The sequence below is a fragment of the Octodon degus genome, unplaced genomic scaffold (genome assembly GCF_000260255.1).
Source record: "Octodon degus isolate 3935 unplaced genomic scaffold, OctDeg1.0 scaffold00009, whole genome shotgun sequence".
NCBI lineage: Eukaryota > Metazoa > Chordata > Mammalia > Rodentia > Octodontidae > Octodon > Octodon degus.
Genome location: NW_004524585.1, coordinates 28,056,119 through 28,128,207, shown reverse-complemented (window position 1 = coordinate 28,128,207; position 72,089 = coordinate 28,056,119). Strand labels below are relative to the sequence as shown.

Genomic DNA, 72,089 nt, shown 5'->3' with positions numbered 1-72,089 from the left:
AGTTGCCGAAGCAGCTTCCTCCTGGGAGAGTCACATAACTCACAAAGGGGGGCCCAGAGGATGGCAGAGACTCGTAGACCACCACACCTTCACTTGGGAGGGTGGCCTTCTGCTGCTGCTTGCTTTCCCAGAATTCCTGCAACATTGACACAACATTCACTGAAAAAAAAAAAAAGAGAAACATGGATTATTAAGGATGGGTATATCCTGGCAAAAGCAAAATTTTATTTGAAGCTGGATACTGTAACTGGCAGTTTCAGTTTAAGCTGAGAATGTGGACAGTGGGCTGCTTTCAGTTATGAAAGAATATCCTTTACTCAAATGTATTTAAAGTACGTTAAGTATATTACTTTAATGCGCATGTATATATTTCTTAATAAATAACACTCAAATGGTTTTGGCACTCTAACAGTATTGTATCATATCAAATTTGCCTTACAAATTAATTTTTAATATCAGATTTTAAAAACGCTCACTCTTCCATCTTTGAGAAGTTGCCTTACAAGGCCATCTAGAGCTGTCATTCTCTGATGCTTTCTCCCATTGCTCTTGGACTCTAAAACCTGCGAAGCGAAAGCCAAATTGTGAAGTAAGGATGTAAGTAAAGCAATTTTAATCTGGATTTACCATTTATTAGATTCAGGAGGCGAAATTAAGGAAGACAAATCATTCATGTTCCCTCTTTCCCAGTCTAAAGGAAGATGAGAGGCAACAGGGAAACAAGCAGGAGAATAGAGAAAGCCACGAGTGAAACTAATGACTTGGAGGCCTCGTTAAGGACAAGGTCTATTCGATGACTTCAGAGAACAGCAATGGCTAGAGCCATGTGTTTTAGATTAAATGACCTGTGATAGCCTGCAGAAGTTCCAGATCAAATTAGGTTGGTTTGTTTATCCTGTACTGCAAATTGAATTGTGAAAATTAACAAGGATAATAGAATTGTAGAGTCCAAAGTGACCTTGTGGGTCACGTAGGCAAAGCTCTTCCTAGTACAGGAATCCCTATTCCTTTCCAGCCCTCCTGACAGCTGTCTGGCCAGCCTGTACCTGGCACAGCTAACGCAGCCCGTGTGAACTTGGAGTAGTTCAATGGAAAGGTGAGCTGAAATCTGGTCTCCTGAAAGGTCCACGCATGGGCTCTACTTCTCATTTCTGGGGCTTCATATTAATTTACCTCCTTTCCCTCTTGAAAGCTCAGCGCATACTTGAAAGCAGCCTAGGGCATCTACTGTTTCAGCCTATCCAGCCTTTGCCCAGCTTCTTGTGTGAAGAGAGGTACAGTTTCTGTAGGCTCCAGGAGGAAAACTAGGGACTTGGTCCAAGTCTAGTCATTTAGAGCCAGTGAGACCAGGACTGGTTGGAAATTCCCACCTACCACTGGGGTCCTGCTGGGATCGGGGGTAGCTGTGGCTCTGCCTGAGCAAAAGGAGAGCTGGCTTGCCAAGAAAGTGCATAGAAAAGAGTAGAGTGGGAGATGGAAAGGGACAAGTTCTGATGAGAACATTGCAGCTTTGCCCAAATCCAGAATCCTTGAGTGACTCTGAGGGATGTGGCAGCTCAGTCTGTCTTTCTCTTAAGTCATTTGGAACTGGTGTCTCTTGTTTGCATATGACAGTGCACTGACACGGACAACTCTCTGATTTCAGGATAATTTTCCTTCTTTCCTTTTTTTATGCAATACATTGTCTATGCTTTTTGCCATTATTCTAGATATATTTCTAGATGCTCTTCCAGCTGGAGGATATTGATATTTACTGAATTTCTTATGGAGGCAAATACTTTGCACTCCACTTTCTAATCTGTTTACCAGAGTACAGGGCTCCTGCACCTCCTTCCTAGGTTAGTTCAAGCGAATTCTGAAAATGCCCCCCAAAGATGCTTGTATCTCTGAAAACATTGCAATGGTTAGTATTTAAGAACTGTTTGGGGAAGTAAATTAAAAATGTAAGCCTATCAGGAGTGATCACTGAATTAATTAAAACATTTTAAAGGTTTAGTTGAGAATTGATCATTACAGAGCTTGATTTGTCTAAAAACATTTGAAATTGTATTTATTTTTAGCAGTTGATGTAACTCCAAGGAGAATTGGAACTTTTGTACTCTAAACTGCATTTAGTTCCTGTCCTCCTCCTCCGTCCAATTCCGAGAGGACAAAGATTTATGAGCTGGCCAATTGGTGTCTGTACTTGAAGTTAATCTTCAGAATTCGGCAGAGATGTTCGGAAAATTAAAGCCTAAAATTAAAGCCAGGGTCGCTCTGCTAGCCAGCAAGGGCTGTTGGCTTCCTATATGAAATCTGTCCTGTACTGAGTGACGTTTGGCTAAGAGCTGGAGCAGGAAATTGAGGAGCCATGATTATCTAGGTATGATGAACCCTGGGACTTTGGCACACAGCAACCATTTGGGTTGAAGAGCTTGCAGGTACACTCTGAGAAAGATGTCTGCATGAACAAAATCAGGAGTTCAAATTTTTCATTTTGCAACCTTGGAAGACTTCTTTGACGGTCCCCCAGATGTCATCACCCTTAAGGAGGGAAGCATACATACATACAACACACAATCCATCTTTCTATCTCTCTCTCCTCTGGTTGACTGGAAAGCCAGATGAATGGAGTGCAGGGGGAAGAAGGCCAGCCTGCGGCTTGAAATTCCAAAGATCAGCATATCAGAGGATGTTCTAGGAAGCACACGCTGCTCTATTTTCATGAGGCAGCACAAGCAAAGCCTATGGACAGTTGCAACATAATGTGAGCAGAGGTCAAGTATTGTTGGAAACACTATCTACGTTGGAGGCTGGGCCTCATGACATGGTTTTACTCTCCAGGTGCGTGCAGTCAGCGAGTCTGCCTCCCACACCGCAGAGTGCACTGGAGCTAGCACGTGCGTGAGCTCCGTCCCTGTCTCTCGGCAGCCAGCTGCACAGCTGCCCCACTCTACCTAATTCCCCACAGGCTCCGATGATTTGTGCTGCTTCTCCTGGGAACTGGTCTCTTAGTTAAGCGTTTGGCCTATTTTTAAATGCTTCCTCTTCATTCCTTCCCAGTAGCCATTAGTATGCTTAAGACTATGAATGAATGAATTAATAAATGAATTAATCAATCAATTAAATGAGACACTCAGTCTTGAAGCTATTTCTGGCTACAGGTTATTAAAGTTTTTCCATTAGAGCCAGCCTGCTAGAACGAATATTCTATGACTATTCTTTTTTTTTCCTATAACTATTCTTGCTTCCTTAAATTCTACTGGTATTTAACCCAGTGCAGTCTGGCTTCATCCTTCTATATTATTCTACCATGGGCCGGGGAGATAGCTCAGCAGCATAAGTGTCTGCCTGACAAGTGCAAGGTCCTGAATTTGATCCCTGGTCCAAAAACAGACAAACAGAAAAGCACATCATTCCACCAAAGCTACTTTAACAAATAACACCAATTCCTAATTTTCAGGTGAATAATTTTCCTTTTTCACCTCTTAGCTGCATTTGATACAGTTATCAATGTCTAGAAACTCTCGTCTAAGCTTTTCTGATAGGAATTTTCCTTAATTATAGCTCTTTCTTTCTAATTATTTCTTCTACTTTATTCCACTGGTTTTTCTCCTGTTATTATTCTATAAGAGAATCTTGTCTCATTTTCTCTTGCTTCTTTTTTACTCCTGTCCTTGGAATTTCTGTGATCCCATATGCCATAATATATAATGACAGTTCCCAAAGGCGTCTCCAAGCTGTAACCCCAAGTTTGCTAGTAGAGACTTCCAACTGGACAGCGCTGAACAAACTCAATATATTTTTAAACTCAAGTCATTTCATTTTCCATGAGTTCACCACTCCCTTCTGGATAATCTTCCTTCCTTTTGTACTACTTGGAGAGTGATACTATCATCTACATAGTCACCTAAATGAGAAACAGAAGAGGAAATTTACATTTCATCTCTTCTTTCTATGGCTCACAAGTGCCCGGATTTTGTCTGCTCCATGTTCTTGATGTCTGCACAGCTCTGCCTGCATCTCAGTCCATCTTGCCAGGGCTGCACTGGCTCACGCTTGTACGTCACTGCACATCAATCCTTTATTGGTTCCTTCATTAACTAGGCTAAATACCTCCTTGGAAAGGCGTAGACAACCCTGCGTCTTGCTACACTGTTTTATTCTTAACCTCCTTTCCCCACATTCACTCTCTGGGCTTCTTCTTGCAGCCCCAGCAAGACTCCCCCTTCTTTTCATCCTCTGGGTATGTCCTTCTTCCCACAGTCTATTGTCGTCTTGAATGGCATCTACTTCATCTTTTCAAGATCTGACTCTATCATGAGCTCATCAAGAATGGCAACAAAACAAGGTCATTGCTTTTTCTACCTCAAGTGCAGTCAGTCCCGGAGCATCATCTGGATGTCACTTGGTGACTTGTTAGAAATGCAGGACCTTGGGCCTTACTCAGGACTGCTGCAGCAGCTCCTCATTTTAAAATGATTCTCAATCAGAGAATAATGTGCAACTGTAGGCATATTAAAGCATAAGCAATCCTGCTGTAGGAAGAAGTGGCTAAGCCCACCTCTGTGATCATGTACTTATTACAGGCCAGCTACTGTGTGTTTTCTCATTTACTCCTGCCCACTGAAATAAATATCATCACCTAAACTTATAAATGATACATCAAAGAGGCTTAAGGTACAATTACATGGCTACAAAGTCTAAACCTAGCCTAGTTGTGTGTGTTTAGTCAGTATTTTTTGCTCATCCCAAGACACTGTCTAATGTAGTGGAACTTAAGTCATTTTCATGCCTACCCACCTCTGCTTGGGATTTGACATCGCTCTAGCACAGAGATGTCGCACTACATGGGCATTCTCTGTTCATGTGGATCAGCATCCTTATAATATCCTTCAGCAATACTCTGCTCTAGCTTAAAGGAATGATGTAAATCTCCGCAGCTGTGTGAGGAAGAGGGGCTGTACCGAAGCCTCCTGTTCTAGTCTCTTCTTTTAAGGAAAGGTGGATGAGGAAGGGACCTCAAGAGGAATAAAAGGAAATGATGAAGGGCTGCGGAGGCCTGGCAGAAGCCTTGCAGGCAGAGGGCCTGAGCAAAAGGCAAGGTTATATCTCCAGGCTTGATTATGCTTTCCACCCAAGTCAGGAGTTGGAGTGTAGAACACATCTGTGCATCATTTCTCTCAGTTTAGTAACTCCTTTGAAGTTTCAACTTTCTGTCAATGAATACTAAGGGAAAAGAGCTTTATCCACAGCCAGGCCAAAAGAAAGGTGTCATTTGGGTCGATGTGGAGACCACACATGAGGGAGGCAGTGCCCTTTAGCTGGAGGCTTGGAGGAAGCTCACAGGACAGAATCTGGCTGAAGTTGGCATCAAGACAAATTGAATAGCACTTTTGGTACAGCGTTCAACACAGTTCATCTTTTGGTTTTGCTTTTGTCATGGAAACCGACGTTTGATAAAACTTCTATAAAGAAATGGAACATCAAATAGCTGGGACTGGGGTCATGATCAAGTTTCTTAATCCATTCCTCTGCCTAGAATTGCTTTCAGGGGCAAATGATAGAGAAACCATCAGAAGTTTTGAATATTTTGCATATCAACCAAGAAGACAGTTTGCTGTGTAGCTCATAGATATTAGTATGGCTATTTTCTTCTTCAATGTGATTCAGAATTTGAACATGACTGAGCTCTCAGAATAGTAATCAAATCTCCCAGGAAGTCTCTTACAGATGACGTTGACAATTCTCCCTTCTTTAACTGTCCTTGTTTATAACAAAGGTCCTCAGCTGAACGACAGCAACACCCACAGTGTGTCCCACCTTAGCAATCGCACCTCTGCCTTTCTGCGGCAGAAATCCTCCATCAGTTTCATCCGGGACATTCTCTTTATTTGTCATCAAATACCTGTTGCTTCTTTGTTATCTACCTCTGCTAAAATTCTCTCTCCTACCTTGAGCATTATTTCTCACTCTCTCCTCTCCTCCTTCTGTCCAATTTACTTCTACACTTCAGAGGAACACCACCTCTTCCATTATGCCTCACCCACCACCTCCAGCCAACAGGCATCTCCTTTCCTGAGCCCTGATTCCATTAGCTGCCCTGTGTCTTAGCACTTAATCTCCTGTAAACCATGCTAATAAAATGGATATGGTGCTCCTGGCTAAATTTATCAAGTCAGACTTGGCTGGACTTCCTTCTGGCCAGAGGAATGCAACCACTTGTGGTAACAATTCAGCTCAAAGAGTGCAGTTTTCTGCTATTTAACTCAGAGCAGACTGTGGGGTTCTAAAGGGCAGAGGCTCTGGCTCATTCTTCTCTAGAGCCTCTGTGGTATCCGGCACAGGGTTATTCACCTAGAAAGATACCTTAAATTTGTTTGGAGTCTAGGCACACTCTAGTCCAAACAATATAGTGCAACTGAATGATTGTTTAGGTCAGTGAAGTTCACTAAGATGCCCAAGGAGGTCAGGATTTTCTTCTGTAACTGTAATTTTTATGTGTGAACTTCCACGGTGTCCATGAAGGTTAAGTGTGATGGTGCAAACCGTGCCCCAACTGGGAGTGGCAGAGGGTGCCAAAAGATGGAGTTTGGTCTGAGTAGACACACGATTGCTTGCTGCTCATTTGCTTGGATGGCACCTTTATAATAATTATGGCTTAGGAAAACCCTAAGTGGGGATGGTAGTACATCTGTCTTGGAAGCAACTTTGATTTATGTGGACTTCCTGGAGAGCTCTTTGAAAAGGATATAAAAATAGTTTCTGGGATCAGTAGGACAGAACACCATAATTAACCAGCCTTGCGGTGTAGACAGTCTGTGTGTCAGCCCTGACCTTGATAATCGAAGCAATAAAGAAGTGCATGACAGCTCTCTGCCCACAGAGATTTACAATCCAACTGGAAAAATAATATATTCATCATATAATTAGTGAAAATATTAAAGTGCTAAATTGTAGAACAGAGATGATGCTCAAGAAATATTTAAGGCTTAACAATTTGTGGCACAATAATTACATAAGTGTGAGGGGGAAGGTAAATGAACGTGGGCTTAGTGTCAGGGAAAAGCTAGACAGGAGGCGAGCCCAAGCAGAGCTCTTCACAGAGGAAGGAGGGTTAGACAGGTGTGGGGGAAGGAGCGAAAGTGTGCTCTCTAGGGAGCGAGGGTGACGTTAAACAGGAGTAAGGGCAATAGGCCTCCACTGCAGAACTGTGTAAGGAATGAAGAAATTCAGAAGACAATGACTCTCCATAGCACATTGCCACGTGGTTACTTTGACTGCTAAGACTGAGGGTGTGGGCAGGACTCTGCGCTCTCAGAGCTCCCTTGCCTGCCTAAGACAAGTCCTCCAAGGCAGGCTCAGCCCTCGTCTCCCCAGGAACCTTATCAGGAGAGAAGATCAGAGGACTAAAGATTGGAGGTTGATAGGATGTCCACACCAACTGTCACCTATTCTTCTAGGACTGTTCTGAGATACTTGTTACTACCAGAGAGACTTTTATCTGCAAAATCCAGCCCTTATTCACTGTGCATTTCCTCCCTACCTCTCCCATAACTCCTGTCTCCACCATCTCTGGAATCCCCGAGCCACTCTTTCCATAACTCAGGATGCTGTATTAGCTTGATGATCCAATCTTTCTTTGAGTCTCACATTTTGTGATAGACATATATCATCAATGTGCATCCCTGCTAACTGGTCTCCTGTCAATTTGCATGTATCTCTTTCCACTATGCAAAAGGTGGTAAAGAAGCTGTTTAATTCTCCTATAGGAGTGACAAGAAAGGTGCCTTTAAGAAGATGGTTAGATTTGACAAAGGATGTTTTTAGGGGTTATAAATAACTCCATTAGCCTGTTATCCGAGGTTCATCAAGTGAGAGACGATATCAGAAACTCAGAGTCCTTTGCCCTTTGCTCTTGCCTGAGGTGCTGTGCAGGTTGGTTGGCAGTTGGTAGCTTCAGCCATAGAAGGGCAGAGCCCCCAGGATGGGCCCAGGCACTTACAGAGAGTGTGCATTTCCTCCCATGCACCTGGGAGCTCAAGGCAGACCAGCTCAGGTACAGAAATCCATGAGAAGTGTGTAGGAGAGGAAGTCAGAAGAGAGTACATTTCTACAGCATGGCAAATGCCTGAAGACTACTCCAAAAAAAAAAAAACATCAGTGGAAGAGTTCTATCCTAAAAACATGTATTTTATATATTCACAAGTTGAATGTGATGGAGAAACCCACAGGTTCACATGATCTGAGTTTTTGTATAGATGGTGAGACATGGCGAATTTAAGGGTCCCATAGATTATAGAGTATGTTGTGGAAGAGGCCTTAAGGGTAAGCCTAGTTCATGCACAATCAAAGGCATACTACGTCTTATCTCTCCCTCTCTCTCTCTTTTTTTTTATCAGTAGACAAGCACCTTATTGAACAGTGAAGAGCCTTTGCTCTGGAGGCAGCTGCCTGGGTCTGGGTCCCACCTGTGCAGGCCCCTGACTGCTCTGGGCTTCAGTGCCTCCTCTGTGGACTGCACGCCCACAGCCAGAGTGGCTGTAAGGCTTAAAATGAGAAAACGCTCACAACGAGGCTCACGCATGTAAGGACTGGAGTGTTGGCTGTTATTTGCAATAAGATACAGTGAAGAAAGGCCTGATTATATGTTTGCGCATTGCATCTTTCGAAGCAACTGTCCCTGGATGGGAAACCATAGCATTAAGTGTTATAAAAATAGCCTACAAGTCTGAAAATCTTCTAGCCGAGCCCATCATGCCATGTACGTCCAAGATGTACGATGAGCTAGATCATGGGAACAGAAAGCTCTTTTGATAACAGCCTCTGTTAAAGTCCAAGTTCCATAATAGCCAGCAAATAAATGACATGCTATGCATCACAAGATCTGAAAACAGATTTTATCCCAACTTTCTTCTTTCTTTCTTTCTTTCTTTCCTTCCTTTTTGTGGTACCAAGGATTGAACTCAGGACCCTGCACTTACCAGGAAGGTCCTTATTCTACTGAGCTATCTCCCTGGCCCCCCTCCCTCCCCCCCCATTTTTTGCTTTATGTTTTTGATACAGGGTCTTCCTATGTTACTACCTGCTAGTTCCAAACTTGTGATTTTTTTTTTCTCAGCCTCTCAGTAGCCCATTTTTTATTTTCTAATGGGTGGTAAAAGAAATGGTCCTGCCCTAGGCCAACTACAAAGAGGAATTACCTGTTATTTTAAGTTAATGTTAACTGGATTTGCCCCCACCCCAGGAAAACAGAAACAGTGTATTTTGCTGCCCATTTTAGTTCTTACCTAAACCCTACAGAGAAGATGACTGACTCATTTGTCTGTAAAAAGGGGGATGTTGAAAGCCTGTCATATATCTCTTGGAGAAACACCAGTTTCTTTAAGCCTTACATAAGGAGCAATTATAGGTAGCTGAGTAAAATTTCCCTTGCCAAAACCAATTAAAGACAAATTGGAAAGGCTGCCATCTAAGGATAAATCATTAAGAGATTTTCAAGATGATTAACATATTTTCAAATTGATTCTCTGCCTCCCAGCAGATGGATTTATGCTATCTAATATTTTAATATGACCTTAAATTAAATTACCCTTAGCAGGTGTTATTTTAAAATAAATTTAATTAGTATTTTTATTCTAGCAATTCAATCACATACAACTCATTGTTGCCAATTTGATTTCTTAATTTTGTTGAGGAAAAAAGAAAAAAAAAAAGAAAAACAAACAACTTAAGGGAAAGACTCAAGATTGGATACTGATTTTTCACATATGCAATTGGGCTGAAAATTCCAGAGCTCGGGTCTTGCCTGGGCCTGGCAGAATGAATGACCCTGGCCAGCCAACCACACTGGCCCTCCCTCTTGGCTTCCATCGATGGAATCTCAGGGGCACAGCTGTGTGTCTGGGAGGCCCTGCGGGAATCCTAAGCCCTCTCTCTTTGTGTAGTCATTCTTTGAAGGTAGCTACAGCCGCACAGCGGGATGCAGGCCACTTGGAGCCCTGCTTTGTGCCCAGACAAGGGAATCTCCTTTGGTTGACTCTCCAGCCCTGTTAGCTCCTTCAGCAGCAAAAAGTGAGTTATTTCTTCCTTTGTTTCCTTTATTTTTTTTTTCTTTCACCTCCGCCCCCCACCTTACACATTTTTCAGGGGGAACTACAATCCTTTGGGTCGCTGTACAAAGGCAACCAGCCTCTCAGGAGGTTCTACCAAATATGCAACAAAGAATTTATTCTTGGCTTAAATTTTTCACCTTAAGAATTTGAAACTACCGAACTATAAATTATTTGTGGAAGAAATGTAAGGGACATCTTTTTGCTGTGTAACACAATGGGAAGAGGCGGAAGACTAGAACAGCAAGAAGGAATCCTAAAGACAAATCGAAATAAAATGTCATTAGGTACACTGCACTTCAACAGTAGCAGCAGCAGCAGCAGCAGCAGCAGTGGGCCTGAGCTCACGCGTGTGGTTTATGAGTGCACCGTTGGTCACATGATGTCATCCAGTCTCAAACACTGCATAAAATAAAAACCTGATGTAACCTACTTAATCAATCCAGAAGTATGTGTCTTTCCCAGGCACCACTAAGCACTGATACTGCACTGTACTTAAAAGAGAGCTTGTAGGATTATAGATTGTAGACAACCCACCAAGGATTAATCAACTGGTTGCTTGAGTTGATCAGTTCTAATCTGCTTAAATGGCCAAATCTGGACCAATGTGGCCATAGGTATCTTCTTTCTCTGGAAGTGATCCTTTTAAGAATGCTCTTCAGTACTTGCTGTAACTATCTGAGGAGGTTTATGTAGAAGGAACAGGCTTTGGCTGTAAAGAGCATAGCACGTGCCCCGGGTGACCTCAGTTGGAGGCAGGCCCCAGGGATGAATGTAGCGTTGGTGAGCAGAGTGATGGTGCCAACATGCTGTGCGGGCTCACTCTGCACTGCTGTGTGGTGGCCCACTGGAGGTGGTTCTCCAGCTGAGTTCCCTGAGGTGACCATGCTTAGCCTCACAACTCCTCTTCCTCCATGCTCTTTCCTGTCTATTTGGCTGTCAACTTGTTCCTGTGTGCAATTAGCCTGTGATGAAGATGGCAGTGGATGAAAGGGCTTAGAACAGTCCTGGCAAAGTTTATTTCATCATAAAGGAAAACACCTGACAAGTGGAAAAAAAAAATCTTCTCTACTTTTTGTGAGGGGGAAAAAAGTCAGCCAATCAGAAACCTAAAAAACATCTGCTTTGCACCTGCCCAGTACCTGCAGCTGTGGGAAGTGGCATGGGGTTGCAAAAAGCGGAAGGGCCAAGCCTGCATGCGACAGACATACAGGGGAGGTGTGGAGGGAAACACCTCCAGCAAAGTGATAACAGGCAGGACAGAGCCACATGGGGGAACGTAAACAGCCCAGGCCCCAGTGCCAAAGGAGTGGTGACTGATGGCTCCCCACAGCTGCTTAATGAGATGAGATCAGAATAGGGGATCAACTGATTATCATTGCGTAGGGGGAAAGAAAGCAAAAGCGTAACTCTCGGCCTTCCATGGACACCAGAAAGAAAGTACAGAGAACTATAGGGCAGCTAACGGCCATCCATATATTAGTATATTAAACTTTCAATAAGAATCTTTCCCCCCTTTCTTTTAAAACAGAATTGTTTTAACAACCTCTATTGACTAAACATATAGAGGCATTTAAACATGGAAGAGAAGAAATAATGGGGTTAAAACTTCAATATGAAATCTATTAAATAAAGAAGATGCTTTTGTGAAAGGCTTCTAAAGTTGTCTTACATTTCTTAAATCAATCTGTAGCACATAATCAGTAAAACCGTATCATTTAAACAGAAAGATCATAACTTAGAAACTCACCCTTAGGCAGCTGTATCCTATTATGGGCTGTAACTTAACACATGAGTTTCAGAAGTTGTTAAAATTGAGTTCAGGCTAACAAATCTTAACTGTTAAGAAAAAACAAAACCTCTAGTGAGATGAGATAGCAGTCTACGAAGAGACCTCAGATGGTTCTCACAGGATGGATGCCCATCATGTCTTATTTTGGCCCATTAAATCTTATTTATATATGAGAAGCAAAATCTTATTTGTATATGAGAAGCAAATACATTTGGACAGATGTTGTCTTTAAGTGTTAGAAAAATTTTCCTCTGGGGCTGAGACTCTCAATATTTAAACTCTGTCAAATGAATATTTACTGGTAAAGAAGAGAATAGCCCCTTTGGTCCCGATAACTGAACTGATATCTACATTTTTGTCTGGGTATAAATTCAAATAATAATAGTTCTAAAAAAATAATAGTTCTATCTTGTAGTAAAGCTAATGCCAGAATTTCAATAGGCTTAAACAAAACAGACATTCTGAGTTTAAAGTTACAGGGCGTAAGCTATTGTGAATAAGATGCAGCCATTCTACAGCGAGGTAGCAAATTGGAGTTTGCTTTTCATTTCTAGATGGGCCTCTTTCGGGCACAAGTTATAGGCTGAGGTACAGTACAGTACACATACGGATTTTACTGCATGGGATCTTCATTCCTTTCATCCTACCCCATTCCTTTGTGAAATGTGAAAACTGTAAATGTATCCTCAAATTTATAGATTTCAAGTAACTACAGTAAAAACCATGGGATGAGAAACATACTTGACTCAAGGAGCTTTGTGCTCACACAGCGTCGAGCCAGATCCATTATTACTAAGATGTTTTTAATAGTCCTATTATTTGGCCCAATTTTTCCAAAGGATAAAAATGTACTCTTTGAAGTAAAGCATTCACCTCTCTGATATAAATAAAATCTTTTATGCAGAATAAAGTTTTCTGAAATAAAAGGGTTAATGTACTTCAAATATGTGAGAAATTCTCTTCCAGTTGGACAACATTGGTAAAGGTTTTATCTTATCTTTTTATTATAAAATTTGGGAAACATATTAGTGTAAGATAACATGGCAGCTTAAAAATCAGTGTTAGAAACCAACTTGATTTTGTAGCTGTATTGGCAATTAAGAACTTTTAAACAATCTGTGTTAGAAAGCGTGCCTTGATTTTGGTCTCCAGTCAAGTGAAAGTGTTTTCTCCCCATAGGCAAGTTTGACATTCACAAATTTCACATCTTATCTCAGTTAGCAAATGGTTTCCTGATGGAAAAAAATGTTGCAATTGTCCCTAACCTAGGCCTCAGGAAGTGTACCTTCAACAGGCACAATATAAACTTTTCCCCATAGACCCCAAGGACATAACTTCTAAACTAAGACCGTGGCTACTTAGCTTCAGTGGTTCCTGACTGCCTGAATCTTAGAGAGACCCCATCTCCCTCCTTTCCTGGCTCTGACTTCTTGGGTGCTTGCTTGCCCGGTTGCTCCCTCTCCTCAGAACCCCCTTCTCCGCTCCACTTTGCATCATACTCCCGTTTGGATGTGACTACCTAGCAGGTTCCCTGGAGACTCCCCAAAGGCAATGTCTAGAGAAGACGTAGAAGACAGAATTCATGAGACTTTGGGGGACACCTAGACACAAACCATAACACCTGGCTTCACCTTGCACTAGCTGTGTGATACTGGCAAGTCACCTTAGCTGCCACGTGCTTCCGTTCCATTCCCTTCCCTATAAATAACAGTGGCACCTCCGTCACAGGCTTGTGTGCATGGGCCAGCACAGTGCCTGCCCCATGCGAGGCCTTGATGTCCCAGGGTCACTCTGTAACAGGAGGAGGAGGAGCCGAAAGATGGCAGGTAAGCTCAGCACGCTCTTGTGATTTGAAAAGCTGCCATGTACACGCGGATGTGAAGCCCAGACATTTTGGAATCACGTTTTCCTTTGAGAAAGCACATGTGACACTGCCTAGCGGTGGCGCGCAAGCAACAGGTTCCCGCGGCAGTTCAAAAGAGTGGAGGGGGTGCTCTGTGACAACCCAGCTTTGGTGGCGATGGATGAAAACTGAATGAAAAGAAGCCAAATATGGCACAAGGCTGGGATAGCAGACAGTGTGGAGATGTGTCATAATTTTTCTGCAGAGAGCTTCCATCCAGTGCTGCGGAGCTCTCTGGGGCTATTTGTTACAAAGCACAGACGTTTATGCGGGAGAGAATAGCTCTGCATCAGCTAGATGAACAACTTCAATTGCGAGCCCACATTCTTTAAAACCTCTCTTCTTTAGCTTTCCTTTGAAATGTGAAATAGAGGATTACAGAACGAAAGAGTCATGGAGTTCATTTTCACTCAAGAAAGAACATTTTTTTTAAAAAAATCACAACTATTGTCAAGTGAATACATTGTCTGACACAAATTGATAGATTCAACATTGCAGAATTGTAAACTGCCATTTGAAAGGCTGCTCCAAGTGACAAAAGCCTTTTAAATTTATTTCTTTAAGTAAACCTAACATTCCATCTCTCAGCCCAGAGAACTCTCTAGGGATGTTTCCTGATGAACAAAAAGAGAAAATTCAGTTACTATTGCATGTTTTCAAGCAGATTAAAAGCCAGTTGGGGCAACCAGTAAGTCAAATGGCCCTTTATGCCTCCTGTATTATTTGTGTCTACAAAATAAAGGAAGGAAGCACTGCCTTTGCATTCACAGAAGAGAAACGGAGCAAACGCCTGAAAGCCCTCTCCCCTCCCTTCCTGCTCCTCCTCCTCCTCCTCCTCCTCCTCCTCCTCCTCTTCTCCCTTCTTTGTTCAGTTAGGCTGGATTTTAAAACCTCTTAGATTGCTTTCCCTGTTCCAGGACAGCAAGGTACCAACTTCTCTCAAGGAATTGGCAGCCGTGTGAGAAAGATCCCAGCCCTTCTGGTGGAAAGAGCCCGGAGGGAGTGGTCGTGGGGAGGAGCCAGGAGCGAGGAGGAGGAGAGGGGCTCCTCAGAACCTGCCACTTGGAGCCAGTGGCAGTGGGAGTGCCGTGGCAGCCACCTGTGGGTGTGCCAGAGAAGTCCACGTGCCAGCCCTGGCTTGGGGAGCACCACGCATTGCCAAGGCATGGCTCAGCCACCAGACTTTTGACAGTTTGCTCTGGAAAGCTAGTCCACCCAGTCCCACTTATTCCACGAGGGTGGTGAGCGGTTGCATGTGTTTTGGTGTTAGGAAAGCTCCCAGTACAGAAAAGTTACTTTCATTCTATCATTTTTCAGATTAGAAAAACCAGAGGGGCAAGGAGCAGCAGTTTAGTACTCACACCAGTTAAGTCAGGCAAGTAGAGGCAGACTGGCAGTCTGGGTGAGCCCACGGTGCTGTGTGGTCAGACTTGGGCTCTATGTTAACGACAGAAATGCATGAAGTTGTCCTACTTTTTGTTCTTCACATAAAAGAACATCTGCAAAGGTCTGGGTGACAGAACTTCATGGGGGCTTTCTTATTTTTTCTTTAAAAACACTATTCACTCTTCTACATGGCAAGCAATTGCTGAAACTTAGTGCAGCTGAAAAAATGGACCAGATGTAAACTTCACAAATTTATGGAGAACTCAGAGAAAAACCTCTCTAGTTCTTTTTGCTGCTTCTACTCGCCCAACCCTTAGCTTAAGTCCCCTGGTCCTATACAATTTATCCAAAGCCTTGGGCAGCCCAAGAGCCCTTTTATCTTTCACTAGGAATTCCGGGCTATTGGAGGAGAGAGACATTCTTTCCTTCTCTTTTCACTTAAAGAAACATACCAAGCCTCAATAGATTCCAGGCTGGGCTAGGGGATGGAGTGATTTTTATTAGTTCTAACATAGCTATTGACAAATGCTTGAAGACAATATTAAGAAAGGAAGGAAGAAAGAAAAAGAGAAAGAAAGAAGTTTCACTTTGTGCCTTACAGGGCAGATTGGTTACAGTTTAATTTCTAAGAGGAAAAAATTATAGAAGAAAATAGCCCGGCATTTCTCTTTCTTCATCATACATATGAGAAAAATAAAGTAAAAGGACATCTGGAAAGGGATGTTATTCAGTAATCAGAAAGCAAAAACCCACACCATTGATGTTCTGATGGAGACAAACATAACTAGATTCACAAGGAGGAAAGCTGTAACCTATTGAAGCTTTAAAAAAAAAAATCCATATGCATTTTACCTTTTGGGCAGTTCCAAAGCAAAGTTCTATTTCAGAAGCCCTTTGTAATATGACACCCACTGTAGATAAGATACACCGTGAAGATAGTCTGTTTTGCAGCAGCAGGAAATCAAATTGGTTCCAGAAACGAAGTTCTATGACAAATGGCTCAACAGTATTGGTAGAATTGGAAAGCTTGATTGAATTCTTTTTCAGAATCATTTAAAAAAAGATTTCCAAATAAGTTTGCTATAACAAAGGGGATGGGGGTGGGGAGTGTTGCTGGGTTTGGAAGCATCTCATTTTATTGGTCTTTTAACTAAAATGTTATAATGATTTGTTTTCAAAATTTAAGAGCTCAATAGTGATTTATTATCACATTTTATTTGCCAAAAAAATGTTCAGGTAAGCACAATCCTTGATTTCCCGTAATGAGTGTACATTGTGGAGGATTAAACAATTCAGCAAATGGGAGATATATTTTATTATTATTTCCAAGTTATTTTTAGTTTTGATCTCAGTCCCAGTTAGCCGGCTTTCTTTAAAAATCATCTGGAAAAGCTCATTAAGACCTGGAGGGGTTTCTGATTTTAGAAGGGAGTTCTAAACAGTTAGCAAGATGTATCGCTGCAAAATAACCTAGGGTCTCACGCCGGTAGGTGAGATGAAATCATTTTTCTGACTGAAGTTCAGGAACAAGTTAAATATCATTTAAACCACAGCACAGGACTACAGAGACTTAGAAGAAATCATACTTAAATAGGATGTGACTAGACAGTTAGGACTATTTTCTAAAAAGTCAAAAAACTTCCCCTTCAGTACTTACAGTCTTTGAAGACTACAGCCGGGTCTCTGTGAGGCAAGACTTGGGCAATAATGTGTCTCAGAGATTCCAAGGTTCTGTCCATCTCGGGTCTGCCTGTGTACGCCTCCTGCACACAGTGTCCTCATGCCTGAATTCTTGCAGTCCTGGACTGAATTTGTGCAGCTCATTGATGCACTGGATTACCAAAGAATCCCTTTTAACATCTGCCAATCAGACATTTCCCAAATCTAAAGACCCCTCAGGGGGCCCTCCTCGCAGGCTCACTTATCTTTGTTGTAGGCTGAGCTAATTAGCTCGAAAGGCTGGCTGACAGGCGGGTTCTCAGGGCTTCCTTCTGTTAAACACACCCACCTACAGGCTAGCGGGGGAAGCTCGCTAACCATGGGAACAGCGCTCCTCTCCAACCAGATTTTGCCTGAACGCTGAGCAGCGTTCTTGTTTGGGCATTTCTTTCTGTTCTCCGTGTTGAATGATGCTGCCCTGAAGAATACAGAAGCAAGAAACTTATTTCTCAAGGAAATCTCCTCAGTAAGGCCGAGACAGCACAGGACTACCGACCCAATCAACATAATCTAAACTCTCCTTTGGTGTAGGAGCATTCCAAGGGTGATGGCTGCAGCCAGACTGCATTTTGTATCTGATTTCAGGGCACCTCTTCCGGAAGCCATGCTTTAGTGTGCTGCCCCCCCCGCCCCGCCCACCTCTACTCAAGTTATTGTCACTTCTGATGGGCAGTGGCAGCAAAAGCTAACGGACTGTCTTACAGCTGGCCTGGGAAACATTTGTTTCTCTATTTACTCTTCAAAGCACATCATTCCCAAAGTTGACTTTAATTAATTCTGATATCATACACTTCATTTCATGATGATTCCTTCTGTTAAAAATTTCAGAAGAAAGAAATATTTTTCAAAGAAGAAAAGTAGTCATTAAAGATCTTAGGAAACAGATTTTTTTTTTTTTTGTTTTGCTTCTCTGATCTGTATCACCATAATTTACAAAAATGATCATTTGACAAGAGACATAAATAGATCATGTGATTCCACTTCAATACTAAGGAATTGAACCATATATGAAGTAACTAATTTTTTTTTAATTTATTTTTATGTGTATGTGGCCAGCTCAGCCCACCAGGGGGCGGGGCTGGCTGACATGTGGTGCTGGGGGATTGAACCGTGGTCCCTATGCTTTGCTAAGCTTGTTCTAAGTAGGTACTTTAGACCACTGAGCCATCTCACCAGCCCAAAGTAACTAATTTTTATAGGTGCAGGCAATGCTGCTTATTGGAGAGTTATACTGTACTTTTTCACTTTTGCTTAAACTATCTTTACAGGACAGCCAGGTGTGGTGGCACAAATCTGTAAGCCCAGCACTCTAGAAGGCTAAGGCAAGTCCAGCATGGGCCACTGAGCGACTCCATGAGAACCTGTTTTGAGATTAAAATAACTAGAAATAGAGCTGAGCATATAGCATAATGTTGAAGCCACCCACTCGATCCCTGGTGCTGCCACCACCACCAAAACCAAAAATAGTAGACACAAGAAATTGTTTTCAAATTTTTTTTCCAATTTTCAAAGTCCATAATTGTGTGTGTGTATGTGTGTGTGTGTGTGTGTGTGTGTGTGTGTTTATTCTTAGAGATTAAACCCAGGGATGCTTCACTGAGCTACGTACCCATTCCTTTTTAAAAATTTATTTTGAGACAGGATTTTGCCAAGTACCAAGTTGCCTAGACTGGGCTCAAACTTGTAAGCCTCCTGCCTCAGCCTCCCAGAGTTCTGGTACCATAGATGCACACCATCAGGCCATTTTATGTCGTACTTTAGGATGAACTGAAACCAGCTCTTTAAGAACTATGTGAACCGAAATATCTTCCATCGGATCTATTTCTTCAAGCTCTTGGTAGAAGGGCAGGCAAAATAAAAAGGAGGACCTGGGGCTACAATAAATAGTTCTTATAAAATGATCATTTCCTGATATATGCCTGTAGTTAGTATAGACCACGCAGAACACAGACATAGGACTGGCTCAGACATTGACTGATGGACAATGAATATATATATATATATATATATATATATATATTCACACCAATATATGATTTTATTTTATTTATTTTTTTTGGCGGAACCGGGGATTGAACTCAGGCCCTTGTGCTTGCCAGGCAATCACTTATTCTACTGAGCCATCTCCCCAGCCCTAATATATGATTTTAATCAGTAAGTGGAATTTCTATGAGCTTAAGAGGAATCCTAGTAGTATTTATGCATATTTTGGTTCCATAATGTTTTGGAAGGAGCAATGAATTTGGGACTAACAAGATCTACAGTTGGGGCCGGCAGATGGCTCAGTGGAATAAGTGCTTAAGTGCTTCCCTGTCAAGCGCAAGGGCCTGAGTTCAATCCCCAGTTCTGAAGAAAGAAAAAAAAAAAAAGATCTAGGGTTGGATCACTGTTTTCTGTCAAACCTTGAAAATCCATTCATCTTACTGCAGTCACAGTTTTCCTTCGTGCAATTAAGGAGTGAACCTGGATGGGTCTTTTGGTTCTACCATGAAGGATTCTATAGCTGTACATACAAGTACAGATATTACAACAGATTTTTCAGTTTTCTGGGTAGTCATTTATTTATTTTGTAAAAGCTAAACTGGTTTTTGAAACAGAGGTCTTCTATTATTAGAGTTAATTTCATATCCATTGATTAATCAGAGAGACAAATTAATATGACAAATTCAAAGATGCTCACTGGTGATGCCTACTACAATGAAAGATGAGAATTTGTTAAGAAAAATAATCTTCAACTGTCATAAGATTTTTCCAAAGAAATTAAAACCATGACCATCATAGAGAGCCCCCAAACAGCTTGCCAGAAAAGCATCTATACACACTGTGACCTTTAATGACTTACACTTAATTAAAATAGGAATTCTAATGAAGGTCTATTGTACAATATTCCAGTTAGGTAGCAGAGTTTCTTCATTAAACTCAATCTTTCAATAAAAATTTTCTTAATATTTTGCTTATGCATTTCTTCCTTGAATGTTCATAAGAACTTCTTACCTTTAAGTGCTGTTAAGATGGTCAGAAAAAAAATAAAACTATGTGGTTTTTTACTATGCTCTTTCTTTGACATGAAAAGCAATGAAAGAAAATGGAAGAGCCTGAGAAAACCATATTTTACTACCGATTCTGCTGTGAACATCAACCATCTGGAGGCTTATGCTGCAGAGAGAAAATACTAAAACAAAGGTAGATGACTGTAGTAAAACCAAAATGAAGCTTGCACAAATCCAAAGGATTAGAAAGGGTGTCCAGTTGATGTTACACTGATCTAAACTTACAACCCAGTGGTCAAGAAGGAAAGCCCATTGCGGCAGCGTGCTCACTGAGCTTGCAGGGAGTGCAGAACTCTTTGAGAGAATAAAAAGTTAAGGTAGTACACATTGTCTGATTTCATGTCTGGTGCAGCAATAAAAATGTTTGAAGGCAATTTTTCTGGTAAGAAAATTTCATTCCTGCCATGCAGCAGTAACCTGTTTGTTTTTCTACAGCTTGTTACAGTTATAGATACGATGAGGAGGTGGGAACCTCAGTAACACTAGATACATGAAAAAAAAAAAATCTTTAAAACAGGAAGGAATCCCCTGGTCATGCTATAATGTCCTCCACTCTGGAGGAAGAAACCATAGTTAGAAAGGCAGGAGAAGAAGCTGTACCCTGCAGTTGAGGCTGGTGAGACCACCAAATACCACACGATTTAAGGTCAGTGTACATAGCCTCCTAAGACTAGGCTTGTAGCAACTGAGCCTGATTTGCTCTACACTGCTCAACCCCAAATAGTGGGAGAACTAAGGGAAGGGGCTGGCCCTGACTGAGATTTCAGAAGATTATTTCTCCTGAAATAATTTTTTCACTTATTGGTTTCTGCCTCAAGCATTTATGACTTAAGATAAAATAAATAAAATGAAAGGCATTGAAGTCATCCAGATAAAAATGTTAGTATAGAGAGTAAATAATGTCTAGAAACAATGCGGAATGACTGACAGGAATTCTGTCCAGGTTTTTTGAGAGATGGGTAGAGGGAACCGGGAGGGGGAAACATGGTAGTGGTGATGGCAGGATGAAGCTGTGTTCCAGAAGCTTCTAAGGGTGTAGGGGAAGAAACATGGAAAGGAAGGGCCTGGGAAAAGCTGACTTTGCAGAAGCCATGACTAATGACTTTCTTGTTGGCTTTATTTATTTATTTATTTATGTATTTATTTAGTGGAACTGGGGATGGAACTCAGGCCCTTGCGCTTGCCAGGAAAGCGCTTATTCTACTGAGCCATCTCCCTGGTCCCTCTTGTTGGCTTTATTTAGCTTCAACTCAGAAGAGACCAGTAGGGGGAAATGAATGGCTGGTTAGTGTGTTTACTACCAACTGGGAAGACACAAGTTAAAGGGATGGATGACTGCTCAGTTCTCCTTTATTTTCTGTGTGCTGGGGAGGAACCAGTGAGACATTTGAGTCAAGGTGTTTAGGACAGAGTCCGCTGGAAAGGTAACTCTGGATGATTTCTACACAAAGTTTAAATAGAAAATGAACAGAACTTTATTGTAGAAGTTTGCTCATTTATATTTCACTACATTCATCAATAAACTGGCCATGGTGTGTACACCTGTAATCCTAGTACTGGAAGGGCTGAGGTAGGAGGATCACCACAAGTTTGAGGCCACCCTGGGCTGCACAGTGAGTTCAAAGTGAGCCTGAACTACATAGTGAGATGCTGTCTAAAAAAAAAAAAAAATCAATAAGTAATCAAAAAAAGGAGACAAACTGTTAAAATACATAAAAAATAAATAGAGAAATGATTAGCTTAAGTATAAATTAAGGAGATGTATCTTTCTTGGTTTTTACAGAAAACTATGAAAAAACCACTAGTAAATTGCTCTTTTTCTTTGCCAGGGCAGAATCAATACTCAAATTTAGAAAACACAACAAAAATCTATCTCTCACTTATCTAAGCCTTCTGTTGGCACTTATTGATTTACATGGCATATATTTGTGACTGCTGCATAAATCCATGTTATCTTGATAGCCTTTTGTAGCCAATTATCCAACTCTGCTTCAGCATTTTTCTTTAAGAGAAGCACTTCTGGCTCTGTAGGAAATTCTGTAGAGGCCATAGATAGCATCAGGGGGAGCTTTCATTGGTTCACACAAACAATGGGAAATGACCTAAGGAACTCCTTCCAGACTCTTCGGGAGAAGGGTGGAAGGAACTGGAGGGGCTAAACATGGAATTGACAGAGAAGGGTCAGAGCTTTGTTCAAGAGTGTTTCTGAGAGTGTGGGAGAGAACGATAAATTCAGAATTACTTACAGCAGGGAGATTTTGGGTGCTTTAATTTATAGAGTTGGAGATAATGATGTCAGGGCCTTTGGTCATTAGATATGTGTTCATGAAAACTGAACTGATTCTTTAACTGTAGTTGGCTGACAGCCAGCATAACATGTATTTCGAAAGGAATATTTTTCAGCCTTTGGTTTGAGTTTTGGGTGGATTTTGCCAGTAGCTTTTATGGCAATATTCTCTTTCATAAAAGTTATTTTAATTAACTTGCTTCAGAAATCCCCCTCTAGAACAGGAATTTATATCATTAACTGTCCAGAAACAAAATGTATATAAGATGTGGCCATGAAGTGATCAGACTGATCCTCAAAGATGCACCTTCCCTGCAGTGGGGTCTCTGGGCTACTCCTCACATGCAGACAGCAAGGTCTGCTCTGAGGGTGTGCTCGGGGTGAGACCCATGGCTTACTGGTTAGAAGAGCTGTGTTTTCTATTCTTTAAAGTCACATTGTGGAGGTATGAGTCACAGAGAATGCCTGGGTCTTTGCAGAAATAATGAGCGCATTAAAATGAATATATAGACTAAGGAAAAAAATATTAGGTTAAAACAAACAAAGGGAGAATGTTTATTGGTTATAAACAAATGACGTAAGCCTGAGATTAGTTGATGCTCTTAGATTCCAGCAACCAGTAATTTCACAACTCCGTGTAGCTTCTTGTAAAGCGTGCATCATCAGTACACTCTTAATTCAATTCCAGCTACATTTATGGATATGCTTGCATTAAGATAAAAGCCTTGTGCCCATCCATTTCGCACTGTAAACTATAATTTCCACTCCACTTCCTAGGCAGTCTCAACAAGAGCACTGTACTTAGTGTGCATTCTGCTAACACAGAAGATACACTATTTCTTTCTAAAATTTGTTTAAAGAAGGAGGAATAGGAAACTACATGGCAAGGGGGCCGATTTTTGCATAAACTTGAAACTGGAAGAAGACCAAGTTGTAGAAGAATAAGTTCTGATTCTCTCAGTTGCTCTGAAGCCTTGAGCTCAACGAGAAAGGACTGCCAACACTGCCCCTCCCTTAAAAGTACTCACAAGTGGTCCCCCTGAGGGCTTTAGTCTACTGATACTGGGTTTCTTGAGTGTCTGATCTGTAGTTTTACTGCAGAAGAAAGCTTTCTTTCCCAAGAAATGAAGAGGAACTCAAACGCTGGCTTCGAGGACCGTCTCTTTCTGTACCTCCACAGAACCAGGAGGACAAATCCAGTTTTGTAGAACTTAGTGGCTTTGAAGGAGAGACCACCAGGGTTATATGCCACCTAAATTGGTTGCCTTTTCACCATCTGCCTTTTCATTGGTTCACTTCCATCATTCTCTTCTACTGTGCCCCAAACTTATTCACTGTAACTTTAGGCAAATAATTTTATCTAAAGAAGTCTTTGCATCTCGTTTAATAAGAAGCAAACTTATAAAGAATCTCAGTAACTAGTATAATAAAATATTCTATTACCGATTGTTTGTAATTTAAAATGTAAGCCTCTAGTTAGGCAGCTTTCTATTCTCTCCAATTCACTCTAAAATTAACACATTTCCTAAGTTTAGCTCTTCTTTTAAAGTCAACTTAAAAATTTTAAAATAATTATCTTGAATTTGGTCCTTTGTTACATAAGATCCTTCCTGCAACTATAGTACAGAAAGCATGTTACAATCATTTGCTTTCTAGATTTTCTGCAGGCTTTCTCCCTTTGGAGTATCCTTCTTTTTGAGTTGGCCTAGTCTATCAAGTCTCCTTTCCACAAAAACTCCCTAATAACACTGGCTCTTCACTTGGACTATCTTTGGAATTTGCTTAGCCTCAAAGCTATTAGCAGGATCCAGAAGAAAAGTATAAAAACGAAATATAAGAAATAAAGCCAGGCTGTTATGTTGAGCTGTGGGGAACTCAGGTCAACAATTTCTGACATTGCCAGTTAAGCGGAAGACCCAATACTATTATGGGATACTGGACTCTTTTAGAATATTTTGCTGAGTTTACACACCTATAATATTCAAATAACGGAACTTAACAAAAAAAGGGTATACAGATGAATGTCCATTTTGTATCTGTGTATTCAAAGTGGTCAGGATAGATATATAGTTACATTCTGTTAATGAATAGAATGATTTGTTCTAATGGTGTTTGTAAATAGGATATCAAGTCCGCATCTTGTACAGCAATTAACCACTAAGAAGAATGTATGCAGTGTGTTAATTATTGAAACTGTCCTACTGATTTGATTTGAAACTGTCTCATTGCTATTTGTTTATCAATAAAACTATGGCAAAAAAAAAAAGCTATTAGCAGGGTTTAGGTAGAATTTACTTTGTATCATCAAGTAGTTGTGGAGCATGTCGCCCCATACAAACTGAGCATGTCTCACTAAGTGAAAAGAATGAAACTGTGGACAGAAAGGAGGAAGCTATGGGAGAATTTATTGGAAGCAAGAAGAAAAATAGTTCCTAGTATGTGATGGTGGTGGTTGGGAGTGACAGTCTGGAGTCTTTTGTCTTGGTCTTAAGTGGATGAGCAGAAGGGGGGCCTTGATGAGCTCCGAGGTCTCCAAGACCTAGTGGTCACTGTGGCCCAGGTGGCCCTGTGGGTGTAGACTAACCAGTTGGGGTCTAGGCTTCCTAAGGTAGAATTTAAAAGGAAAATGGCCACCAAGTTCATAGGAAACAGGTTATTCTACAGTTCTAACTTTCTTGAAGTCCAGCCCAGAAGTAGGGAGTTGTTAGTGAAGCATATTCTATCTAAACAGTTTTCTTTCCTGTGATTTAGAGTTCTTAGCTCTTTATCCTTTTCCCTGTGTTTGTATTTATGTTTCCAAGTTTGACTGGATGGCTTGAATTAGTTCTTAACTCCATGTATATGCTATTTTCTTTGCAACCAGCTGACTGCATCTGAGGCCCTGTCTCTTATTGGCTGCTTACTTATAAGCTAACTAAACTGTCTTACAGCTGTTCTGTAGATCTTTCCTGTCTTTACAAATACCATGGGGACTTTTAGCCAGCAAAAAATTACACTTTAAATCTGCCTTTTTGTGGGGGGAGGTACCAAATGAAAAACCCCGTATACCCTTTCCCCTGATAACTTTACATACCTACCAAACAGTTGGAAAACTCATGTGTGGGGAATATGTACTTTTCTTCTTCTCTAAGTTAAACTTTTGTCAACAGCAGAATTGCAGCAAGCAGTGTTTGTTTTTGATTTCTAATTCATTTATTTCAAGTGGTTGATTAAAAAATGTAATCCCCTCACTGCCTTTTTAAAGAGAAGCATATGTTATATGTTCCAATTACTCCAAGGCACTGAACCTGTAATTCCTTGAGTCTAGATGTACATAGGGGACTGGGGAGATAACTTGGCGGTCTAAGCACCTGCTTGGCAAGTATAAGGACCTGGGTTCAATCCCCGGTACCACATGCTATGCAGGCCCCGTGTTGTGCTGGCTACTGAAACCAGGTGTGGTGGCACATGACTGTAATCCCAGTGCTGGGGAGGCTGAGACAAAAGAATCACTATGAGCCAGAGCTGCATAGTGAGACCCTGTGCCAAACAGATAAAGATTTTTAAAAATGTATATAAAGTATTAATTTTAATGCCATCCTTATTTACAATGAGTAAAAGAAAACCTCTGCCTGATAACAACATAACTGTCTTTGAAAATGATAGTTTTAAGAGTTGTATGTCTTAGAGTCATGGTCACATTACTGGTTCTAATACAACTGTGTAATCATGGTTGTTGTGAACTTCTGTCACCTCCTGCTTCCTTATGCAGTGGTGTACAAGAAATCCATTATTTTACAATGCAAACCTAAGGCAGACCAAAATTAGTCTGATGCTCTCTACATGTTCTGTGGCTGAAGAACATGGAAGGTGACCCCCTGGACACTCAGAATATTGAGGAAGTGAGGGAAGCAACCCTCAGGAAGAGCTCTACCTACAAACCTAGTGAACTCATTTTTTTGTTCTTTGTGACAGATAAACCTCGAGGACAGGGACCAGGAGATAGCTCAGCAGCACAGAGCCTGCCTGGCAAGTGCAAGGTCCTGAGTTCAGTTCACAGAAAACAAAACAAGTGGCACAACATGGAGGACAGCATCAGTAGAGTTCTTGAACTGGGCCAGTATTTATGTTGTCAGAAAATTTACTAAGTATTAGGCAAAACAGTGGTCCTCATAAGGTACATTAACTCTATTGAAACCTTTAAACATTTTTTTAAAAATGATTTTGGGGAAAGCCCAGCTAGCTGTGTGTTGAGATACAGCTCAATGGCTACCAAACAAAGCAATGGCTACACATACAAAATATAAGCATGTGTTCGTAGCAAAATCTTGAATGCAAAGACTAATTGGATTATGTAAGAAGATGATAAGCAAAGCAACTGTGTGTTTTGCTTTTGAGGTTGTTGGGGATTAAACCTTCATGTGCTTTGTCACTAAGCAACACCCTGACTCCTGGGAGTCTTGACAGACATACAACAAAAATTGTGGTTTAGGGCTGACAAGATAGCTCAAGGGACTAAGTGTCTGTTTAGGCAAGTACAGGGACCCAGGTTTGATCCCTGGCACCACATGCTGCACCGGCCCCACTCCCAGGCATGCTGAGCTAGCTACCGAGTCCAGGTGTGGTGGCGCACACCTGTAACCTCAGTTCTGGGGAGGCTGAAAACAGGAGGATCACTACAAGTCCAAGCTGCATAGTGAGACCCTGTATCAAATACATAAACAAAAACAAAGAATAAGCGAAGAAAAAACTGTGGCTTAAGTGACAGTAACCTTGAAAATAAAAAGGATGGTTTCTCTGTATTATTGTTTATATCCAGAGGACCTCCAATGCCTCATGTGCTCATAGTTGGGTTTTGGAAAGGTGACTGGTTTGAGGAGGCATCACAGCTGACTTGCTATTAGGAGGTTGGTGCGGTCCAGAGCGGTGGGTTCCTCTGGCCATGAGCTGGTGGGTGCCTTTCCCTTTTGGGCTCCTCCTCTAGACTCTGCTGCCCTACTGCCATAAACTGAACAGCCTTCCTCCATGGCAGGCCCTTCCACTGTGCTGCTTCTGCCTTAGAGACAGCTGACTGCAGATGGAAACCTCTATGAGCTGCAAGCTGAAACGAACCTCTTAAGTTGTAGGTGTTGGGCATTGTCGCAGAGAGGAGGAAAGTGACTAGGAATGTGTAACCTTTTTTTGGTAAACTTATGAAGCCTGTCACCTTACTATGCATATAGTGCACATCAGACACTAAGTTGTGTCATTTTCTCTTCACAATAACCTTGATACGCACTATATACAATTGGAAATGTTAAGTTAGAGACGCTACAGAAGATACATGACTTAAGTGGTACAGCCAGGATTGAAATGTAGAATTCTGCAGATGTCTATCTAATTTGAGGTACAGTGAAGAAACCCGTGGCCCTGTGGTGCTAGGTAAGCCCTCTATTTGAGCTACACCCACAAGCATCCCATAGGTTTAAAAATCACAAGTTCAGCTTTGAGACATTAAGTAGGCTTACATTTTGGTTCTACTCACAGTTCATGTATGGATATTTTGAAATGTGAGAGCAGTCTGATAGGCAAATTCTCTAACTCCTAATTACTCCCCAAAATATCTTTTCAAATAACTATTGTGACTGGACCCTAGTTTTCAAATGCACATACCTCAGAAGAATATTAAATCCCTGAATATATCACTTATAAGTCTTCAGTAGCTAGAAATAATCTTTGGCCAAAAGAGTCCTCCTTTTGAGATCTGAGTTAGCTTTGTGGCCCACAAGAAACAGCAACATTAAAGCTGAGGCCCAGGCCTACTTGCCTTCTCAGCTTCTCAAACAGTGACAGCCTTTTATGTAGTAGGTGCCCAAAAGTCAATGTGTGAAGCCAAGAAGGATGACATCATGATCATTTTATTCCCAGTTGCTTTCAACACTCTGAATATAAGAAAATATATTCCAAAATAAACATTCTGTGGTTCAATTAATCTGCTTTTAATGTTACTTTAGGTTATAAAATGCTTATAGTATAAAAATGAATACCTGAGCTTAAAAGCATATCTAAAACTCAAAGTAGGTCTATGTAAATATTTCCAAAGTTAGCCTAATTTTCAATCTTTTTTTTTCCAGTCCTGGGGATCGAACCTGGGGCCTTGCACTTGCCAGGCAGGTGCTTATGCCTCTAAGCTATAACCCTGGCCCAGTTAGTCTAATTTTCATAGAAAATGAATCTGACATTGTTTTGTATCTATATAGTCACATGAACTTATTAGATAATTACATTATAAATAGCCAGTACAGTTCATTTTGCAAAGTGGAAAGAACTTACCATCTATCAATCTTGGAAAAGCATCTACAATATTCCCTCTGATATAATCCCAGAAGCAATAATGTATGGAAATCTCATGGGGGACACTGCCACCTAGTGGTCTCTGTTCTCTGTAGGTGATCACCCTGTAGTCCTCGATTCTGGAACGTGGAAGACTTGCTCAGTTCGTGTACTTACACACCCATCTTTGTATCTTGCTGAATATTAAAGGCCTTAAGGGAGAGACAAGTGCTTATGAATTTTATTTCCTGCAGTATGTACTTGTTAACCATGAGGTGAAAACATGACCTGGACTCACGAATGTAAGAAAATGAAGAATATTTCAGTCATTCTTTCTGCCCCTTTTGGCCCTGAATTCTTCCACTGCTACTCAAGCCTCTATAAAGCTTTCAACTGTAAACACCATGATGAGATTTTGTAAAGATTCTGTTCCTATGACCACACTGCTGAGGTAAGTGGCACCAAAGAGATTATGGAGTAATCCATTAATTAACTGATGAAGTAAACTGCGATTAAGTTAGTCTTACTTCTGAAGACTAAAAACCCAAAAGACAGTTAACCTTTTCAATGGCCAAATAAAAGAAACTGAGTTGTTAGCAGAATTTAAGAAATACAAATGTCATTACAATTATTATTCTGAAGTTAACGCTTTAAGGGGCTGGGGAGATGGCTCAGTAGAATAAGAGCTTGCCTGGCGAGCGCAAGGGCCTGAGTTCGATCCCCAGTTCTGGAAAAAAAAAAAAAATGACTTTCCCTGAAGTTAATGCTTTATTAAATGTCTATAATTTGCTAGGTACTGGTCTTACAGCTTTAGGTGCATTTATCTTATGTAGACCTTAAAACAACTGTACAAAGTAGTTGTGAATCCAATTATAACAATGAGAAAAATCAGCCAGGGAAGAGGAAGAGAAGGCTATACCTTACTTTAAGTTGTTTCAACTAATAAGTGAAAAAGCTGGAATTTGAACCCAGGTAATTTATCTGCTCTTGGCAGAGAACAGACAATAAAAAGCAATGAATGAGATTTTTAGAAATACTGTATGCAAATACCCCTAAGTAAGTATCTTCTGAGGGCCGGGGAAATGGCTGAATGGAATAAGCCCTTTCCCGGTAAGTACAAGGGCCTTAGTTCAATCCCCAGTTATGCAAAAAAAAAAAAAATAAATAAAAAAAAAAAATAAAAAATAAAAAATAATAATAATAATAATAATAATAAAATAAAAAAATAAATAAAAAAAGTACTTTTGGAGAAAAAATTAGTGGATTCACCTGTTCTCTAAATAAAATTGCATTGGCTTTGCAGAACTCTCATAATTCTTCAGAGCACGTATATATTAGCTTTCATTTTGCTGGACACAATACTCTTGTAACCCACAACTTGAAGGAGAAATTTAACTGGCTTAGGGGTCCAGTCCCTGGTAAGCAGGCTCCAAGGCAGGAATATCATGGTCCTAGAGTCCACTAGAGTGAAGATGTTAGTTCCTGGAGGCCAAGAGCACAGCAGGGAGCAGCACCAGTAAAGGTGGGAGACCAGATGTAGACCTGCGCCCAACTCATGCTTTCATGAGTCACCACAACACATCCAGCAGGCAGCCTCATCCATCTGGGCAGCTCCCAACTCCCACTGACCCAATCAAGCTGAAGAAGCATATTTCACCCCACCAACTTGATACCAGGCTCTTTAAACCACACGCAATCTCCAAGTGAACACAGTAACAAGTTAGTAATTTTGACCAACATGTGGCAACCATCCTGCCTATAATCAACAACACAATAATCCCTCTCCCACATTTCAAGAGTTCCAGCATTTTTCAAAATCCCAATTTTTTTTCTGATACTCCAGGCAAACTCTAAGGTGTGACGCTCTGCAAAACGAAAATCAAGTTACATAATGACGAGGTATAACAGCACAAGGTAAACATTCTCATTCCAAAAAGGAGGAATATGATGACTGAAAATAGGGCCAAAGACCAAAACCTGTAGGGAGCAGCTGAAGCTGGATATTGTTGGGGGGAGGCAAGGCCTGTCAGAGAACAAAGAGCACCTGAGGTAAGCCACGTGATCAAACTGCTCAGCCCAGGGAACACCAAGCCCCAGGACAATCCGAGCAATGAGTTGCTAAGCAAAGCTGTGCCACAGGACATCAACTTTGTCAAATGTATAAACCACCCCTACAGTGGTTGAGCAGTTTTTTCCCTCCCAACCAGAGGGCTCCTCCAGACCTCAGCTTTTGTCTCTTACTTGTTTTTTCCATCCTCTCCATCCCAGGCACTGGAAGGGCTGCATGGGATGTGGCAAAAACCTTGAAGGGCAAATATTAAGTTCTTTAGCTCTATGTCCAGGGGCCAGGGAGATGGCTCAGTAGGATAAGCGCTTGACTGGCAAACGCAAGGATCTGAGTTCAATCCCCGGTTCTGAAAAAAAAAAACAAAAAAACCCTCTATGTCCAGCACCCAGGGTAGATAGTGAAATACTGAGGTCCACAGCCCTTGAGCAGCCCTACCCCAGGGCCTTGCTGGTTGCACTTACGAAGCCTCTTTTGGGGTGGTTCAACTCATGATTTTCTGCTTTCCTCAGCAGATATTCCACATCTCAAAGTCCCTGGGGTTTACATTCCACCTTTGCTTTCATTCTCATAGTGTAACACACTACCCTCAGGGGCTCCTTGCCTGGTCTCCCAGGCCTTCCTTTGAAATCTGGATGGAAACCTTGCAGAACCCACAAGGCTTACATTCTTTTTTTTAAAAATGTATTTAGTACAGGGTCTACAGGGTCTCACTACACAGATCAGACTTGTAACAGTCCTTCCTGTTTTTCAGCCTCCCAAGCACTGGGATTACAGGTGAGCACCACCACACCCAGTCTCAACTGTCCTCTCAGTGCACCCTGGGGGCAGGGCTGGCACAGTAGACAGGAGATTGAAACCCAGCCCTTGCAGCTGCCTAAGCAGGCGCTTTAACCCGCTGAGCCATCTGGCTGGCCCACCACTTTACATTCTGCCCCCAAGTAAAATCACCATTTTGTAGATACCAAGGTATGTATGTGGTCAGCAGCAGGAAGCAGGGCCCCTTGAATTACGGGCACAGTGGCTAAGTGCCTGGGTGAGCACAGCGAAATGGATCTTGGAAAAACAATCCCTCCACCCCTTTCTGAGTAGGTTTTGTAGGGGCCATCTTCTCACAGAAAGGTTTTCACATGTGCACCTTGAGCCTTTGATAAGATGTGGTTTTACTAATTTCTGAGATATCCTCTATACCTTCTTGACCTTATAAAAGGTAGTTGGTTTTTAATGGTGTTAATATCCTCAGAAAACTTTGTATGACTGCTTTGGGGCCAAAATTTATGTCCAAATATTCCTGCTCTTTGCTGATCAATTTGCACCATCAATCTGGCTACAGGCAGTCAGCTATGCATGCCACTACCTGCACAGTGGATTACATTAAGATTTCTTCTGCCACATCCATTACTCCACTGTCCTTAATCTTAAGTCTCTCACAAAGCTTTAGGACGTTGGTCAATTCTTTACTCGAGTGTAACACACATGGCTTGCAGTCCAATTGTCAGTGAAGTCCTCATTCCCAAACGAAACCTCCTAAGCCTGGAATTTTACTGTCTGCATTTCTCTAAGTATTCTGGTCCTCTACCTGCTGACCAGAATTACCCATCTGGCTCTGCATATAGCACTCTACTGCTTCTCTAACATCAACTGTAAACCTTTCCAAAATGTCCTGCAAACCAGGTCCTTTTTTTTTGGCGGAACTGGGGACTGAACTCAGACCCCTGTGCTTGCCAGGGAAGTATTTATTCCACTGAGCCATCTCCCTGGCCCTGCAAACAAGTTCTAAAGGCTTAAAGCTAATGGTCAGTACAGTCTCAGCAAATGCCACACTCCTGGTACCAGTTTTGACCTTCTTGCTCCTGGACACAACACCTGACACCCACAATGCAAAGGCAGGTTTAACTTGGCTCACAGTCTCAGAGGATATGGGCTGTGATCAGCAGGCTCCAACGAACACTGTGGCAGAAGGGGACGGTGGAGCAAAGATGCTCAGTTCTTTGTGGTAGCGAAGCAAAGCAGGGCAGCAGCCTCAGCGAGGAGTGGGGAGGGCTGGGGCACAGACACCACAGTCATGCCTCGGGGACCCACCTGGACACATCCAGAAGGCCGCTCATCAATCCCACGGCAGTTCTCAAGACAAGCGGACCCAGCCAAGTTTACCACTGCATAATCCATTGAGAGCGAGTCAAGTTTACAAAGATGGCTTTATTTACACACTTACATACTGGCCTTGGTCCAAAAAAGACCAAGGACACTGAAAATAGTTATAGTAACTTGAAAAAATACAGAATAGAAATAGCCAATATCTTAATGTATTACTCTCCCCAAAAGCTGGATGCTTCTAAACTTGATTTAATATTTTGCATGTGTTCTCTCCGTTGCTTAGTAAATATGTTTGCTTCTCCTTTCTGTAGTCGACGTCTGATAGCTGACTTTTGCTGTTTTGTCAACTGACGTTTCACCTTCTGTTTTATTAATTCCTAGAGAGATTTTATAAATTAGATCACTGATAACCAAGGAGTAGAAATTCACTAAAACAAAAATTTAATTGATAGTATCTTTCGATATAAATGTTAAAAAATTTCACTGATACACTAAACAATAAAGTAAAACAATAAAAAGGGATAAAATTTGAAATTCGTAAGAGAAATTATACAACAAAAAAGGATAGTGTTAAGCAACATTAGCTTAAATAACAAATCATCATAGTGCCACCTGCTGTTCACAATGAAAACTGAAGTAAAAAAGCAAGTTGAAAACTTCCTCCTCTCCCTCCTTACAAAGTTGCCCAGGCTGGCCTTACAACTATCACTCTCCTGCCTCAGTCTACCAAACAGATGGGCTTATGCATGTGTGCCACCATGCCCACCTAGACAGGATGTGTAATACAAAGCCATTTTATTAAGGCATTTATTATTGACAATAATATCCAAGAATACCTTCACAATTTAGCTGTAGAAACGACCTGACAGTGTCTGATGTTTCTATGTGGTACTACTTCCCAAACTCAGGATGGCCTAGAACACTGAGCCACCTGGCAGTCTACCAACTTAAGAACTGGAAACAGAAGTGGCTAAGTTTTAAGACTCTACCCTGCCCCAGGAAACTGTTCAGAACTGTGAGTGCCTCCTACACTAATGAGAGTGGAACCCAAATCAGAGGCCAAACTACAGTGTGCTCAAGGCAGGTGGGGTGAGGTTGGGGGCTGGTGGCAATATTTTCTTCTAATTTCCACTTGTTCATACTGAGATTATAAAATAATTATACAATGCGAACTAAGGAAATGATGGATTAATATGAACACTGCCATACAAATTACAACTTATAAAGCTTATGAGATCACTTTCTATAAAAAAAAAAAAAAGGAAAATTACATTTAGTATGCCCTAGAAGTTGGTACAATGTGAATATCAAATACTTGTGTGTTATTTTAGGGAGCACATAAAAATTAATGGAAATCATGCTTTTAGTTAAAAAAGTTCTAGTAGGTGGTAGCCACATTCATATTTACTAAAAAGCAGCATATCTTTTTGTTGAAGTATAACTTGTTATGTATTAAGGAGAATTTACAAACAGCCAACAAATATGAACTACAGAAATACTTTAAGGAGAAAATGATTTTGCAATTATAATTTCAAAGAGCATAAAGTAAAACTTTTGTCTTTGTATATATTACAAAACAACAATCAAGTTAATGGATGTACCAAAGTTCTCTCTCTCTCCTTTTTTTTTTTTTGCGGAATCGGGGTGTGAACTCAGATCCTTGCGCTTGCCAGGGAAGCGCTTATTCCACTGAGCCATCTCCCGGGCCCTCAAAGTTCTCTCTTTTTTAAAAATTTTTTTGGAGACTGGGTCTTGCTGCCAGGCAGTTCAGGCTCTCCTTGAACTCACTATGTAGCTTAACCTGGCCTTGAACTGGAGGCACAAATTAGCACATGACCTCTAAGGAAAACTGTGATAAAAATTTTAAAAGGATGTAGACTTGATATGCCAATTTTGTTTAAAATAATTAGAGAGAATAGGGTAAATGGATCTTTTTCTTTATCAGAAATTTATATTTTATAATGTAATTCATGAAACCCAAGGTGTAAAAGTTAAAGACTTAACAATATTAAAATTTTAAATTCCTTTGCTAGCTCTAAGAGATATGTAAGAATCAGATTAGGGCTGGGGATATAGCTTAGCAGTACAGTGCCTGCCTGGCAAGTACAATGTCCTGAGTCCAATTTCTTTTTTTTTTTTTTTTTTTTTGCGGAACCAGGGATTGAACTCAGACCCTTGCGCCTGCTAGGGAAGTGCTTATTCCACTGAGCCATCTCCCCGGCCCCTCTGAGTCCAATTTCTGACACAAAAAAGAATTAGATTAAATTACATGCAAACACAATTTTAACTTGGCCTCTGACAATGTCAGCACCATCATCTTTTTAGAAAGCATGGATACAGCATAAATTAGTAATCTAATTTTTTTATATGCAATTATCAGTGTTGTTCCACTAATGAGCTACATAAAATTAAGTTTTGATCTTGAGAATTCCAAGAAAGGTACACAAACAAATCCCTGCAGATATCAAAATAAAGCTAAGAGCTGGTACTAAATGGTAAGAAATGTATAATAAAGATAGGCTGATAACTTAGAAGAGCTATTAAAAATAATATAAACTGGCTGGGGAAATAGCTCAGTAGAATAAGCACTTGTCTGGCAAGTGCAAGGTCCTGAGTTCAATCCCCGGGTACCGCAAAACAACAACAACAACTACAACAACAACAAAACTTCATAGATTTCAAATTGCTCAGAAAGGGGGCTAGGGAAATAGCTCAGTAGAATAAGCGCTTCCCTGGCAAGCACGAGCGCCAGCGCCTGAGTTCAATCCCCAGTTACAATAAAAAAAAAAAAAAAAGAAAAATCATGAAATATCCTGACCCTCGGAAAGTGTATATAAAAGCAACTACATTTCTAGAATTTGACCATCTTACTGGTGTGATGAGATCTAAATGTTTCTGAGATGAAGTGAAGCCCTAAGTGATGGTATATTATAAATTACAGGACTTTTGTCTAACTTTGTTTTTGACAGTTTTAATTTGGTAAACATCCCATACTATCAACCACATAGCACACATTTTAATTTACAGACTATTTCTGAACTTGGAATACAAAGGTAGGAAAAAGAAGTTATTCATATTCTATTGAATTCACTCTATCTCATCATTTCATTAGCTTCCTTTCTTCCTTTCTCAATGGATTTTCTTCTTTTGTTCACAAGTAAAGTTATCACCAAATTCTGGCTGCACTGATTCTCATCTCAAACAGCAGGAAAAAAAAAATCCAATGCACCAATCATGGAATTTTAATTAATGAAAAAAGTGATAAAATTACTTTCTTAATGTTGGACAGAGAATTTATGTTGTTCCTAAGTCTTAAGTAGTGGCATATATAGCTTTACAATGCTGAGGTCTGGAAGCAGGAGACAGAACACTTCCACAGGTCAGTGAGACTGGCTTTTCTTTCAGAGAGTGATTATTTCTAAACTGATTCTTCCTTCTGGGTAGTTCTGAAAGAAGGCTGGCAAATAAAAATGCTTCTTAGGAGGAGCTAGAATGTTTTTGCTTTTTGTTCAGAAAAAAAGTCCCTCTTTTCTTTTTCAATTTTTTTTTTTTTCCTGCAGAACTGGGGATTGAACTCAGGCCCTTATGTTTGCCAGGGAAGCACTTATTCCACTGAGCCATCTCCCCAGCCCCTTCAATTTTATTTTAAAGAGAAAAAAAGTAAAAAATATTTCAAAGCAATAGCAGAGTAACAATGGTTAACACATTGCATGTTATCTTTAAATTAGCTACTCAAGAGTACAAGATATAGGTATTTAATTGTCCAAACAATATTAGAACAAACCTCTTTTCTTTTCAGTGAATTAAGAGAAATTAGTAGAATGGCATTAACTATCTTGTGTGCACACTCACACATACTGTCTGTTTTGCTTTCCTTTTTCTTTTGTGATTTTTTTTTTTTTTTGAACATTGTTGATAAATGTCCAAAGACTCCAACAAACATTTTAGATACCAAAAATGGTAAAACTATCTTTTTCTCTCTCATATTTTATGAAAAACTAGCTTTTGGGGCCAGGAAGATAGCTCACTGGCATGTAAGTGCCTGCCTGGCAAGTGCAAGGTCCCAAGTTGGATCCTTAGGCCACAAAAAAAAAAAAAAAAAAAAAAAAGAAAGAAAGAAAAGGAAAAACTAGTTTGTGAAGGTGCACTGCTGTCATTAGGTATATAACTTGGAAAAAGTCATATAACCTGCCTGCACTTCACTTTCCCCACTGTAAAGTCAAAGGATTAACCCATGAAAATCTACTAAGTTCCTTTGGACCTAAAATGTTTATGATTTTTACCCTTCAATTTCTTTTTTTTAATGAGCAGAATATATTTATTGAGAGAAAGAAAGCTCCTGTCCAAGAGAGGGGCAGGAGAGGGGCCTGACCGGGTAGTTCCCCGCCTTCAATTTCAGCCATTGTCTTTTTGTTTGTTTTTGGCGGAACCGGGGATTGAACTCAGTCTCTTGTGCTTGTACTCTACTGAGCCATCTCCCCAGACCCTCCCGCCTTCAATTTCAAGCTAACTTATACACCATTTTTTTCTCTAGAAGCTTTGACCATTCTAGTTAAAAGAAAACTCTTTCTCATATGTTAATAAATTTTTACTTTTTATGATTTCTGAAATTAACATATTAAGGTCCAAATATCCTAAAGTATCTTGTAATCTTCACAGTACAGTCCACAGTAGTGACATAATCAACATCTGTAAATGCACAAATACTTACTGGAGGAATTGTTGAACAGCTTACAACACTGCCTGCAGAAGTAACACTCAGAGTTCTTGCTCTAGACTGCGTGATATTTTCCACATTTTCTTCATCTCTAGTAGAAAATTTAAAAAGTCCATAAAACTGATAGTTAATTCTTATGATCATGCCTGACTGCATTAATTTATGTTCTCTGACTACATAACATCAACATACTTCAGAAAGATATTTAAAATTTCTGAAGGTAAAATTACCTAAATTCATCTCAAGATACTAGTAATTTTCATTTTTGACATTCTGAAAGTCACTATCAAAATTTCCGAACTATCTCAGTCACCAAAATTTGTCACTGCCTCACAATTCTTCTTTTTTTCCACCACACCTCTCCTTTTCTTTTACCTAACTACATAAATCTGCCTCACAATCTAAATGTCTGCAACACTTTCTCGCCACCTTCTCAAATATGAGGTAGAATGGGGACAGAGGTGGAATGATACGACGAGATAGTAAAAAACTCTAAAACCATGGAAACTAACTTCTTTTTCCACATTGATCAGTTTTAAAAATGTATAAGAACTCAGAAAATATTAACATTTTTTTGGAACATCTATTTTACTGCTACTATGCATAACGAAAGTTTTGTTGAGTTCATGCCCAGAAAATGGAAATACAGAACTTCCATTCCCTGCTTACAACTTAGAGGACCATTTAACCCTGATTTTTCTTTTACTATCATGACGTTTAAATTTATGTGTCAACTTTATGGGGCCTACAGTGCCACATATTTATTTAAACATTATACTGGGTGTACCTGAATTGACAAGCTGAATAAATCAGACTGTTTACCCCACATAGGTAGGCCCAATCGAATTCACTGAAAAGTTCAAAAAAGCGAACGTACAAAGAAAGAAAACTTGGTTACTTCTGCCTATCTTTCAGGTGGGACACTTGTCTTCTGCTTCCAGACTCACTGCTGGCTCTCCTGGTTTTTGGGCGTTGGGCTCCACACAGATCGTAAGCCCTGGCTATACTGGGACTCCAGCTTGACGACTACAGATCCTACATAACCTGATTCCTCACATTCTGTCCTTGACTTAAGATGGTGTGACAAGATTTTCAACTACATAATGAGGCAAAAGTGACATGGTTTTGCTACAGCTCCTAATCAATATCACCACCAGGTTGGACAACAGATACTATGTTGCTTGCAGGCGCTTTAATCCACTGAGCTATTTGGCCGGCCCTCTCTGATTAATATTTGTTAAGACAAAATATCAGAAGAAAATATATCATTATATAGTTTTAACAGTATGGGAATCAAGTGGGACAATGAGAAATACCAGGGAAAATCTGCTGTAGACATTTTACATGGAAAGAACATTAACTGCATGCTTCATGTATTTATATTCCCTTATGTAACTCAAACATAAACTACACGTAAATAGAAAAATACACTCATTTAAAACCTGATAATTTTATCAAGACCTACATTTAATTCTTTGAAAGTCATTTTGTATTTCAACACAGAACTAAAATTTAGAGAACGGGCTTCCTTGATTTACCTCAACTGAGACTGAAAATACTTGTTTTAGTAAGAGAAAGATTTTTTGATTTTCATTTTGCACACAAGGATAGCAGAACACAACTGTTACACTTCTTTTTTAAGAGTCACTTAGTAGAATCAAACAGTCTTAGTCTGAAGACTACAGTCAGGAAACAACAGAAACCTACCTGAAAGGCCTGAAGTCTTCCTTCAGCGACAGGTTAACAAGACGAGGGCAGTCATCTTCATCTTCCTCGGAGGCAGCACGGATTCCTCCTCCACCTGTCTGGCATTCCCGCATGGAGTCCTTCTCAGTTCCATTCTCAGAAAACTCAGTTGTACAGCTGTTTTCAAAAATATGCCCTTTTATCTCCTCTGAGGGCTGACTGAAATCAGCCATTGCCAAGCTGTGTGCGTGGGCACTTTCTTCTGAACTGTCTTCTATTGGCTCACCATCTCCAGATGAGCTGCAGCAGCGGCCTCCTGAGTCATCTGCAGCACTCTGTTCACTTTCAATTTCTGACCTACAAATGTTTGCTTTTTCCGACAGCTCAACATCAGAAAAGGAGAAAGCAGCTTCCTCCTCTCTCTCAGTACTTGCATCGTCTGGACCGACTGGATGTAGGAGTTCATCATCTGCCTGCATTTCCTTTGTGTAGCCACTGGCAGAAACCTCGACATCCAGAGAATCCTCCCTCCTGGGGGGAGAAAAGTGCTAAGTATTGCAAGAGAAAAATGCACCCACTTGAGATGAATAAACACTGTTACTCTGATAAACTGCGATTCTCAAGGTGAGCTGAAATAATTTTTCTTTGCCTAAAACATAGTATTTAAATATATAACTACAAAAGATAATGCTTGTTATCATTTTAATAAAAAACAACATATTAATAAAAACTTATAAAAACTTCTATTAATTTGCTAAGTGACGTTTCAAAGGGAAATAAAGTTTTAAAAAGTTACACTTCACCTCAAATCAGGAAATACCTAAAGCATATAAAACAAGAAAGAGACTTAATTTAGAGAATGTACAATTATGTCCTAGGAATCAATTATAATTTCTATTCTGAATAAAAAATACAAATTAAAAAAAAATAATACGGTTTGACTCCTTAGGAATGAGATTTTCCCATAACATCCAAAATAGAAGTTCTTGAACTTACAAGAAACTGCATATATTTTCTATCCCAAAATTAACAGCAGTGCCTTTGTGGACTAAAGACAAGTATGTTTATATTTTTCAGTTTCACTGATATACTATAGATCAGTGTTAACAGCAACTATAATGTGGCAAAGATCACTACTGAACATACTTTAGACGACAGTGTTACACTTTAGAGCTAAATATTAGGGGTCTTATCATTTTAAGCAACGCTGGGTACAAACCTGATATCACTAAAGGCTGGATAAAGCTCACTCTCATAGGCAAAACGTCTCATGAAGAAATCTCTGATGCATTTAACATCTCTGTCAAAATACCTCAAAGACAACAAAAAAAAATCATTTTTAATATCTTTATTTTCCCCCTAATTAGCTAATGACAATATCCTTACTATGATACTTCTCATGAAATGAAGAAAAAAAATGTTACATAAAAGAAAGGAAGTACAAATCTGTTACCAGTGTACTGGGAAAAAACTGAAACAGGAGGAAACTCGAATATGTCAACGTAGCTCATACCTATGGTTAGAAATGCAGAGGTTCTCACAGAACTGTTCAGCATATAGCAGAATGTACTGCGGGTGGGGAGGCAGAGTGCAAACCCAGGGTAGGCGACTGCGGTTGGGGTGGGGGCAAGTCTCCACTTCAGGCTATCTGGGAAGCTTCCTATCAGCAACCCCTACTAGAACCCTCTGCCAGGTGGGAAAGCTGAAGATACAAGATCAATGACTCGCAAGGCTAAGTTTGGAGACTGTGTATCTTTACTACCCATAACACTCAAAGACATATGTAATGCTGCAGCTTATAAATAATGATCTGAGGACATGTTAAGCTGGACTGAGAGTTTAGAAGACTGAACATCAGGTCTTTTCTGGCCACTACAAAGCAGCAAGAACGATTCAGTTCTTTTGTTTCCCCTCCAGATTCAGTTCTTTAGGAGCTCTTCACCTACAGACAGGTAAGGACAAGAGGAAATGAAACTGACCACCTTCTTGAAATTTTAACTGCATTATTTTGAGAAAGATGAAGTTAGACAATGTTACTCCATTATGCCCTCAGGGCCCTGGGGAAAATCTTCATATATTTAAAAATTATCACTTTATTTTATGTAAGTCCACATTTCTTAAATAGACAGTATCTTTTTCAAAAGCAGAGATTTAACTTACTTACATCTTAACTTCTAGCTCTTAGCACAACTCCTTTGCCCCACTACATAGAAATTTAATCACAATGCCTCGCCAAAGAATATGCAGAATATGACAATCTGTCTGTCATCAGTCCCTTCTCCACACTGGTGGCTCCCAAATGTTCCCTAGTGTAACTGCTATTCCATATTAATAAAAATGGTGATTAGCCAACAGAATATCTAGAGTACAGACTACACAAGTGCCATTAATCTTTTAGTATTTTTTGTTGGAAATATCTTTAAATTTCTTTCTCTAACTTAAGTATAGACAGCTTCTAATGGAAACCAAGAGGACAAGCTTCATTTAACATAAACTGCTTTGAGCTCAAACTTTACAAGAACAAACATACTATTACATAAGTGACACCACTTGCTACTTCATGAAAAAGAAGTTTCTCGGGGCTGGGGAGATGGCTCAGTAGAATAAGTGCTTGCCTGGCAAGTGCAAGGGCCTGAGTTCAATCCCTGGTTCCGCAAAAAAAAAAAAAAAAATTCTCATAAAACCTGGAACAGGGAGAAAAAAAACCACTTAAGAACATGATTATTACAATATATAAAGTCATTTTTCCCCATTTTTACAGAAGAAATTTTATGTGGATTCTTTTCTAATAATAAAAGCTAAAAATAATCTTGATTTGTCTGGAAACTATGTCCAGTACAAACCCACAATTTCTACCACGGCCACCCACGATCAGAGTTATGCTTGGTGACGGTCTCTTGAAGGTAACCAGCAGCAAAGAGAAAATAAGACAGACAAAAAGTATGTAGTGTTCTAGGGTGTCCCCCACTTCTACTTTATTTATTTATTTATTTATTTATTTATTTATTTATTTATTTATTGGCAGAACCGGGGATTGAACTCAGGCTCTTGGGCTTGACAGGCAAGCACTTATTCTACTGAGCCATCTCCCTGGCCCCTCCACTTCTACTTTAAAAATTGAGTTTCCACCTAAAAGTCTTTTTGGACAAAGGGTATCAAGTTTAAAAAACTTTGACTTGAATGTCTGACGCCTCATAGAGTAATTCAAATTTCTTTGTTACTATCTTTACAGTTTATATAAATAAAATCAGAAAATTTATTCAGATTTCCAATACACAGCAAAAATCTTATAAACAGGTTTAAAAATTGGATCAAAGTACAGTTTCCACTTTAAATACTAAAGAATGCAAAAGAGTCTAATGGTGGAAATTTTATAATGATAGTATATTCTTTTATAAAAAAACTAGAACATTAAAACCTGCAACTTCAAAACAATTACTAAAAACTGTTATAAAATTAGAAATTATGAGTAAAAAGATCTCATCACATACAAACAGCCCATATCTACAAACCAATCCCAGCACCTACCATTCAGCATTGGGATGAGAAGTTGAAACCATCTGTGGAAAATCAATCATGGTGATGTGGTCATCTTCATTCAGTATGAGATTGAATTCATTGAAATCTCCATGAATCAACCCATGATTTGCAAGTTTGACAATTAGTTCCATGGCTTCGTCATATACTGATGCAGGATCTTCAACATGGTGTATCTGACATCTGCAAGGATTTTAACAATGACAATAGGTTATTTGTACATGTTAAGATTTTAACGAAAATAGGTGTGCGTACACACATTTTATTTGTACTGTCTAGCAACCGTCTGTATTCCCATGACCATGCATGACATGTTCATTAAAAGGCCATACTGTTTTAGTTCTGTATCTTATTTCCACTATAGCCTCCTTTCTTTAATCTTTCTCAGAGCCAAACTCTTGCCAATTTCTTGTCCTCTCACTCTTATCAACCAATTCAAACAAGCTTCCATCCACCTTACCCAATGAAATGTTGCCTGTTGAGACTGTCAAGTGAATTCTATGTTTCTAAATCCTTGGTTATCATTTCTAGGCAGGTGACCTCTCTCCCCTCCTTTAAATGCATCTTTACTTAGTTTTTGGGTTTCCTCCCTGATCATCACTCAGGCCAAAATCTAACCATCACCAACTCCCCGTTTCCTTCACATCCAACTCCAACTGCAAGGAACTTGTGTTGGTCAACCTGTAAAATAGAGACCCTGAGCACTTTGTACCATTTTCCCAACTATCACTGAGATCAGAGCTACTAACATCTCTTGCCTAGATTATTGCAATAGTCTAACTTAAGTTTCTAACATTTCTGTTTCCTATAAATCCATTCTTAATAACAGTAGCGAGAGTGATCTTTTAAAGACATTTATTATACCACATCTTTTCTCAGCTCAGAACAGTCTCATGACTTCCTATTTCGAATTGAATTTAAAATTCTTTATACAGGTCCACAAATCCTAAGTGAAGTGGCCACCACCTCTCCTGGAGATGTCATTACTTACCATGTCCTCCCTTTCTTAGTCACTCATAGAGGCATGGCTGCCAAACATGCTCTCATCCAGGGCCTGTACTTGCTGTTCTCTGTTTGCAGTATCTTTTAGATACCTGCATATATTTTATGCACTCATAAATTTTCATCTTATGAATAATTTTTCCTATTATATGCAAAATGGCAATCTTTTATTCCCACCTAGGTGTTTCTATCCCCTTTATCTGTTTTACTCTTATCCACAGCACTTATTGATACACTCCATATATTATTATTTTCTTGCTTGGTTATTTGAAGCACATCTCTTCCATCAAAATGTAAATCTGATGAAAGCAAGGACTGTTTTGTTTATTGCTGAGCTTAAAACAACCTGGCATGTGACGCTGGGGAGATGGCTCAGTAGTATAAGCGCTTGCCTGGCAAGCCCAAGGGTCTGAGTTCAATCCCCGGTTCCGAAAAAAAAAAAAAAAAAACAAAAAAAAAAAAAAAAAACAACCTGGCATGTGAGAGACTCAGTCAGTACTGAATCAATGAATCAGAGATTACAAAATCCAAACTAAATTAAACTGAGTTTTCAACTTGCCTTAGAATCTATTCCTCTAAGTCAATTCCTAACTTTTCAGAAGCAACATTCTATGAATTAAAGAAAAACACATTCAGTAAAATGGAACTGGAAGTTCACCCACTAGGACCCATCCAAGAACAGTGAGTACTTACAGCGGGTAACCAGTTAAGAGCTCCATGACCACTGCGTGGCGATTGTAATCAACAGGCTTTGGAACTGGAAATTTTCTATCATGTAATGCCTAAAACATGGCAAAACAGGAACGAGCTAGTGAAGAGGTTATTACTTTTTAAAGAACAAAACCAAAATAAATGTAACATCCCAAAACTAGAGGAAAAACACACAACCCTTTATATATATATATAAAAAAAATCACAACGTGATTATTTCTGCACTGCTTATTAATCACAAGAATGAGCTGTACACAAAAACAAATTTTAAACTTGTTTGTCTGAATTTACTTTTCCTTCAAAAATGAACATTTACTGATTATGCACTTCATTAGGGTTACAAAAATGAGCCCTCATTAAGCTCAGTCTCAGGCTATTTCACTTCTATTTTGTCTTTGTCATTTGCTGGCCTGTGGTTTAAATATTCCAATAAAAACAAATCATGATTTAAGACACTATCTTCTGCATAGCAGGAAAAGAAACATCTCAGAGTCAGACATTTGAGTTTGTATACAACTTACTTTTCCAGAGCACGATATATAATCATAAATCTACTATGACAAACACATTGTGGCACTGAGTCAAATATTATTTTAGATCATCCATACAGCTATCTTTTCCTACATCCTTAGTTCCTTCTATAGAAGTCTGATTGTTACTCCCTTCAAAATACTTTACATTTATGGAATCTTTCATTTGGAATGTTAGTAAGCGTTTGCCATTTACACTTGAGTATTTCACTAGAATACTTTTGTATTCATTAAGTTCCCTAAAGGGCAGTCAGGACAGATAATTGTGTCCCCTAAATACACAGCACTGTGCCCACAGTGGCTCCTTTCCAATGCTCACTGTCCTTTCTTTATAGTCACATCATACCCAAGCTTGATGAATCTACTAAACTCTTACTTCAAAAGACCACTGCATCAGCTACTCTATTAAGTTTATCTGAAGTCAAAATATTAATTTTTTCTAAAAAAAAACAGTTCTTGGGCCTGGTGTGGTGGCACATGACTGTAATCCCAGCAATTGGGAAGCTGAGTTCAAGGGCAGCCTGTGCTACAAAGCGAGCTCAGGCCCACACTGAACTGCATAGTGACACCTATCTCAAAAAGACAAACAAAACAAAAAAACCTGCTCTTGGTTAGCAGTGCAGGAAAATGGCCAGAGCTGGAAAGCATGTTAAACAAAATAAGACAGTGCGATTTCAAAATATACAAAGCCATGATAACAAAAACAGCATGGGAATAGTACAAAAATAAACACGTAGACCAACAAAACAGAATGGAATAAGTGGAAACAAACCCACACAACTGCAGCCATGTGATTCTTAACTAAGTGACCAAAAATATATACACTGGAGGAAAAAGTTTCTTTAACAAATAGTGTGGAGAAAACGGGGTATCTGACTGTATAAGACTGAAATTTGCTCCCTGTATTTTTCCTTAAACAAAAACCAATTGAAAATGGAATAAAGACCTAGGTATAAGACCTAAAACCTTGGAACAGGAAAAAAGGAGAAACACTTAAAAATCATAAGCTCAGGCAGACTTCCTGAGAGACCTCCAACAACACAGGAAACAAGAGAAAAAAATCAACAAACAGGGCTGCAGCAAATTAAAAAGCTTCTGCACAGCAACCAAAGGAGTGAAGAGACAGCCTACAGAATGGAAGCAGATCTTTGCTACACTGTCTTCTGACAGAGAATTTACAAAAAACTCAAAAATCTTAACATTAAAAAACTCAATTTAGTCAATAATGGCCAAAACATTTTAAAAAGAGATGACAGGAAAACCAAAGGATACTATCAAAGGAACAGGATCTGGGAAAGGGGAAGGGAAAGACGGCTATGAGGGGAGGAATAAATGTGTGGATATGCGAAAATAAAACCTACTACTCTATCACTCATATGCACAAACACCATTTTAAAAGGCACTGTTTTATGTATATGCTATTTCCCCAACTCTGAAAGTGTGGTTATTCCCTTCGTATTCATTCCTTCCTTCACCTCATCTCATCCTAGGAGCTGATTTCCAGGGGTTGTGCACTTCACTGTGACTTTCCCACTGTTGGTAGACAGAACTCAACTACTCCCCACTCCCCAGAAATTTCTCATTACTTTGTTTTCAGGGAGTCGTTTTTACAATGCACATCATTTTGAAGATGTGTTGGCAGTTTAAGGGGCCAGTCAAATAGCTCAGTGGATTAAAGTGTCAGCAAGCAGGCATAGGGGCCTGCACAGGTTCGATCCTGGGCCTGCCATGTTGGTGCCAGCCCTGCCCCCAGAGTGCACTGAGAGGGCAAATGAGACTGGGAGTGGTGGCTTATGCCTGTAATCTCAGCACTTGAGAGGCTGTAAACAGGCGGATCACTACGAGTCCGATCTAGTAGTGAGACCCTCATCACCTGTAGATCCTTATCTAAAAACAAAAAAACCCCAAAAAACCCCAAAAAACAAACAAACAAAAAAGATGTGTTTGCAGTTTAACAGCATGTGATAACCTTAAACACTATCTATCTGCCTAGAAATTATATCACAGCAGCCATACATTAAAATGTTCTTTATTCTTCAACTATTATAAAAATACTAGTGTATTTACGGAGCATATTTATGTGTTAACTAGATTCTACTTCTGTTTGATCAATATAAAAACCCTGAAAAACCACCTAAACAGTTTGGGAAAAGTTTCTAATCATTCCTACACCAGGCTGCTTACTTGTAGATAAAATTTCATTGGATATAAATTTTTAGTAAAAAATACACCATAACACATCTAATACCAGTATCACCTATTTATGTTGCTTTCAAAATTCTCCAGATGGCTGGCCAGATAGCTCAGGGAACTAAAGCATTTCCTTAGGCAGAAACAGCAGTTGGGGTTCGATCTGGGGCCTGCCATGCTGGCCCTGCCCCCGGGGTGCACTGGGACAGCAATTGAGACTGGGCGTGGTGGCATGCACCTGTAATTCCAGCACTTGGGAGGCTAAAAACAGGAGAATCACTATGAGTTCAATCTGTGTAGTGAGACCCTGTATATCCTGTACTAAATAAAATACAAAAAAAATCTGATTACTAAAAATTTATTCATATGAATTAAAGTAGCCTGCTTGAAGAACATATTGAACTCTCAATTTTCAGTAAGACAAATTTTCTGAACTCAATTTGTGCTGATAATTCAAATTAAAAAAAGAAAATTATACATCCTAGAAGGCAGAATACAAACACAATGTAATTTTGTTTAATTTAGGTATTGAAGACATTTGCATAATATTTAAAATATCTAAGAAAAAAAAATCTACATTGAAACTAATAAAGGAAGTTAAAAGCTGAGTTTTTTTATTTATCATTTTTGATATGTATACAAATTTGCAAAATAACATTCTTTCCATTACGTTAAAGAAAAATGCTTGTCTACTTATTTGGGACACTAAGGTTTCCAACAGATGGAAATTACACAGCACTTACAAATGAGAATGATCAATATGATGAATAATTTCTTTTTTTTGGCAGAACTGGATTGAACTCAGGCCCTTGCACTTGCCAGGCAAGGGCTTACTCTACCGAACTATCTCCCTGGTCCCCAAATATGATGAGATTGGACAATTTTTAAATGTATTATAATAGGCTGGGAATGTATCTCAGCAGCATAAGTAGCGCATTCCAGGCAAGCACAAGGTCCCAAGTTTGATTCCTAATCACACACACACACACACACACACACACACGACACATAGCCATTAATCCCCCACAGACACAGTCTCCCTTGCTTCAAACATACTTATCTCCCTGTTCTTGCCACTTCTGTGAATGTCTTTGGTTGTACATGCATCATGCCTCCTTTGATGTCCTGAGTTGGTTTAAAACATTTACCTTTCATGGTCACTTTGATTTGGGCAACAGCCAGAAGTGGCACAGCCCTGGGTCTGGTGAATAAGGCAGATGAGGATGTACCTTACTTTGCACAGCTGCCTTTCGGATGGACGGTGTGTGACAGCATCATTCATCTCATCTTTAATCATATCTTATGAAAACATTCATTAAAGAGGGGTCTAGAATGGCTTCCCGAAGTGGCACAAATGATGGGCTGAGTGTGTTTAAGGGAGTATTTTAAAGGGAATTAATGGCAATATATCACTTACTGAAACAATTTTTAAAATCCAAACATTTTCAGTGTATAGCCTGAACCTACCATATAAATCTGCATCAGTAACAATTCAAAATACCTCACTACAAAGAAGTCACTAGAAATATAACAAATAATCAAGAATGAAAAGCAACTATCTCAAGGGACTGAGCCAGAGGTGAGGGAGACGCTTATCAGGAAGGTCTTTCTTTGTACTATTTGGTTGAAAAATGTGCTATTTGTACTACTTGATTAAACAATGTAAAAGCATTACAAAAAATACCTTCATATAAGCAAATTCCTTCATTGCAGAGAGACGAGATAAATAAAGCCAAGAAACACTATGCCTGTGCTTATGGTAATCACGTTTGTTTTTTAGATTTCGGAAGGAGGTTCTTCCTAGTCTGTGAAGCTTTAATGCAAACTGCTGTCCTTCTTCATTTGCAACAATGTAGATATCTGGAATCAAGTTTTAAAAGATTATTATACTTTTATTATAGTAAGTTAAAATAATTCTAACTTTATCTGACTTTTCTTGAATCTGTCATCTTTCCTATTATATATTTGGCACACAACTCATTTCCTGTGCATTATTATACTTTATAAACCAATATATATAAAGGTAAACTACAATGCAAATAAGAGGCTGGGGAGATGGCGCAGTGGTCTAAGTGCCTGCCTAACAAGCAGAAGGATGCGAGTTTGATTCCTGGCACTGCATGCCAGAACCCCAGATGCTCCACGTCAGCTCTGAAACTAGGCATAGGGGTGCACGCATATAATCCCAGAGCTGGGAGGCTGGGACGGGAGGATCACTAGGAGTCGGAGCTGCATAGTGAAACCTTGTAACAAATTAAAAAAACAAACAAACAAAGAAAAAAACCAGAAACCAAATCACAGATTTAGTGGTCAAAAATTACTATTTCCAAGATGTTCTATGGCCCCTGTGTATATATGTCAAAAAACCATTCAATTTGGAGGCGATATATCTATTCCTTAATGTCCTGTGAGAGAAGTGATTTAATATCTTCCTTGTCAAAGACATTAAGTTCAATTCAATTGCTTTCATAAATGCGATTCAGTTGTTTGAATATAATCCTAGAAGAATCTTCTAATAAGCAGTTTTTCAACTACAAAACGAGTTGCTGCTTGAAGTGGTGGCATTCAGAACACATTCTAGTTACTCATGAAGAAATTTTAATTACTTCTCATAAGAAAAAGACTGTCACACATGAAGTTACAAATGAACACAAACATTTTGGAGGGAAACCTGGTAAATCAAAACTTTAAATGCCTTTAAATTTTAAGTACTTTCCCCCCTCCTATATACTGAATTGTATGTGCCTCCAAAATTCCTATACCGAAGCTGTAATTTCCAGTACAACTGAGGACAGGGCCTCTAAAGAGGTAATCAAAGAAAAAAGTAAAAGGGTAAGATTCTCATCTATAGTTAGATCCGTATGAGAAAAGGAAGATGTACCAAGTGAGAACACAGCAAATCAGTTGTTTGCCAGTTGAGGTGAGGCCTCAGGAGAGACCAAACCCTGACATCGCACCTCTACCTTCCAGAACTACATCTTTGTTTTAAACTACCCGATCCGTGGTATTCTGCTGCAGGCAGCAGCCTGAGACACCTAATGGCTGTCCCAGTGATTCTATTTCAAGAATGTATAGCAGTATTTATTTACACAAGGATGCACACTGCCATCACTACCATACAGTGATGTCATGCCATTATGAGAAAGATATGCAATGTTGTGAAATGACACCAAGAACCTATCATGTAAGCTCAAGTCAAATGCAAAGAGTGAACACTATTGGCTTTCACTTGTGATTAAAACGGTATGAGTGTTTCTACCTAGATTCTTAATACATATAAATGTACTTATACAGAAAATTTCCACAGGGATAGGAAAAAATAAAGACTGCTAGCACTGAGATACAGTAAAAGGAGAAAGAGACAAAGGCTAGGAATAAGACTAGTTTTTATTGCATTCTCTGCCATACTACTCATCATCTTGCCATGCAAATAATTCCTTAAAAATTAAAAAATAAAGACTTCTTAAAATTTTAAGGCCAGCCAAATAGCTCAGCAGATTAAAAGCACCTGTAAGCAGGCTCAGGGCATGCTGAGACAGCAACTGAGATTGGGCGTGGTGGTGTGCGCCTGTAATCCCAGCTCTTGGGACGCTGGCTGTAAACAGGCGGATCAATGAGTCCAAACTAATAGTGAAACCCTGAACACCCTTGAGACCCTTCCCTCCCTCTGCAAAAAAACCCCCACACACACCCAAAAAAACAAACGCACCCAAACTCGTCTAAAACTGAATTATTTCATTATGACCTGGTTCTCAATCTGTAAGAGTCAATTCATGATTTTATAATCAAAAGAAATAATGTTTGTATTGCATGCAAAAAAACAAAAACAAAATTAAAAAAAAATGCCTACCCTGCAGTATCTGATACTTTTACTGATGTATTTGACACTGACACACACACACACACACACACACAAATATTCTATTTAGTACTTTAGCACAGCTTTCTAAATATACAGCATAATCATATAAAGTAGCAGAGAAATCTTTAGGGTAGACTTAATTCTTTTATTTACAAGTTTAATTTTGTTTTCTCAGTTTATATGAATACATAAACTACATACAGTAAAAAGCAGTAGAGAAGATATGATATAAAGAAAATCATTACTTATTCTTTGTACCAGTCTTCTCTAAGAGCATAAATTATGCCCAAGTATCTGTTCAGTGCTTTTTAGAATGCTTTTTCCACAAAACTAAACAAAAAAGGGGGATATAAATGAACATTGATATATATGTATGTACATGTGTGTGTGTGTGTATATATATATATATATAATGGCTACTTTCTCTTAATTCAATGAGATTTGTATTGATGGTGTTTGAAAAGGATGTCTGCATCTTGTACTATGAATAAACTACTACAAAGACAACAATATGCAATGTATTAATTAGTGTAACTATCCTAGTAACCTGTTTTGAAACTCATTGCTGTTTCTCAATAAAATCAATAAAAAACATAGAATGCTTTTTCCTCCTTATGTTATAAACATACTCATCTTTGACTTTCTGATCATACAACTGTGGTGCAAAATGTGTTTCTGGTTTTTAGATATCAACTGTTTTGGGCTGGAGAGAGAGCTCGGCAAGTATAAGTGCCCACCTGGCAAGCACAAAGTCCTTAGTTCAATGCCTGGTACCCCCCAAAAAGATATTAACTGTCTTGTATTACTTCCTTATAGTACATATTTTAGCTACTATAAATGCACAATTTTTCAGATATAAAACAGAACAAATATTTGCCAAAGAGTTTAGTAGTTAGTTAAAATCAATTCCTGGTATAACTGCATTTTCAGTGATGGACTAGGGAAATAAAATAATTACTAAATTAATGGCATGCTCATAATTTCTTCTACTTCCAACCAACTTTTCAATTTACTATTTAGTTGCAAAACATTGAAGAGGAATGCTTTCTTAAGGGGAAATATAAATTAAAGTAGAGAAAACACTTCCAAGGACCACTAGGACTCACCTGATTCTTTGCCAACACCCATCTGGTTTCCAACAGACTCGACGACCTGTCTAGAAGAAAGTGTTTTCAAAGCTAGGTAATCATAGCCAGCGTTTGTCAACCGATATCCCTGGACAGCTAGACAAAAACAGATGAACAAGACCAGATATGAGTTACATGGTAGGGACACATCACTGCAGTTCAAATCAGTAAGAATTTAAAGGTGGAAAGTCTTAGCTGGATAAATAAACTACTCAGACTTACATATTCCCAAAAAATGTTTCTATAATCTGCATTTGTCTAGTGTACAGTTACTCAAAGTATGACCCACCGATAGCCATCAATCTATAAATCTTGTCTGTGACAAGATAAATATAGAAACTACAAGGAAGTATTTAAGTTCAGAAACTTTTATACTGATTTGACCAAGAATTTATGCCAGTTTTTGGATATGTCTGTTATTCTCCTCTTTCTGGTAATTATTTTTATTACAGTTTATAAAACTAAAGCTCTGTGACAGGTTTCAAAACTCGTCCCTCACCATCCAGACAGTTGGAAAAGTAATGCTCTAGTATAGAGTACTGTGACAGGCTGAATTTTCCAAAGTCGGCAGCAAAAATATCTCTACCTTACAGGCTGTTCTGCAGTACAAATTTGCTACTCTTTTCTCTACCCTCTTTAATCTAGTGGGATCTGTGATTTTTTTTTGAAGAAACACACTATTATTGTAGATTACACCAAAAGGAACCAGTGTTCAAAAAATAAAACAAATTACTCTTTCAATAGAAATAGCAAGTTTAACATGCATAAAATAAAGGCAAGAAAACTAACAATGCCAGCTACTGAATTTCTACTGCATTGGTCCATGAACACATCAGCTGGAATAAACTGTTGAGCGCAGATACCATATGATGCACTGTGATTTTTTTTTTTTTTTTGGCAAACAATAAGGCAGAATGTTGTGTTACTTCTTAGTCTATTGTTTCACTAGTCTGGCACTTTCTATTTCTTATGAATAACTGCTCTGGGTGAAAACTATCTGAAAATTCAAAATGATACATTAAAATACTTACTTTTGGTACGTTCCCAAGCTATCAGTTTATGTTTTACTAATTCTCGTAAGATTTTATTACAGCCACCATGTTTCAGGCTTGCAATAGAAGCAATCAAACTGCAGGGAACTATTTCATGGTTCTTCATGCCCATTTCAACCTGAAATTAAAGGGACTGTATGAAGTCACCAACACAATAACTTACTATACAATACAACAGCAAAATCTTTCTAAGAAATTAACTTCTCAAAACTTTCTTGATCATGTAGCCCATCAACTGCTGTCATAGGTAGCTTAACAACAGGTATACATCCTAAGAAATGCTTCAATGCTCAATTCTGACCTTGTGTAAACATGATCAGAAAGTACTAAGGATACTAGACAATGTAATCTTCCAGGATTTACAGATAGATGCAATGTTAATGACAGAAATGTTATGTAATGCTTAACTATAATTGTAGAACATTATTACTCCCTTCTTCAACATTTTCAGTTACAATGATATATTCCCTGTTCAGATATTCCTTGTTTCTCTGCTTCACTTCCAGGGTAGGAATTGTGAGCACTTGACAAAGTGAATGGCACATGGCAAATACTATAAGACTTATGCTAAGGCACTACAGTTGTAGACGGTAAAACATGAAAAAGCAAACCAAACAAAACCATAAAGATATTCTTTATTCTTAGAGGCTAGGGAAATAGCTCAGTAGAATAAGCGCTTGCCTGACAAGTGCAAGGGCCTCAGCTCAATGCCCAGTTCTGTAAATAAATAAATTTCTTTATTCTTGGAGAACTAAAAGAAGTAGCTCAAGGTCCAACCTTTTTAGCCAAGAGATTTTTTTTTTTTTCTGTACTTAGTACAGGGTCTATAGGGTCTCACTATGCAGATATGACTCCTAGGGATCCTCCTGTTTACAGGATTATAGGTACACGTGCCACCACACCCAGTCTCAATGCCATCTCAGCGCACCCCGGGGTGGGGCCAGCACAGCAGATCTAGGGATCAAACCAAAGCAATCACAGCAGGTGCTTTAATCTGCTAAGCTATTTGGCTGGCCAAGATCACTTTTAAGGAAGAAACAACACTTTAGGCTGACTTTGGAGAGGAAATACACAAGGAGATATAAAAAAAAAAATTTGGAAATGGTACATACACAAAAAGTTCTGAGCACAAGGAACAGGCAACACATAGAGCAGTAACTCTGTATGAGATGGCACATATAGTTCATGGATTTAAAGACAAGAAGACACTTGTTAGGCTTTAGAAGACACTGAAATTCTGACATGCGGAATTCCTTTTAGGACACTAACCTAAGAAGAACAGGAAAATCAGCTTAGAAAAGGCAAAACAAGAAAATTAAAACATTCCAGTTCAGAGGAAACAGTAACCAGAACTGGTCAAGAGGCGGAGGCGGCGGTGGTGGTGGTGGTAGTAGTAGTAGTCATGGAGAAGGAATTAAGGATCTTTAGCAAACAGAGAAGGTCTGGCAAATTGATGTGGGAGGGTAAAAAAGCTGAGAACAGTCACAGTTGGAAGTGAAGACAGTCACAAATTCTATTTTTTGCTGGAGTTTGGAGAAGTAGGAAAGGGGTAGACAAACTGATGAATTTGCTTTAAGAATATAGTCAAATGAGGATATAAAGAAAGTTTAGGATGAGTGTATACTTAGAAATAAACTCATATTTAGAGGAAAGCATTAATCTGACAGGAGTGAAAAATGAATTGTGAAGTAGATGTAATTACCAAGCAAGAGATAAATGAGGGTGTGTGTGTGAAGGGCTGGGGAACGTAATTTGGGGAAAATTCATAAAGGTAAACAGAAGTCAAATCAAACAATGTAATGGACACAGAAGGAGCGAAAGCAGCTAAGGGGAAAGGAAGTCAAGGAATGGTTAACACTGTTTGAGATTCAGCTGAGACTGGGAAGTTACAATGAAGTGAGGAGAACATTTCTTGGTGAGATTTAAAAAGAATTTAAATACTACAGAGTTAAAGTTTTGGAAGATAAATTAAGTATTTTGGTGTTCCACCAAAACTTCACACTTTAAGCTCAACTTTATACTTAGCCCCTGCCTCACCTAGATCCTAACACTCTTCACCTGTGCTTAGGAAGTAAAGAAAGTATCTTTTAGAGATGATAATAGGTATTAAAAGCCTTCATCTACATGAGAAAGAAAACTGCTCCAATTTCATACTGACCAAGCATCTGACACCTTACTCCGTAAGTGTTGTGTATTTACCACTAACTTCAAAATTCTCCAACACAAAGCCTTAAAATAATACAACAATCATTAAGACTAATACTGCACATACTGTTGTATTCCACATTATATTCTTTATCAGGGGCTCACTCTTTACTAAAAAAAAAAAAAAAAAAAAAAGGCTCTTAAATAAGTGTACTGATTTATTCTGCAACTGCCTTGTAATAGTGATTGGAGCTTTTTTTTTTTTTTTTTGCCTTACTAGAAGGTCAGCTTTTGTTACTCCCTCATTAAAAACACTCAGTGCTTCCCCCCAGTATTAACTAAGCCTGAATAGCAAGGAACATGATCTAGCTCTCACACTTGCCATTTCTGTCAGTGTCTGTCTTACTAAGCTCCAACTATTTTGACTTTTCTTCAAAGAGGAAAACCTCAGACCTTTTCTCCCCTACCTCTACCTCTTTCCAAAGATATCACACGGCTGGCTTCTCCTGCAGCAACTGTCTCCCATTCGTTCTTTTAATTAGCAAATAGTATCAAGGGGCAGTAGCTTTTTTTTTTTTCCTAATGAGCGCGCAAACCGGTTACCAGGAACAGGCAGACAAGATCCTCGCAACCAGTCTTCCCATTCCTTCATTCAAAACATCTATTTGCTATTTATCTTTTGTCATCTTCCTAGCACTATCTGATGTTATCTTGCTTGTGCATTCGTTTACTTAACGATGAAGGGGTATCTTCTTCCTCTTACGTTTTCTGCTCTGCGAATCTCCTGAAATTGCTATAAAAATCCGACATATGTGTTTCCTGAATGAATCAGAAGAAACATTACTCAACTGAGTTCGTGCGCAGAGAACTCAGTGCTCTAGTCTATCCTTAATTCTCCTCAGTAGGGGACCAAACCTCTGCTGGTGGGAAGCCAGGGGTCAGAGAAGTTCCCCCAAGTCAGAGTGGAAATGTCCCCCAAGCTCAAGGATAGCCGAAGGAAGGAAATAATTAGAAGAGGGGGCTTCTGCTGTGCTTGGGGGACGATAAGCTCTTACACAAAAGCTTTTTAAAAAGCAGACTCTCCAGAGCTGTTCAGAAAATCACTTATTTCCTGGCAGTCTTCGCCATGTCCCAGGGAAAACAGCATACCCACTGAGCTCCCAGCAAAGAGGAAAAAACGCAACGTAGGAAGTGACAAGGGAGAAGGGGGAAAGCAGGCGCTTACCGCAGTTAGGACCCTGAAGTCATCCTGACTCAGGTAACGCAGCTTGGCCACATTTACCTTCCCCATGGCGGCTGCAGACCCACTCGGAAGGAGCTAGCCCCACTACCGTAGCGCGCGGGGCTGCTGGGTAATCTCGCGTGCTTTGCGGCCTCCAAGGCTCGCGCCTGCGCTCTGGGGGCTACAGGTCCTTGTTGCTAGATAAAAGTGACCATTTTCACGGCCATGAGAAAGTACAACGTTACTTTTTGTTTTAGGAAGCAGTCTGCACTAAACACGAGAGCTTTCTGTTTTTATTCTGTCATGTGCCTGAACTGGCTAACGGTAAATATTCTCTATAATAGTTTATTTTCATATCTGTCAAGACTTGCGGTCTGAAAGCCGCCTTCGCTGCGGAGAGAATTTGGTAGTTTCCGGGGAGGAGCAACTGGAGATGGGTGCGGGAAATGACTCCGAGTTAGGATATCCGCGGCGAGGTGCGGATCGCCGGGTCCCACAGCCCGTTGGACCAATTCTTTTCCAGTGGAGGCCCGCAAGCGGTTTAAGGGCTCAAGGACAGCTTCCCGGAGTGGGTCTGCAAGCCCTCGCTGGACATGCCAACTAGTAGTGTATTGGTCATTGCACGTCATCGTTTTTTATGGAGTCAACCGTGTTGTAAGGGCAGGCAAATTCAGCACTAATACATCATAAGGAAATGCAACGTGTAGGATTGAGCTCAAATAAGCCTAGCAGAAATAAGCTAGCTACATAAAATGGTAGAGATATAGGGAGAAAAACTGATCGCGTGTGGGTGACCTCCACATGATACTGGGAACCTCCAAATGACATAGGGGAAAAATGAGCTCCAGACCTGACCTAGACGAGTTCATGTTCTCTAAAACCGAAGAATGAATTTTAGGAACAAATGGAGGTTATGAGCAGAATATATTTATTGAGGGAAAGAAAGCTCCTGTGGTGGTGGGGGCAGGTAGCTCCGGTTCAGAGGCTGGTCTGAGGTGGTGGAGAAGACATGGGAACTTATTAGTTGGGAATGAGGTGGGACAAAACTATGGTCAACCAATGAGATTACAAGCACCATTGCTCAGGTAAAATTGATTTAAGTCCAGGACCAAATGGGGAAGCCAGTCACTTAGCAAGAGGGCATGAATAGGGACAGGGTCTCTTCCTGTTGGGGGTTGGGCTAGTGACTCATTAGGGCTCTTGCAAGGTAATTGATACCTATTTAGAATATCGATCCATGATGCCCATCCATAGGGAAGTGTGTAGCTGTATTTGTTTCCTTTTTTGCCTTGAGGTATGGCCCATAGGGGAGTGTCTTTCTCTTCCAAGTTGTAAAGCCACCTTGTCTTCCATTTTGTCTCCTTGAGGGCCTGGCCCTGTCTGCCTGCCTATGATGCTTTTATCTAACTGGGCTGCCTGCAACAGTAGCTTGGACTTTCCCATGTTGTCCACTACTGTTGATCAGGTGTGTTTTTCTTAGTTCATAACTCCATGGGTGATCAGTTGGTGAAGGAGAAAAAAATGCATATTTGCTTCATGGATGGGTCAGTTTGATATTCATGTGATTGATTTACAGGCCCACTTTGCTTAGGAGTGATCAGGGAATGTTCTCTTAATGGGAAGATCTTTAAGAGATATATTTGGGGATCGGGGAGATAGCTCAGTAGAATTAGTGCTTTTGGCAAGTGCAGGGTCCTCAGTTCAATCCCTGGTACTGAAAAAAAAAAAAAAAAAAAAAGCAAGAGATATAATTGACCATTCACTTGTGTTGCAAGAGAAATAGCCCAAGTTCAAGATAATAGACTTAGGAACAGAGGTGAGTAACTTGACTGGTTGGTCAAAGACCTGAAAGGATAAAAAATGGTTGGATTGGAGACAAAGTAGCCTGAGATAGAAAGGAATAATACAATACAAGGGAGTGGAAAAAAACAAACAAACAAACAAAAAAACCCAAACAAACATAAACTAAAAACTGGAGATCTTTAGATTGAATTTAACACCAGAAAACAACTAACATTAAAAAGTAATTAAACATGGCTGGAGAGATGGCTCAGTGGTCTAAAGCACCTACTTAGAACAAGCTTAGCAAACCATCTGTTCAATCCCCCAGCACCACATGCCAGCCAGCCCCGCCCCCTGGTGGGCTGAGCTGGCCACACACACTCTCTCTCTCTCTCTCTCTCTCTCTCTCTCTCTCTCAAATAAATAAAAATTTAAAAAAATTATAAAAAAAAAGTAAACAACCATATAGACCAAAACTACTTGACAACTAACCTCATTCATTGCAATCTACAATCATAGTAATGGTACAGTTATACAAATGAATTAGTGATGGAAACAAAGATAGAGGTGAGATTTTCTGATTTAACCAAGGCTACCAGTGCTGTTCCTGAGCTCTAAATCCTTTAGCAGTCAACAGTGCTTAGTTTCCAGAATGGTGCTATATCTGGAGAAACTAACTGTAGTGAGCCCCTTCCACCATAGAAGGGCCAATGCCAGAGATTTACCAGCAATTATATATTATTACATATAATTTTATAATATATAAATAAATAATTTTTCTATATGTAATGTACACAATATATAAATATATTTATGGTTCATGAACTTAATTCTTTTGTTTGCTGACAAAGTTGAACTGAATTTAGAATTCTCCATAAGGTCATATTGAACCTAACTATTGAAGGTTTTTCAGTTCTCATTCAATTCAGTTTGCAATGAGAATTGTGCAGAGAATTAAATTTGTGACCCAGGGTACCACTGTATATTTGTGGTGTGTATTTGTTTTTCTTGCCTTCGGGGGCTGAACTTGAGCTCCTATTTTAAGGTGTACAGAATGTCTGCTGTAACGGCGTGGGATTGCCCTTTACATCAAAAATTTGCAGAAAAATGTACATGACCATGGGATCCCTATTCATATCACATGCTACATTACTCAAAACCTATATGAGTGAGTGATGGGAGAGTATTTGAAGAACAGCCTGTTGATAATACTATTAAAATGTCAGCACAGAAGTAATACTTTGTGAGTGTGGTCTGCTGAACTCCAAGGTATCAAATTTTATACGGTCCCAGTAGGTAGAATACATTGGTCTAGGGATCAAAAGTTGGAAATAATATTGGGCCCAGCTACCATTATTTTCAATAATCTACTTAAGGAGTTTTACTCTCAGTAACTCTGGATTCTGAGGGTTTAGAAGTATTGTTTTTCAAAGGGGGGATTCTTCCGGTAAGATATGGACAGAATTCAGTTGAACTGTAAGCCACGACTGACATCTTGTTTCAAAAAGACAAACCATGAGGGGCCGGGGAGATGGTTCAGTAGACTAAGTGCAAGGGCCTAAGTTCAATCCCCAGTTCCACCAATCAATCAATCAATAAATTTAAAAAAAAGACAAAGCATGGATGGACATGAAGATTTTGGGATTAACATCTTGGCAGACAAGTCATGAAGATCAGAGTTGTACTAGTTTAGAGTGAAAAGAATTTAGAATGGAAGGTAGCTCAGCATAATGATGTCAGTTTTAGTCCAAGACTGCCAGTTTCTATATTTGTTTCATTTACCTCCATTCTTTAAGATTCGCTAGGAAAAATTCCTTAAAATTCTGAAGTTGCTTCTAGAGCTTAAAAAAAAAAGTACATCCAAGCGAGATTTGCCAGCAATCAGAGTGCAGGCCAAGGCCATGAGGAAAGCTGAAGCCACAGGCTGGGAACATGTCTGGAATCTGACCATGGCAGGGAGTGGGACTGGTACTTGGCAGATGCAGTCGTGAAGATAGGTACTGGTTTTGGATTAGGAGTTATTTTTTCTCTTACCTTCTTTAAAAGAAGAATGTGGCCCTTAGCTTTTGGTTCTGGCATGGGATTGGGGATAGCCTACTCTGACTGTCAGCATGCTTTCCAGACTCCATATCTTCTACAGGGAAAATATGTCAAAGAGCAGGAGCGGTGACCCACACTGAGAGCATCCCAGTGAGAGCAGGAGAGATCACGTTTTTTCCTCAGGAATGCTGAGTGCTCTGGAGTAAGTGGATGCTCTTCTGTAGCAGTGTTACCGGTAGTGCTTTAAACTCCAGCACACTGTTTATGTATTAGAAACCAAGTTTGTTTCTTGTTTTGTATATTCTCTCTGTAAATTGTGAGGAGGCGATCTTGAATAAATTCAAAAAGGAAAAAAAAATTAAAAAAATAAAAGAAGTACATCCAAACAATAGGAAAGTTGGACTTTAGAGTACACTGTGATGTATCACCAAGATGACCCTCTACAGCAGTGATGGTGAGCCCATGGCTTGTATGCCGTATGTACAGTCTCTCTGTCAGCACATGAGCCAAGACACCAGGGCATGACCCAGCAGCCAAGCACTGGTGACAGCGAACATTGGAAGAGTGTTGGCACTTTGTGATAAATGCGTTTGGGGACTCAGTCTCTACAGTGTTGACCATCAGTGCTCTACAGAGAAAACAAAGCTTTACTCCCTCAGCTACTGGGAGTGCTTGCAACTAAGTGCTTAGCTGTCTGTATTACAAATGCTTAAAATTGCAGATTGTCCAGATGACTTAACGCCGCCCCACACAGGTGGAAAGCACTTTACCCAGTGACCATACACTGTACTGTGTTGTAGGGTTTTTGTCTTTGTTTTGTTTTTGTTTTTGTATTTAGTACAGGGTTTACAGGGTCTTACTATGCAGATCAGACTAGTAGTAATTCTCCGGGTTTCAGCCTCCCAGGCTGGGATTATAGGCATGCATCACCATACCCAGTCTCAATCACCTCAGCATGGCATGCTGGGTATTGAACCCTGGCCCTGGCATCTTCCTAGACAGGCATTTTAATCCACTGAGCTATCTGGCCAGCCCTGTGTTGTGGGTTTGGCCTTGCTATTAGTTTCCCATCTTTTCTCCGTTGACTACTAATGACATTTAAACACACAAGTGAAACCTTGTATCTTTGGCTGGTGTACTCCACCTTGGCCCCCAATAAAGGTGCTTATCTATGAGCTCCTGCCTTTTTCTCCCAGCTCTCATGAGTCTGAGCCCACTTCTGTGACATTCCTTTCATGTGGGCTCTTATGTGGTAAGTTATGCCTGACTCTTCTAGGATATAAATTTCATATATCACTGTTACATTTATGTACCTCTGTGTAGTGTTTTGCCTCACGACAGGGATATGGTGTGTGAAATATATTGTTAGGTAATTTCACCAATATGCAAATGTAGAGTGTACTTATGCTCTACCCACCTAGGTTATACGAGATAACCTATTATCCTTAAGCTATAAAGCTATATAATGTATCATTGTACTGATTATGGTAGGAAATTATAGTACAGCCATTAAGTATTTTTGTGCCTAAACACAGAAAATATATAGTGAAAGTAAGATTATAAAAGATAAAAAGTTGTATACCTCGTACGACATCTACCTCAAATGGAACTTTTAGGAATGGAAGTTGCTCTGGGTGAGTCAATAAGTGGTGAATGTGAAGACCTTGGACGTTACTATACCTGACTGTAGACTATAAATTGAACACTAGGTTACACTAAATTTAATTAAATGCTTTTATTTTATAAGCTTTCTAGTATAAAAACTTTTGTAATACTATAACAAAACAAACATTCAATTTTACAAGAATATTTTCTTACTCTATTAGCTTTTTTCCTATGGTAAATTGATTTTTATTATGCTTTTTTTTGGTGGGGGGGCTGGCTTAACCTGCCCTCGGGGCAGGGCTGGTGCAGCATATGGTGCCAGGGATTGAACCACCGTTCACTGTGCCTACCTAAGCGTGCCTAAGCAGGTGCATTAGACCACTGAACTATGTCTCCAGCCCCTAAATCAATTTTTTTAAACCTTTAAAACTCATTGAAAGACTAAGATAAAAAATCCCCTATATAATTCTATATCTACTGAGGGTCCAGATCATCCATATCACTGTCTTGACATCTTTTTTCACTAAAGATCTGTAGGGAAACAATACACAGCAAAATGTCATATGCTATGATAACAATGCCTCAAATCCCACCTGCCCCCATGGAGGCTCTTCTTGATCAAGTCTCGCTCTGAGGAAATAGGCCCTTGGAAATTTGCTTAGTTTGCTTTTGTATTTGAATCATAGATTTTCTTGTAAAGCAAACAAAGCACATGAACACTCTACTAATGAAACCTTTTATGTTAGGGGTGTCTGTATTTTCAGACATTTTAAGAAGCTTGTTGAGGTTTGCAGGAGTTTCTCCTATAACCTTTACTGTGATTTATCTTCAGGGTTTGTCTCTTATTTTTCCAACCTTGGTGTTCCTGAGGATTGAACCCAGGGAATGGGAAGGTTGAATTGCATTCTGAGCCCTATAGTATTTTTACTTTAAGACAGTCTTACTAAGTTGCCCAGTCTGGTCTCAAAACTTAGATTCCTCCTGGTCCTAGCCTTCCAAGTCACTGGGATTGCATATATGTACCACCATGCCCCACTGCTTTCCTTTCCTTTTACTTTGCCTCTTAAGCTGTGTTCAATAGGTGATGGCAAGATTTCAGCTCCATCTTATTTTATTTTTCAGCTGTATTTTAATCTTATGGGAATATATCTATATCTATATCTATATCTATATCTATATCTATATCTATATCTATATCTAATTTCTTTCCAATGGACCACCTTCACCCATATGAATTGCTATACTTACTGGAGTCCTAATCTGAGGTCGTACTTCTTTTGGGGCCTACTCAGACTGCATGATTGAATGGCACAAGCACCTAAAGATTCAGTCTGACCCAGCTCCACATACCACATCCAATCCAAATGATTGCTTCACAGTCATCTTCAAAACTCCTTGTACAGTTAGATATGGCTTCCTTTGGTAGTACAACATAGTTCAACTTCTTTATTTGCATAATCCTGTTTATTTTCCTGTTTTCCAAGATTGACCACAAGAGTACTCCATGTTAGTACTCTAATGTGTCCAGTGCAGAGTCTGCTTCCCGGGGAAGTCTACCTTCACCAGGGTTTATCTATGAGCCCTTATCCTAGTGGTAATGGAACCCTTACTTAGAAGGGAGATGACTAAGGTAAGACTTCCAACTGAGGGACTATGTTACTGACTGAACTCTGCCACTAGTTTTTTGGCCTTGGTGAAACTTACAACCTTCTTTTACCACTTTATACTTTGAATGCTACAAAGTGGTTGTGAAAAGCAGCATAGCATAAAAACAGATGCATCAACCAGTAGTACAGGACAGAAAGCCTTTCATCAGTTTTTGATGATGGCATCAAGGATACACAATGAAGAAAAGACTTTTTTTCCCAGTAAATGGTATTGGGAAGATTTGGTTGTACACATACAGAAGAGTGAAATTGGATCCTGATTTCATACCAGTTATGGTTTGTATCTAAGAGTTCCCCCAAAGCCTCATGAAGTTATAGGGCAGCTTCTAGAGTTTGTGATTAATTCGTGATCCAATGCTGGGATTATGGGTGTCAGTGCTCTGGGGCAGACACTCTGCATACAAATGTAAGGAAATGGGAAGAGGCTAGCCAGCTTCTGGTGCTGCAACCCCTCCCTTTGTCCTTTGCTCTCTGCCTCCACCATGAACTGCTGCCCTCTGCTGTGTGCCACTCTGACTTGGAGCCAGCCATGGACAGACTGAAACCTCCACCTAAATGAACTTACCTTCCTCAACTTTTGACTGTAGGGTATTTTGTCCCAGCAATGATAGAAAAGTAACTGAGACAATACATTATTAAAATCAACTCAAAATAGATGAAAGACTTTTAGGATTGAAAAACTATAAGATCAGTAGAAGACACTGAAAAAACCCTGATACTGGTCTGGAAAGCAGTTTTTTTTTTTTTTAATTTTATTTATTTATTTATTTATGAGAGAGAGAGAGAGAGAGAGAGAGAGAGAGAGAGAGAGAGAGAGAGGCCAGCTCAGCCCACCAGGGGGCGGGCTGGCTGGCATGTGGTGCTGGGGGATTGAACCGCGGTCCCTGATGCTTTTGCTAAGCTTGTTCTAAGTAGGTGCTTTAGACCACTGAGCCATCTCTCCAGCCCATGGAAAGCAGTTTTTTAAGATGACACTGAAATTACTATAGAAAAACAAAAACAAAAAAACCCAAACAAATAAAGGTCCATCAAATTAAAATATTTTATCACATAAGAGCAGTGATTAGCAAAGTGAAGAGACAACCTACAGAATTATAGAAAATATTCTCAAAGTATACTTTTGATGACAGATTAATATCTAAACTATAAAAATAGCAAGAAAACAACCTGATTTTTAAAATGAACAAGGAACATCAACATGCATTTCTTAAATATACAAATGTCCATCCAGCAGATACCTGAAAACGTGCTTGTTGTTACTAATCATTAGGAAGAGACAAATTAACAACATGCTCTCACATCTGTTGGAAGGCTGTTATCAAACAGACGAAAACTATGAAGTGTTGGTTAGGATACAGAGGAGTGCAGAGAAAATGTATTCTTGTACATTGCTGATGGTAATGTAGTCAGTATAGACAGCTATTATGGAAAACTATATGAGAGTTCCTCAAAAAATGAAAAAGTAGAATGACCTTATGATATAGCAATCCCACTTCTGAGTTTATAGCCAAAGCAATTTCAATTCTTATGTTCAAGGAATATCTACACTCCCATGCTCTTTGCAGCATTATGCACAAGTCAAGATGCAAAATCACCCTAAAGCTCTAATGGATCAGTAGATAAAGAAAAGTCACATATAAAGGTTGTTTTAGATAATTTCTTATTGCTATAAAAGAATACCTGAGGCAAGCACTTCATAAAGTCAAAATATTTATTTGGCTTATATTATGAAGGCACAAAAGCATTGCAGGAGCTTTTGCTGTGTTCTGGTGAGGGCCACACAGTGGATGTTATTGTTGTACTGCAGTCACGTGGAAGAGTTCCCATGGTGAGACCGGAAGCTAGAGACTTCCAGGAGTCAGGCTACTTTTTGTAATAATCAATTCTTGTGGAACTAACTAGGATCCCACAAGAACTACGTTAATGTCTTCTCAGCACCTGTGGGGGATTGACAACTGGTGAGCAACTTGTAACACCCCGCTGAACTGAATTAACATAGTGCTGGGTGTGGGAAGCCCACCTGAGGGTTGTTGCCAAGAACATAAGAGACAAAACTGGAGAGGAAAAAGCTATTTGCTGTTGGAAGTTGTTGAGAGGCTGTAGGGGTTGTTGGTTCCCTTGGAGGAGCTTGTCATGCTGGCTTTCCTGATACATTCTGCTGTTCTCATCATTGAAGGAGCTTGGGGCCTGGATGTTGCTGAGAATTGCTATGGTTCACTTTTGGGGGGCTGTGGTCTTCAATTTGAGCATCACTTCCTGGTTCTAGTTCAGTTCCCTCAGCCCACTGGCACAGACTTTCTAGCTTCCACCACTTACCTTTGACCTGTCCCAGCACAGGTCCAAAAAATATGTCTGTGTGAGACATTGTTATGGGGTCTAGGACTTTAGCTAGACTCAAGCAAGACATTAGCATAGGATCCAGACCCTCAGCTGGAGTCTTGGATCTTTAGAGTGTGGACAGATTTCCTACACTCTTGGTATAATGATTCTTTGAGTGATTCATTATAAAATAATCTCATAAAATATGTGTCCTGTATTGTCTTGTTCCCCTTGCAAAGCCCCAAAGTATGACAACAGCATCACACCAAGGATCAACCTTCCAACAAACAAACTTTTGAGAAACATACTCAAATCATGTCTAAATCATTGAATATACCATGCAATGAAATACAGTGAAGTCATGTTAAGTGAAAAGAGCAAGATTCAAGAAGATGACAGTCATGTTTTCCCTCAGGACTGTAGTGTAAAATGTGATACAAAACTAGAAATGATGCTGTTAAAGAAAGGAAGAGTTTGGGAAGTGGACATGGGACAGCAATGGAGAGTAGTGGAGGCCAGGTAAGATCAAAGTAGGATGTATGGCATGCACAAACATGTCAAAGCAAATCCATTTAGTTTGCATAATTAATATGTACTTATACAAAGGGATAGCTTTTCATTTGTGACAATGTCAATGAATCTGGAAGACATTATGCTGTTAAAATATTCCAGGCACAGCAAAACAGTACTACATGGTCTCACTTACATGGAGAATCTAAAAAAGTTGAACTCAGTGACAGGAGACTGATGGTTAACAGGTTGTGAAGCAAGAGGATGGGAAGAAGTGGACAGTTATTGGTCAAAGAGTACAAAGTTTCAGAAAGATTGGAGAAATTATTTTTTAAGATCTATTGCTCAGCATCAGCAGAGTGATAATTCTAATACAATGTGTTACATATTTCAAAATAACTAAGATGGGAAATTTCAAACTGCAAACTAGATTAAGGGCTCAGCTGCTGCTGGGGTAATGAGTGAGGTTAAGAGAGATGCCAACACAAATGGCATATACACAGGAAACTTGCAGGAAACAAACAGAAGAAACAATTTTTTGTCAGAATTCTCCATGAAGCAAGCTGACAAAACCAACAGTTTATAGGGTCTCAGAACGGGCAGAAGAGTAAGTGTGAATTTGGACCTAGGGTACAAAGGCTTCATAATTGGCCCAGGGGCCAGCGAGATAGCTCAGCAGACTAAAGTGCATGCTTAGGCAAGTTTAGGCAAGCGCAGGGACTGCGGTTTGACCCCTGCACTACATAGTGCATGCTGTGCCAGCCCCACCCTCAGGGAGGGCTGAGCGGGCCAGAGTGCAGGTGTAGTGGCCCACACCTGTAATCCCAGCACTGGGGAGGCTGAAAGCAGGAGGATCACCAGGAGTCTGAGCTGTGTAGTGAGACCCTGCAACAGCCAAATACATTAAATAATAATATAATAATAATAATTGGCCCAAACTCTCAAGTAGTTTTGAGCTTTAGGATTCAATGTGTTTTCCTGTGTGCCCTGAACTAGGTACTAATTATGTAAACATCTGCATTGTTTGCCTGTATCAGAAGTGTTTTCATTTTATGTATCTTGATTTAAAGATTGCTTCAGATTTTTTGGTCTTCTTTCTGACTTGAATGAATTAATTTACCTGTTGTAGTCCTCAACTTTAGTTGTTTTTGCTATATCCTCATTTAAAAGAATTTAAAAAATCCTATTACAGAAATTTTTATTACTTAGGACCTTTAAGTTACCTGAAATTATGGGCATATATATATATATATATATATATATGCATATATATAATTGTCTTTGCTATACAGTACATTAGAATTCCTAATATATTATTCAAAGTCACTATTGCAGATGTTAGAATTTTAAAGGTTCACACACATTAAATTTTATATAGTTCTCTGATTTTTTTGAATAATGAATCTTGACATTAGTAATATTCAGCAGACCACGGGATTTTTAACTGCTAACTGTAAGGACAGCTCTTTTAGTCTGAGCTACTGTCTGACTTCCAAACTTGGTTAAACATTCTTACTATATCCCCTTACATGCTTTAATGTGTTACTCTTTAATATGAAAACATTACTTGCTCACAAAAAGTCTTATGAATGTAGACTTTATGTAAAATATGGTAGGAAACTTTCAGTAGGAAATGATCAAATAAAGAGTATTAATAATGAGGTGTTCAAAAATGGTTATGCTGGCTTAATTATATGAAAAGTACTAAGAAAATGTGATCCTTTGCCCACTTGGATATATCAGTTGAAACTTCATTATAAAAAGTACAGAACTTGCATGTTGTATATAACTCTAAATGATGGCCTCCAAAGACTTGCTTTAAACTTCGAATTGTGAAGATTACCTTTAGCTAAGTTTAATAAATGCCAGTCCTCTAAATACTGTGTATTATTTTCCACTGTTAAATTTATAAATATCCCCCAAATTCTTGCTGAAAGCCACTGAGAAATGTATATATAAGGTTCTTTCATGCTAGTTTTGAGAAATCTGTTCTTGAAACATGTTCAAATGATTCTTGTTTTGTTACTGCAATTATTTCTTTCAAACAAGTCTCCCAAAGATATGCTTGTTCGTTCAGTTTTACAAATTGCAACATGGTTAAGCTATCCAGAGGATATCTAGAAACTCAAAATGCTAGAATTAGCTTTTAAGATGAGATTATCATAGTCATTATTACTCTGATACTACAAACTTGCTTGTTAACTGTGACAGGGTTCATTTATAATATTGATATGTAGTGTTTATGAAAAACCTAAACATCTAAGAGATGTGGACTCATAGATTAGGAAAATGAAATTCATAAGAGTCAGGTCAGGCCAATTGGCAAGAAAAAGAAATATAGGGTACCCAGACCAGAAAGAAAGAAGTAATTTCTGTTTGTAGGTGACACATGACCTTGTAGATAATTCTAAGGTGTATACACACATAAAAATATCTTTAGAACTGATCAATAAATTCTACCAGGATACAGAATATACAATCAATATGAAGCCTCAGAGATTGAAGGAGACATCAAAACTAAGTAAAAGGTGGTGGCCTTGCTTGGATTTTGAATCAGAAAAGGTCACTCTTGGAAAGACTGGTGGAATGTTAACCTTGCTTCTGAATGCTGCACCACTTTAACTTCTTCATTTTGATGTCTACCATGATTATATAAACTGTTAAGGCGGAGAGGTTAAAGGAAGCATATCTTCAACATAGCACTTCAATAACCCTAAAATGATTTCAAAATACAGTAGTACCCGCTTGCAAGCAGAGTCATGGCACAAATCCTGAAAGCACAGTCATGGAAAGAATAAGATTGTGAACTGAGGTACTGCTCCAAAGGTTTTCAAACTATTTTAATGTGCGTGTTCCATTTTCTTTTGTGTCTTTTCAGCCAATTTTAGTCTTTGCTTATAAAGAATCTACATGAAAATAAAATGAGTTGCTCTGAATTTTAGGTATTTTTCTTTAGAAAGGAATAGTCTTTATAGTCTTCAGTGCAATCATCGTATGTTTAAGCCTGTAACAATAGAGTTTGTTTTTGTAATTTCAGGACATGTTTGCATATTAGAGTACTTAATCTATTAAATGATTGAACGTATATTTAAAATCATATTTCACCATCATATAGATTATTTTGCTTTTTAATAGCGATAGAATCAGATTAAAGTAATGTTATGCTAGGAATGTTAATATCTATTTTATTTTACATTCTATCAATGTCCAAAAAGCTCTTGAGTTAGGTTACAATATAAACCTACACATAGCTATTTAAAAGCAATGTTATAGAAATATTTAAGACCACGAGATCATGTTATATTAAAAGTTACATGGGATAAAAAAGAAAAAATATATAATATTAGGATTGCAAGTTCTCATTCTTAGATTAGTATAGTGAATTATTACAAAAATGGTAATTTGCCTGTTTTGTAGATTTCTGGCCATCACTTTGTACAGTGATATCCCATTTAAAAATTATGGGAATGATATGGGATTTTCAAAATAACTGAAGCTAAAATTTGTATCTATCAAAATTTTTGTTTTAGCCAGGGATTATGGTATGCACCTGCAATCTTGCCTCTTGGAAGGCTAAGGTGAGTTCAAGGCTAGCCTGGACTATGTATTGAGAGCCTGTCTCAAAAAAAAAAAAAAAAAAGAAAAAGAAGGAGTATGTTGGGGCTGACTTAACATTATCTATTATTTCTTACCTTCTCACTAATGGTTGTATGTATACCATGGTATGATTCATCTAAATTTTGTAGTCTACCCATGACTCTGCTTGTCCTATGATATAAATTTCGGGGGGGCTGGGGAGATGACTCAGTGGAATAAGTGCTTCCCTGGCAAGTGCAAGGGCCTGAGTTCAATCCCTGGCTCCTCAAAAAAAAATGGATATGATATAAATTTCATGAATTTTGTGATAAATGTTCAGCCTTTTTCTTTTCATTTTTTAAAACTACCTTCTAGTTCAGATTTGACCTGGTTTAAGTGAAGGCATTATTATATTTTAATAGATAACCTTTAAATAGTGAACATCACCTGTGATTGCTTGTGATCTAAAAAGAAATTTCTTACATTTTTGACCAATCTCAATTGAAGAAGTCTGTAATTAATATAGATGCAGAAATGCCTTTTAATAGACAGTGTACTTGGCTCTTCCATTGCACAGCCCTTGCTTCTCTTGTGAAGGAGATAATGGCTCTTCTTCTGTTAGATTTTTAAAAAATCTATTTATTTATTTACCAATTTATTTGGTACAAGGTCTTGCTATCCACCTTAGAATTGTAGTGATTCTCCTGTCTCAGCCTCCCCAGCATTGCGATTATAGCAGTGTGCCACCATGCCCAGTTTCAGGGGCCCCGTCCAGGGTTCTGGGATCAGCACTGCATGAGGTACCGGGGATGGAACACAGGTCCTTGTGCTTACCAGACAGAGGCTTGGACAGCTATCTTCCCCAGCTCCTATCCTATTAGATTTTGAAAAGATTAAATAGAATGTATATATAAGTACGTAAAAGAGTTCTGAGAGGATAAAAGGTTAAGAAAGATTCTTACCTGAGAAAGGAAGTACCAGAGTCCTTATCATAGCTCTCTGAGGGTCTATCAAATTATTACAGTTGGTGGGCTAGCCAAATAGCTCAGCGGGCTAAAGCGCCGGCTTAGGCAGAGCACAGCAGCCAGGGTTGGAGCCCCATCGTGCTGTGCCAGCCTGCGTGGAGGCCCTTGCCTGAAATCCCAGCTCTTGGGAGGCTGACATAGGAGGATTACTATGAATCTGATCTGTGTAGTGAGACCCTGTAGACCCTGTATTAATACATTAACAACAACAACAACAAATTGGCAAGAACATTGGAACTCATTATGATTCCTGATCAGATACTTTATTATCGGAATGTACGTGACATCATCTCACTTCTGCCCTAATCTCCAGACAGGTCTTAATATTGAAACTGTATCAGACTGTAGCTGTCATAAATAACCTTGACTTTACCAACTTCTTACTTGCGACCCCCTTCACCTCATTGCTGTGGACAGCTTTAACCCATGTCCTATCTGGATTTGTGGTGTCTTCTCTGGTTGTTTCCATCTCTTCTTTACTTCATCTAATTAATTTCTTTATTGTTGCTCACTTCCCAGATTGATGATACCCAATTTACCCTATTTTTCTTCAGGGGTAAAAATAGAAAGGAAACAGAAATTTTAATTAGTGAAATAATGTGTTGTCTAGAAATTGCCTTTTTTTTTTTTTTTTTAGAAACTGCTTTTGGATTCCCTAGCAAAACCATTAAAAAAAAAAAAGTGGGAGGAGCAAAGGGAAAAAAGTGACGATGTTGATAACTTGTTAAAGCTAGATAATGTCTACATTCTGTTACTGTATTTTGCATATGTATGGATACTTCCATAATAACCAATAAAACGTAAAGACGCATAGAAGATTAGAGCATGCAGCTAAATAGAGGTTCTCAGGAGTAGGACAAAGATGGGAAAAGCAATCGAGGGATGACTGTAGGCATGGAGCTTTGTTTGGTACTGACACAGCACAAAGGCCAGTTATGTTGTTTTCTAAGACATTGACTGTAATCTCCACCACCCCACCTCAGCTGTGATAACCAGTAACCTCTCCAGGTATTGTCAGATGTCTCCTGGAACAAGATAGAGTGACTCCCTACTGCAAGCTACTGAAGCTTACCTGGAAATTAGATTTTTTAGCTCCATTCTGC

The 72,089-nt window shown here is 39.4% G+C and overlaps 2 protein-coding genes, 1 non-coding gene and 1 pseudogene across 3 annotated transcripts in view; 1 reads left to right on the top strand and 3 right to left on the bottom strand.

Annotated features, from left to right (window-relative positions):
- Lix1 (limb and CNS expressed 1) overlaps positions 1-17,188 on the bottom strand; it is a 52,718-nt gene extending 35,530 nt beyond the window's left edge. Inside the window, exons 1-2 of the mRNA XM_004625424.2 lie at positions 16,830-17,188; positions 1-159 (exon numbers count right to left, since the gene is read on the bottom strand). The exon at positions 1-159 is cut by the window's left edge and continues 5 nt beyond it. Of these exons, the coding sequence (XP_004625481.1) occupies positions 1-159; positions 16,830-16,911 (241 nt within the window). The 5' untranslated portion in view covers positions 16,912-17,188. The remainder of the gene's footprint in view (positions 160-16,829) is intronic.
- Positions 17,189-32,763: 15,575 nt separating this feature from the next.
- Riok2 (RIO kinase 2) lies at positions 32,764-56,578 on the bottom strand. Its single transcript, XM_004625423.2, has 10 exons — positions 56,466-56,578; positions 53,075-53,213; positions 52,023-52,139; positions 48,739-48,914; positions 44,317-44,405; positions 42,613-42,804; positions 40,304-40,396; positions 39,106-39,615; positions 37,393-37,489; positions 32,764-33,058 (listed from the first exon to the last, which is right to left on the bottom strand). The coding sequence occupies exons 1-10, from the start codon at positions 56,529-56,531 to the stop codon at positions 32,894-32,896; spliced, it is 1,644 nt and encodes a 547-aa protein (XP_004625480.1). The 5' UTR covers positions 56,532-56,578; the 3' UTR covers positions 32,764-32,893.
- Positions 52,774-52,917, bottom strand: LOC111814827. The gene has a single exon (XR_002819712.1). It is a non-coding gene; the product is annotated as a small nucleolar RNA SNORA8 (small nucleolar RNA).
- Positions 56,579-57,953: 1,375 nt separating the features above from the next.
- On the top strand, positions 57,954-60,414 carry LOC101588279 (annotated as a pseudogene).
- Positions 60,415-72,089: the final 11,675 nt, after the last annotated feature.

Bases quoted from the DNA above. Each gene is read 5' to 3' on its own strand.
- Riok2 (XM_004625423.2), bottom strand. From the start codon at position 56,531: ATGGGGAAGGTAAATGTGGCCAAGCTGCGTTACCTGAGTCAGGATGAC. The intron at 53,214-56,465 runs GTAAGCGCCTGC...CTTTAATTTCAG, and splicing joins ACTTCAGGGTCCTAACTGCG to GTTGAAATGGGCATGAAGAA. The intron at 44,406-48,738 runs GTATTTTTTGTA...GCCATGTTTTAG, and splicing joins AGGAATTTGCTTATATGAAG to GCATTACATGATAGAAAATT.